The sequence below is a fragment of the Mus musculus genome, chromosome 8, assembly GCF_000001635.26.
Source record: "Mus musculus strain C57BL/6J chromosome 8, GRCm38.p6 C57BL/6J".
Lineage (NCBI taxonomy): Eukaryota > Metazoa > Chordata > Mammalia > Rodentia > Muridae > Mus > Mus musculus.
In genome coordinates this window covers 34584971-34657059 of record NC_000074.6, presented here as the reverse complement: position 1 = coordinate 34657059, position 72089 = coordinate 34584971, and the positions used below count along the sequence as shown (strand labels likewise).

The 72089-nt window shown below is 43.4% G+C and overlaps 3 long non-coding RNA genes across 6 annotated transcripts in view; 2 read left to right on the top strand and 1 right to left on the bottom strand.

The window, feature by feature from the left end:
- The first annotated feature begins 16743 nt into the window (after positions 1-16743).
- B930018H19Rik (RIKEN cDNA B930018H19 gene) lies at positions 16744-67640 on the top strand. Its single transcript, NR_040706.1, has 5 exons — positions 16744-16894; positions 37194-37361; positions 60611-61069; positions 65126-65302; positions 66475-67640. It is a non-coding gene; the product is annotated as an RIKEN cDNA B930018H19 gene (long non-coding RNA).
- Gm34096 lies at positions 37541-50356 on the bottom strand. 4 transcript variants are annotated; one of them, XR_378874.3, is made up of 4 exons: positions 48586-48905; positions 48061-48172; positions 41687-41972; positions 37541-37878 (listed from the first exon to the last, which is right to left on the bottom strand). It is a non-coding gene; the product is annotated as a predicted gene, 34096 (long non-coding RNA). The 4 variants fall into 4 exon arrangements; XR_001778547.2 differs by lacking the exons at positions 41687-41972; positions 48586-48905 and adding an exon at positions 50032-50356; XR_378876.3 differs by lacking the exon at positions 41687-41972.
- Positions 67641-72033: 4393 nt separating the features above from the next.
- Positions 72034-72089, top strand: part of Gm46068 — a 1571-nt gene continuing 1515 nt past the window's right edge. Inside the window, exon 1 of the long non-coding RNA XR_001778749.1 lies at positions 72034-72089. This exon is cut by the window's right edge and continues 84 nt beyond it. This is a non-coding gene — a long non-coding RNA (predicted gene, 46068).

Here is a 72089-nt window from a genome sequence, read left to right as displayed (position 1 = left end):
AAGTGGTGGAGCATTGTGGCATAAACTGTAGGTCACTTTTTGTCATCTTTGGCCCCATCCCCAAACCACTGCTTTGTGCAGTCGCTGTTGATGATGCTAAGCTCTAAAGGAATAAAGTGTCTCTCACACAGTCCAGTAGAGAGGCATGGCCCCAGGGGGCATACAGTAATAGAGACAAGGCCTGGCCTTTCTTTTCTCATCTTCTCCTCAGCTGGGCACTGTTAATCAGTTTTCAGAGTCCTCGTCTGGGCTTTCACAGTGCCAATCAATAAGCTAGGCTTGGCTGCTTCGTCTCAGTATTACACTGAAAAATAATAGCGAAAAGCAGAGAAAGGAGATTTGTTCCACCTACACAGTTGCACTGGGAAGAGGAACAAAGGGACCCATTGACCAGCAGGTCTGTCTCTGTGCAGCATGGGGTTTGGAGTCTAAGTGGAGGTTAGTAAACATGACTGATGAGCAATCCTGGCAAGGCCTGGCCCTGTCCATGGCGCTGTCCTGCCGTTGTGTTAACTCCAGCCTGTCTTGTAAGGTGGCTGGTTTGCTTGGGGGACAGAACTATGTAAAATCTCCTCCTGGTAAACCTCCTACAGCTGGCTCTAGGCTTCAGCCTTCCCTTTCCCTGGCATGGATTTCTGGGGAAAGTTTAATCCTACAGAACATACCGTTTTAACAGTCTGGTATTCAAGGACCTGACTTTAAACCGGTTTCTCTCCTGCCAGCAGTGGCTACCACACCAGTGTGAAGCAGAATTAGAGGGATATAGGTAGATGAGGAAATTGAAAGCTGGAGTTAGGGGTTGGAGGGTAGAAGTAGGAGTGGGTGTTGTCGGGGGTAAGAGTGGGAGGGACAGTAGGGTTGAGGAACACTCATGGGAGTAGGTATCCTCACAGGACCAACAGGGGAAAGGGGCTACTCAGGAGCCCTTGAAAATACCCAAGCGCCAGTTTAGCAGACTTCCTTCTAGTTTGTGGTCTCTCTCACACCACAGAGACAAAGCTACTACCTTCTCTTTCTCCCCAAATTGGTCTTCTGTCTTTTCTGGTCATTCAGTCCTTTGTCACTAGGCTTAGATTTTTAAAAACAAACAAACAAACAAACAAACAAACAAAACCACCTTCTTTTAATAAGGGTTTTAAAATGTTTTAACATCCCTTCTAGTCCATCACCCACCAGAAGTAGTAGAAAGGAAATTTTAGTAGAGCCAAGGAGAATGTGGAGCTGTTTAGAAATAGTTCTTTGGAACAAATCCAACCCGAATTGTCAAGATATCAGTAGTTCAGTCTACATAAATCAGCAGCGGCAGCTCGATCCACCTGTAAACACCATTCATAAAGCAGCAATGGCAGGTTGATCTAGAAGAAACTGAGAGACTCTGCCAATTGGCCTGAGTTCCCAAAGCAGCAAGAATCTGCATTTCTCTCTATGAAGTCATGACAAACGATGACCAGCAAAGAATGGCAAGGTGAACCAATACCACACAGCATTTCCTTTGCTTTATTAACCTTTCCTTTCCACTACCTCTGGTCAGTGGTGGGCTAGAAGGGAGGTTAAAGCATTTAAAAACCCTTATTAAAAATAGGTTTTTAAAATAATCTAAGTCTACATTTGCCTGTGCCAGGGAATGAACTGGGTAACCACCCAGACCCTAGTTACAAGTACCCTGCCTTTCCCTTTGCTCCCCTCCACTGCTTTGTCAGCCTAGCACAGTGCTGTTCATAGCTCCAGCCTGTCCTAATTCTCCATCCATCTGGTCTGAAATTTTTCTTGATTTTTCAGGTGTTTTGGGGTGATGCTTCTGGGTTTCTGGAAACCCATCTTTGTTGTGGCAATTATTTTAGGGGTTTTAATGTTCTCCCCACCCCCACTCTATATAGTATAAGTATCTTAAGGCTAAGAGCCATGCTTTTCATGGCCACTGTCTGTATACACAGGCATAGAGTGTCCTCTCAGCAACAGTTTGTTGGTTATCCAACACATAAGATAATCTTTAAAGAAGATGAGTCAAGTGGTATGCTGGTTTGAATGAGGAATGTCTCCCATTGGTGAAGGTATTTGGTGGTGCTGCTTAGATGTTTAGGTGGTGTGACCCTGCTGAGGAAGTGTCTCACTGAGTACACAGGCTCACCTCACTTCCAGTTTGCTCCCTTTCTTTATGCTTATAGTTGAAGGTGTGAGCTTACAGCTTCCTGCTGTGGCTGCCATGCCTACCTCTTGTTGTTATGCCTCCTTGCCATGACAGTCTCTATGGAACCACTAGCCCAATAAACTCTTCCTTCTATGAATCACTTGGTAATGATATTTGACCAAAGTAATACAATAGTAATGAATACAGATGTCATTAAAGAGAACACTGTGGACAGTTAAAACAGGACAGATGAGTCGTGAGCATGCTATATCCAAAACATTGATGTGTATGTTTGTTTCTTTCCACAATGTCAGAATTTATTGAACAAAAGTACATTCACAAACTACATTTGTTTCATTGACTGAGATTTATCCATGAGTTCCAATTTCTCTTGAAAGCTTACTATTGTGGATAGCCCTGGAGCTAATTATATTTGATGTTAAATCTGTTCTCCTGTGAGTGGTTATGAACAAGGAATGAGTCAGCACTCAGGTGATTTCCTGTAAACCTGCTTCCCACCTTAATTTGTAAAATAAAGGAGAGCTGATGATTGGGCAGATTAAAGGGAAGGTGGAGTGGAAGGTGAGGAGAGAGAAGAGGGAGAAAATGTAAGAGGGAGAGGGCGCAGAGGACGAGGAAGAAGAAGAAAAGCAGAGCAGAAGCACATGGCCTGGAGAAACCGCAAATTCTAAGGGGTCTCATAGATGGAGAAGATGGTAATATAGCGGTAGATCTGCCCAATCTAGGCCCACAGCATGTATTAATATGAATTGAGTCTTGTTTTCATTGCTGGGGCTTATTCAGGATGGAGAGTTACTGCAACACTTACCTCTGGAAATCATGGATATTTTTTATTCCAACTTCAGATACTAAAACTGACTCCCAAATCACACAGCACCCTTTAAGCAGTTTTGTCTCTGTGTTACAGAATAGCTGCAAAGGGGTTAAAGACAGCAGAATTCAGAGGCAATAAGAAGATGGTGTGAGCACAGAGACAGAGCTGATACAGATGCCAAGAGAGCCACTACAGGTGTTTAGAGAAGGTTTCAGTTGGAGAGGTGCAGTGGTGAACCTGGGTAGAACTGAGAGGTTTAGGACTGATGGGAGGGAGGGAGATGCAAATTTATGTCTTAACTTTGAGGGGAAGGCAATCTAAGTAGGACACATAAAACACTCCACCTCCTTTGACAATAGGTAGTTCTCTACCTGTTGGTGTCTTGAGGCACATACTTATTGAGAAATGAGATAACAGGGGAGGAGTGTCACCCTTCATTGGACTATTGTGTTTGACCAGTTCTCAGGCCTCATTTATCTGATCTCATTTATCTGATGTGGTTTTAATGCGTCCATATGTCCATGTGTTCCCAAGCTACTCCAATAGATTCATAAATAGAACTTTTTACTTGCTTTAACAAAACATTTATCCATGGATCTCTTGTGATGCTGGACAGTTGGTGGTGTGTCTATGCACAAAGATACAAAGTCATTCCATCTCTGCATTCATTCTCAAAATGGATCCTTTTTGTAAACTGGAGGTGCCCAGGGCAAGGCAGAGCCTGAAGCCACTGTTTCATGCAATATAGAGGAACTTGGAGCTGAGCACAGTCTGATCTTCACAAAGTGAGAGTTAGGAAGAAGGTTGGAGAGTTGCTGAAGAAGAAAGACATATAGTGAGGGCCAGATAACTTCTGTGGTGGGTAAGCTTGCATACTGCTGAGGGGCTTGAGTCAGCACATTTTGCCTTAGAGAAGAAGATGGTGGCATGAACTCAAGAGACAGAACTTGAGTTGGTCCTCACAACCAGGTCTTAGCCTCGATGCTGTCTTCCATCACTGTATCCATGAACCCTCTTAGGCAGATGTATGCCAGAATTCTCCTGAGGAACAGAACCAATAAAATGTGTATCAGAGTTTGAGGGGACTCATTAGATTTGAATCTGTGATCAGAGGGTGGCTAGCCCCACAGTAGTCATCTGTAGGGTAGGGAGCCAGGGGTAACAGGAGCTACTTAGTCTAAGAATTTGGAAGCTTGAGGACAAAATTCAGCCAATCTTTGGCTGGAAGCTTCCCAGCATGTCACCGGTACAAGTCCTCATACAAAGTCTGTCTCCAGATAAATGGTGAAACATGCCAAGTCTGAAGACTTGAGTTTGCATGCGTGAGCCTCCCCTTCCTCTTCTCCTTCTGATCTTTTTGTGCCATCTGGGTGCCCAGGTTATTAGACAGTGGTCTTTACATTCAAGGTAGTTCTTCTCTCCTCAATTCACCTACCCTAAGCCCAATCATGTCTAGAAACAAAGCATGCTCTACCAAATTTGTAGGGATTGCTCAGCCTGGTTAAGTTGACAACAAAATCAAAAGAGTAGACCAGACTGCAAAGATTAGCAAAGATCTGTCTGTCTATCTATCTATCTATCTATCTATCTATCTATCTATCTATCTATCTATCTATCTATCTACCTACCTACTTTTCCATGATCCCACATGGTCTTGGCTGGATATATACAGAAGTAATCTTGCTGACAAGTGTTTCAACAGAAACAGGTCCTCTAGCCACCATGAGAAGTCTGCTACCATGCTTTCTGTCTTTGTAGCATTTACACCTTCTTTGAAGCATGGCTGACTTGGAGGCTTTAGCAAAGAAAGGAAGGGTAGAATTCAACTCCCATGCTTCCTCCATAAGTCTTGTAACTCATCTGCTCTCTGGCTTCCCAAACTGTGAACTAAGAGAAGGATGGGGTCTTGGGTCCTTTCAGCTTGCAGATGTCATCATTTCAAGTTAACACCGGGGGTTTTCCTGCAACCACCAACAGACGCTGGGCTAACTGACTTGGGTGTGGTAGCAAGCCCGACAAAAGTCCCCACTGGAGAAGCCACCCATTGCATTCCACCCCCACAACCCCAGCCTTCTGCCGCCTGTGTTGGGTTGGGAGAGCAGAGGCCTGGTGTGGTGTAGCAGAAGGAACACGGTAGCAGGGTCCACAGTCAGGTGGCCTGTCTCTGCTTCCACACCCATGTCTCTGCTCTTCCTCCCTAAGGTGGAAGGAAGTGGTTTTTCTAACTTTTACATTTCTTTGTTCATCTCCTTCACACGCCTAAGGTGAGAAGCTGGTGCCGTGATGTACGTTAAAGATTATTGCTTTGATGAATAAAAGAGACTTGTTTGTATGGTGCAGATCTTGCTCAGTAAAATGTAGAAATTCAGGCTACCTTGGTTGCTTTCTGTCCCCATTCTCCAATATACATTGCCATCTTAACTCTTGATACCTGTGAGTGAGGAGCAGAACCCTTGAAAAGGCAGTTTGCATGTTAAGATGCTGCAATACTGCAGTAGGGTGGGCTCTTGATCTAATATTAGTAGTGTCCCCATAAGAAAAGATGAGAAGGAATGACTTGTAATGGAGGGTGGAGTGGTTGTTGCCACAATCTGTGGAATATGTGAGGCTCCTGGCAGTTGGCAGAAGCAAGGAAGAACCCTTCCTCTAAACCTTCAGAGGGTGCATGAATTTCTGTATTATGGTAACACATGAATTGCTAGCCTCCAGGACAGCCAGAAAACAAGTATCTGTTACTTGAAGACATGTAGTTGGTGATGCCTTGTTATAAGAACGCCAAGAAATGAATCCACTCGGCAAATGGAACTTGTTAGCTGGAACTTAGGAAACTGAGTCAGGATGAAGCCAAGTCTTGAAGAGAGTGGGCTCTGATAGGAAGGAGAAGACTAAAAGACGGGTTCTCTGAGCCTAGTGGTCTGAAAGATGAGTAAGACAAGAGGCAAGCAAAACTGGGACCATGTTGGATCCCTCTCTGTCTGGGGACACGTTCTGTCCATTTCCTTTCCAACGTCTGTAGATTCTGGCCATATGTCTGTATTCGGAAGGTAGAGAATTTGTTAAGTCTCCGCAGTTATCTGGTATGTCCCATCCCTTTAGACCTACTCATTGAACAACTGACACTTGCCAATTGCCCTGCAAGGGAATGAGCCTCATCTTCCATGAATGCTTTTCCGAGTTCCCGGAAGTGCCATGGAGAATGCTTAGCGTGTAGATGTCTCTAATGTATGTCTAATATCTGGTTGATTTGGTACCACAATAAGAGTACTTAGCACAGCGTTGGACTTGCTTAATTTTAAATATAATTAGTAAATCCATGTAGAGATTTATCAGTTCTTCATACAAAAGGCTTTTACATCCTCAGATTCAACCAACCTTGGAGGAAAAGATTTCTCCTTTTTAAAAAAATTGCATCTGCATTGAACATGAAAAGACTTTCTCTTCATAATAATTCCCTATACAATATAATGTGAAAACTATTTATACAGCATTTATATTGTCCTGAGTGTAATAAGTTCTCTGGAGAAGATTTAAAGTGTATGGGAGGAGAACACAGGGCATCTGAACGTACTACACCATATGGTGTAGAGAGGACTTCTGCATCTGAGGGGTTTGGTCTCTGGGGGAGGGGAGGGTAATAAGTGTGGAGAACCAACCTTCCATATGTACTGAGGGATGTCTAGTGAAACATTTATTCCTGGCAGACAGGAAGTTATATGGCAAATGGAGTCTAGTTCAGATCCTCTTCATATCCTTAAGATGTGAACTCCTCTCCTGAGCACGGCTGAGTTTTGTAGCACACATTTCTTGTCTATATTTTAAAACTGCTTCTCAGTTTAGAAACTGCCTATTTGGCTTTTGCTTTTCTCTCTGTCAACTTTATCTCCAGTTGTCCAGTTAGTAAACTCTCTTAAAATAGTCTTCAATTATTATTATTATTTTTTGTCTCCACCGAGTTCAAAAAGAAAGATTTTGTGGAGTAGCTTAGCGCTCTTCTCTGTTTGCTTTCTCAACCATAGGTGACAGTTGTCATTAGGTTTGTATTTATTTCTCCAGGACTTGCATGAAGACACTAGCACATGCAAATGTGTTCTGATACTCTCTATTTCTTAGATGAAAGATCACAATCTAGATTCACAATTTGACATTTTGCCATATCTATTAACACTTTTTAATGTTGAGATATAAATTATGTAGATTAAATTGCATAGAGTGAAACTGTCCATGCCAATATATATGTTCGCTTTTAACATTCATTTTCTTGTGTGACTTTTAACATAATTTTGTGAGGCACAACTGATGTGTAATAATAGATTGCATGTCTTTTTATTCTTAAAATACCTCCACAATAAAAACAACAATTCTACAATTCTACACATCTCGGAAGTGTGGAGGCCAGAAGAGGGTGTTGGTGGGCTTCCTGGAGATGGAGTTAGAGGCTGTTGTCACCCACCAATATGGGTTGCTGGGAACTGAATTCAGGTCTCCTGTAAGAGCAGAATATGCTTTTAATAGGCATGGGAATGTCTTTGGCCTTGGCATTTTCATATTAGTTGGTAAAATTAGGCAGGCTATGGAGTCAGGCTAAATAATAAAGGCAGCTAATAGGCTGGCCTGCATATTGCAAGGCTCTCGGGTCAGAGCTTCTGATCTTAATCCAATTGACTCAAAACACCAAAGACTCTTGCAAACGAAGCCAATGTCCATGGAATTTGAGATTTTTTCTTTATATAAGCTGTGACTCTGGGAGAAGGGAAATGAAGGTTTATTAAGCACTTATTATGTATCATACATTTTCTTATGAAGTGAGTGATTTAACCCTCAACAATAATCTACAATAATAATAATAATAATAATAATAATAATAATAATAATGATAATGATAATAATAATGGGATTCCTAACACTTTTACAGAACAGAAATTAAGACTGGAGAATGGGAGCAATGTATTCAAGGTGACATAAGGCATGTCCGAAGCTGGAGAAATTATATTTGCATCACATTTACCATCAGCCCTTAATACTGGGGCTATATGAACAATCTATAGATAATGATGAATAGATAAATATGAATCTATACTTGCAGACACCTGTGTATCAGGGTCTGCTATCTGTTTATACATTTCCAAAGGCTTCAGGAAAACAATATAGCTCTCTATAACAGAAAAATGGTCATAAAACATGGACAAGTGCACACACACACACACACACACACACACACACACACACACACACATATCTATATCTCAAGTGTTTTAGTTAGCAATGACCAAGACATTACTGTGGCCTAAGAACCATGTTCTGTGCTTTAGTGAAGACAAAGTGAGTTATAGCATCCATTGGCTAAGAGCAAACTGCACTGCTGGAGAAGTGGGGCATTAGGTGGGAAATTGCTGTGACTATGAAGGAAGCAAGGCTGTGGAAAGAGCCTGGCTAGAGGGAAGCAGATTGAAGGAGAGAAGACACATTGTAGCTGGATGTCAGCACAGCCAGTCCCTGGGAAGCCAGAGGAGTGTTTCTCTGGGGTGTTTGTTTTTGAGATGTCTTACTATGTAGCTCTAGCTATCTTGGAACTCACTTTGTTTGTTTTTGTTTTTGTTTTTTGTTTTTTGTTTTTTGTTTTTCGAGACAGGGTATCTCTGTATAATCCTGGCTGTCCTGGAACTCACTTTGTAGACCAGACTAGTGTTGAATTGGCAGAGATCCCTGCCTGCCTCTGCCTCCCAAATGCTGAGATTAAAGCACGTGCCTGCTTACAGTGGAGTTTTAAGACCTTCTCACGGGGATGATTGTCTAGTCTCAGGTTTCCTAGTGAGTTAACCATCTCACCAACTTCTGTATTGCACAGAAGCTGAACTCTCTCTCTAACGAAATCTCAGCTGCAAAAAAATGAGGCTGAGGAACATGGAAATAGTTTCTTGTATCTCATTAGATCATAGTGGGGCTAAACTAGAAACCAGGGTCAAGAGAATGCTCAAATGAATGGAACCTGAACTATATACTCCTTGAAGACCAGTAAATCATCGAAGAAATGTGAAGCCATTTCCTCTGAGATAAAAAAGCAAAGCAAAACAAACAAACAAACAAACAAACAAAATTAAAAAACCCTTTAAGTCACAGGATAGTCTAAAAGTATTCTTTCCTGCAGGAAACTCCTTAACTCAGGAAATAAACAACTCAAAAGTTTCAGGAAGTCCCTGAAACTGACAGATACACTAGGACCCTCTTTTGCTAAGCACATATAAGCAGTAAAGATTGCTAAGTGATAGTCTCAGACAAGCTGAGCTGCCCAGAAGACTCTCAGGCCATCCAAGCGACCTGAAAGAGAAAGAGACCAGCTGGTTTTCCTAGAAGACTGAGAGAAGCTGAAATGCCTGGAAAAGGCTCAGACCAACTGAGTTACCTGGAAAGGATAGTGTGCAACGTGTTGAACTGCCTGCAAGTTCTGTAGTGCACACTAGGCTTCCAGGTTTCATTAGTCATCACTCATGGTGGGAAGGGGCTTTGGTAATGCAGCTTTCTTTGAGCTATTTTTACTCATGTAACTAATCCCTCTTCAATATTCCTGTAGGTAACTCCAATAAACTTACTGGCTCACCAACTTGGACTTTGGTAGCTTCTGTATGCTGATCTGTTGTTGGTTCACTATCCTGGGTGAATAGACACTTACTCATATCTCCCCAAGAATAGTATCAGATAGCAGGGAGGAAATTTTTAAAAATTCTTAGAATCAGAAGGAAGTTAAAGTACAGTCTATCAGAACCCTTGGGAAACAGTAAAAGCAATTCTAAGAGGAAGTTTTATAGCTAGGAGTGCTTACATTAGAGAGAAAGAGAGAGAGAGAGAGAGAGAGAGAGAGAGAGAGAGAGAGAGAGAGAGAGAGAGAGAGAGAGAGCAATTTCAAATAAACAATTTCATGTTATACGCCAGTACCTTAGCAAAAACAGGATCAAGCTTGTCTTAGTCAGGGTTTCTATTCCTGCACAAAACATCATGACCAAGAAGCAAGTTGGGGAGAAAATGGTTTATTCAGCTTACACTTCCCACATTGCTGTTCATCACCAAAGGAAGTCAGGACAGGAACTCACATAGGGCAGGAACTTGGAGTCAGGACTGATGCAAAGGCCATAGAGAGGTGCTGCTTACTGGCTTGCTTCCCCTAGCTTTCTTAGCTTGCTTTCTTATAGAACCCAGGACTACCATCCCAGGGATGGCACCACCCACAATGGGCCCTCCCCTCTTGATCACTAATTGGGAAAATGCCTTACAGCTGGATCTCATGGAGGCATTTCCTCAAGGGAGTCTCCTTTCTCTGTGATAATTCCAGCTGGTGTCCGGTTGGCACACAAAACCAGCCAGTACAAAGCTAAACCCCAAAGCAACAGATGGAAAAAACAAAGATCACGACAGAAATGAGTGAAAACAAGATCTAATAACTGCAAAGTCTCACGAAAGCAAAGCAAGCCCAACATACTCTTAGATAAACTAACCAAGACAATGGAAGAGAAGACCCAAGTTAGTAAATTTTGAGATGAAAAAGGTGACATTCCTACCATGAAATTCAGAAGATCATTAGGGCATACCTAGAAAACCTACTGAAAAGGAAAAGATAGGTTCCTCAGCACATATGACCCACCAAAGTTAAACCAAGAGGAGCTAGACAGCTTAAATATATCTACAATGAGCAATAAGGTTAAAGTAAAGAAGAGATCAAAGCTGGTGGATCCACTGCCAAACTTGGTCAGACCTTCAGAAAGGTTAAGGCCAGCATTCCAAACTGTTACATGAACTGGTAAAGGGGGAACCTACCTGACTCAGTCTGTGAAGGCATTGCCCCGACTCCAGAGCTACATGTGAACTCAGTAAGAAATGGAAACCATAAACCAACTTCCTGGAAGAACGTGGGTAAAAAATCCTAGCAAAGTACTTGCAAACAGAATCCAACACTGCATATGGAAGATTGCACACTATGATCAAGTTGGCTTTACTCCAGAGATACAAAGATGGTGTATGTATACAAATTAATAATGCAATAGAGTAAATAAGCAGCCTCAGGAACAGAAGTTGCATAAGCATCTCTCGAGCTGCAGAAAAGTCTTTAACAAAGATCACCATCCTCTCGTGATAAAAGCCCTGAAGAAGCTAGGATTGTAAGAAACAAAGGCTGGATACAGTAAATTCAGCGAGGAAAGCAAGGTTCTTGAGGAACAAGTCAAAGATGCCTATTCTCTATGTTGTTGTTTAATGTGGTGATTGATAGCCTAGCCAAAGCGGTAGACCAAGAGAAAGAAAGAAAATAGGTACACACAAGAGAGAGAAAAAGACAATTTATCCCTGTTCGGAGATGATATGGTCTTAAACTTAATAGATCCTAATGACTCCACCAGAAAACTCTTACATACAATTTTTAAAACATTCAGTAAAATTATGATACCAAATGACCATGAGAAATGAGTAGCCTTTCTGTATATCAGCAATGAACTTACTGAGAAGCAAGTTGAAGAAGAAAAATTCCCGTTTGAAATAGCTTCAAAAACAATCAAATAAATAAACCAAAGAGGCAAAATATGTTTAAAATGAAAACGTTACAACATAGAAAGTAACGATATCAACAAATGCTCCATGGGTTGGTGGAATTAATACTGTGAAATGGCTATGTTACCAAGAGCAAGCTACAGATCCTGTGCAGTCCCCATCTACACTCTAGTGACAGTCACCACAGAACTAGGGGGACAATCCTAAAGATGATATGAAAGACCCCGAGTATTGAAACCAAACCTGAGCAGAAAGAGCGATGCTGGAAGTATCATAGCACTTGGTTTCAAGTTGAACTATAGAGCCATAGTAACAGAAACAGACATGGTTTGGGGGTTGTTCTAGTGCTGCTCTGTATTCAGATGCTAAATACCGACCCACAAGATCTGGTTGCCCCTCCACGAGGAGAACCTCACATATACCAAGTAATGCTGTGTAAACCTTGGTCCCCAGGTGAATTGGTCAATAAAAGGCAGTAGATGGAGAAAGGTGGGGCTTGAGGGTCCAGTGAGGAATCTCAGGAGAGAGCAGGGGAAAGATGGAGAGGGAGGGGGAGGCTGCCATGAGAGAAGATGGACCATGAGCACATGACCAGGACAAACAGCAAGTAGCAAGGGACTTATGTCTTACAACTTAAAAGTACCAGGATTGTGTGTTTTCTATATGGGTTAACTAGAATATATAATTCCTTTTACACATGCAGGCCAATGGAATCAGATAGAGGGCACACAAACGCACGCCACTACAGCTATGTTTTGACAGAAGTGTCTAAAACAGCCATTCTGAACCTGTGGGTCCAGTTTCCTTTGGGAGTCCAAAGACCTTTTCATAGGAACTGCGTATCTGATATCTTGCATATCAGATATGATATTACAACTCACAACAGTAGCAAAATAAAATTATGAAGTAGCAATGAAAATAATTTTATGTTTGGGGGATCACCACAACATAAGGAACTGTCTTAAAAGGTCACATTATTAGGAAGGTTGAGAACCACTGGTCTAAAACATACATTGGCAAAGATGTAGCCTTTCTGAGAAATGGTGTTAGGCAGAACAGATACTCACACAAGGAGGAATGAAGCTAGATCCAGACCTTTCAGGCTTCACGGAAGTCAATTCAAAATGGATAGAGGACACCAGTTTAAGAATGCCGGGCGTGGTGGCGCACGCCTTTAATCCCAGCACTCGGGAGGCAGAGGCAAGCGGATTTCTGAGTTCGAGGCCAGCCTGATCTACAAAGTGAGTTCCAGGACAACCAGGGCTATACAGAGAAACCCTGTCTCGAAAACAAAAACAAACAACAAAACAAAAAAGAACGGAAAGTCTAGCACTGTAATAGGGAAATACTTCAAAGCGTAAGTTGAGGGTGTTCTGAAAAGGATCCCAGCAGCACAGACGATCATCCCAAGAGTCGATAAGGATGACCTGAAATCAAGAAGCTTTTCCAAGGGCAACAATCACCAGCGGGAAGAGAAACCTTACAAAGTGAGAGGAAAATCTTCCCCAATCGTGCATCCAAAGGGGATCAATATCTAGAATCCAAATAACCCAAACAATAAATCCATGAGTAAATTAGACAGGTTTTTTTTGTGCACATAAAATATGTTTTATTGTTCTTTAAAAGAGCTCAGAAATTGGCTGTGAATCAAGATGTATGCTTCTAACCAGTCTGACATCTCACCACGTCAAACTGGCTTTAGGTAGCAATAGGTCATTAAATCCAAAAGAAAAAAAAAGTTTTACTTTTGAGGGGAAAAAGTCCAGTCAGTAATGAAAAGACTTAACATTAGTCTTAAGGAAATCAGGACTGCTTCATGATCCTCAATACAGCTTCTCCTCTCAGAGTCAGGAACAACTTTCTCCTAACTCAGACAGGCATTGATACTGATGGGTCCCTGCTTGCTCATCCCCTCCCAGGGCAGGCACACATGCATACACTGAGATCCACAGCTCCCCACATGGAAAAGGCTTTGTTGGTATTGATCAACGCCCTTGGAATGAACAGCCAATCTAGAGTTGGATGGTAAGATGTTTTCATCTTGAGTCTTTTGCTTAAAGGGATCAATTGTCATGTTCTGAAATAAGAGAATTTTGACTTAGCATCATTAGGTTTTACTTTAAAAATCTTAGAAACAATGTCATCTTTCATATTCTGAGAGGATGCAGGAGAGAGTCTACAGGTTTGCATTTAAATCAGAACAGCTTTGGTAGTAGCAACCGGCATCTCACAGAGCTGGCTAACTTCTGAGTATCATCAGTGTGGACACAAGGTCTCAAGCCATTGCTACTGGCTCGGCTGATATAAACAAATGGGAAGTGTGTGGCTCTGGGTGGCAAAATCTAGTGGGACAGACTATTCTAGACCAGTACTCAAGGCCTGGGTAGCAAGGCATTGTGAAATATTTAACATTTAGGTAAAGACAGTAGCAGAGTCCTTGGAGATGCCTCTCCTTTTGCTTTGTCATCCCTACCATCTGGTTATAATTGCCTTCTGCAAATGAGGAAAAATAGCTTTTCTAGATCAGTACATTGGGCCTCGCCAACAATCTACAAATGATGTCACCAGCAATATAGTCTGCAAATGATGTCACCAGCAACATAGTCTGCAAATGATGTCACCAGCAACTTCCATCTGAACAGTTTTCATTTTAAAGTTCTTTTCTTAAATCTCTCTCTCTCTCTCTCTCTCTCTCTCTCTCTCTCTCTCTCTCTCTCTCTCTCACACACACACACACACACACACACACACACACCTTTCCTCAGGTTCCACTGTAATGGTGTGGAGGTCAGAGGACATCTCCTAGGTCTGGTTCTTTTCTTCTATCAGTGTAGATTCTGGGGATGTCAGATTCCTTTCCCTGCTGAGTTATGTTACTGGCCAAGTTCTTTTTGGTTATTGTTGTTTTTTGTTTGTTTGGTTTGGTTTTGTTCTGTTTTGTTTTCAACACGGGGTTTCTTTGTATTGCCCTGGCTGTCCTGAAACTCACTCTGTAGACCAGACTGGCCTCGAACTCAAAGATCCACCTGCCTCTGCTTCCTGAGTGCAGGACTCAAAGGCTAAGTTATTAAAAGAAGAAACACAAGTGCCCAGCCAGGAATGGTAGTGCATGCCTATAATCCTACCACACAGGAGGCAGAAGATTAAGGACCAGGAGTTTGAGGTCAACGTGGGCTGCATATGATTTTATGTTAAATCCAGAGCCAACCAAGCAAATCTAAAACAGAAAACACACATACAAAAATGGCCATTAAATGAAAATGAAAACATGTTGACATTCTGTCTTAACATTGGCAGTTTAACCCAACAGCAAGCATTCTTGAGGAAGCTGGCAGTTAGAGTCCTGACACACTTCCAGAAAGGACATGGAATGTCAGAGCCACTGTGGAAATCACTATGTCTGTCCTTGAAAAACTAAAACAGCTACTATGTATCCAGGTTGGTATATGCCTGAAAGACTCTAACTCAGCATTCCAGGTTGACACTTGTTTGGCCATGCTTGCTTCAGTATTACCCATGACAGCCAAGGCAATGGATCTACAGATACACACAGTGGAATTCACCGACCCCCCGCCCCCAAGAATGAAATCATGGAGAAATGAGTAGAACCAAAGACCATGTTAATAGAAGTAAGCCAGACCAATAAATATTAAAATGTTTTCTCTCATATGTGGAATCTAGCCTTCTAGCTCTTTATGCATCAGCCTATATATGTATTGATGTTTCTATCTATCTATCTATCTATCTATCTATCTATCTATCTATCTATCTATCTATCTATCTATCTATCTATCTGTCTGTCTGTCTGTCTGTCTGTCTGTCTGTCTGTCTGTCTGTCTGTCTGTTTGTCCGTCCGTCCATCTATCCTATCTGTCTGTCTATCTGTCTGTCTATCTATCTATCTATCTATCTATCTATCTATCTATCTATCTATCTATCTATCTATCTATCTGATATGAAAGTGGCAGAGGGACTTTATGGGGAAAAGAAATGGACAAGTGGAAGTGGGGACAATGGACTGAGAAGGGTCACAGGGAAGCGCATATTAGCACAGTACAATATATAGACACATATACACATACATACATTTATATTCTATTTTCATATATATATATACACATACATACATTATGAAAATATCACAGTGAACCAATTATTTTATATGTCAGTTAAAACACAATTAATTGGGGCTGGAGAGATGGCTCAGCAGTTAAGAGCACTGACTGCTCTGCCAGAGGTCCTGAGGTCAATTCCCAGCAACCACATGGTGGCTCACAACCATCTGTAATGGGATCCGATGCCCTCTTCTGGTGTGTCTGAAGAGAGTAACAGTGCACTTACATAAAACAAATGAATCTTTAAATTTTTTTTAAATGTGTATTATTTAAAGTCCTTGGTCCTAAGAAAGGAGGACTGTAGCATCAATCAGAGGCCTACAGGAAAGTGATGACCGAGGGCAACAAAGGAGAACAGATCCATGAAGGAGCTGATCGCAAAGGAAGGACAGGAGAGGGGCCAACCCACGACTCTCCATCAGGACCAGCGCTGTCATCCATCAGTGTGTTGCTCTGTGGGGAGGACAAGGACACAGAGCTGCTGAAAGCAGTGGCCAGGGATGTAGGTAGGGGAAAATAGAGCCTGCTGCGTCAGGGCAATGGATGGGCCACCCTCTCTTTTCTAGCATCCTCTGGTCCTTTTCCCAGTGTCTTAGTTAGGGTTTTACTGCTGGGAACAGACACTATGACCCAGGCAACTCTTATAAGGACAATATTGAATTGGGGCTGGCTTACAGGTTCAGAGGTTCAGTCCAATATCATCAAGGCTGGAACATGGCAGCATCCAGGCAGGCATGGTGCAGGAGGAGCTGAGACTTCATCTGCAGGCTGCTAGCAGAATATTGGCTTCCAGGCAGCTAGGATGAGGGTCTTAATTAAAGTCCACACCCACAGGGACACACCTACTCCAACAGGGCCACACCTTCTAATAGTGCCACTCCCTGGGCTGAGTATATACCAACCATCACACCCAGTACTCCGCTAGCCAAAACCAACAGGAGGTCAGAGGAAATGGGCTGTGTGCTCCAGGGAATAGAGAAAGGTTTGAGGGGGATCCTGGCAGCATGGAGAATATGCAGTATAAAACCTGTGCCGCAGAGGTCAGCGAGAGCTTTTTCTGGGCACTGCATCAAAGAAGCTATTCCAGGTGACCTCAAATTTCAGAGACTTAAAACCACCGTCTGCTCACTCTCATTTTCACCCGAAGCTCTCTGTAAAGCCAGAGCCTGTGCCTATTGCCGTCATCATTCTCTGAAGAGCTCAGACACAAGTACCAGCTGTGTAGCTCAAGCCCTTGCTGGAGAGGTGGTAATGGGTCTATTCTTAGCGATCATACTGTGATGGGTGAGTAACTTGACGTTCTAGGTAGTGGGCGCCAAGCTAACGGTGCATGATGGTGGTGTTTATTGGTTTGAAAGCGGTCTTCCTCATTAACTTACTATCTTGCCGGAGAGGCAGTTGAATTTTGGCTCCTGCTTTTAAATGATAGTGGCTCCATTTCCGACTTGCTTGGGAACTTATTATTAACTATTATTCCAAACAATACACATGCATATTGGACAACCCCAAAGCCAAATTTAGCCGTGCAAATTATAGACAACTGCTCTCCTATAATACCGCTGCGGTGTCCTAATTTTTAAGAATGAAAGAGTAACAAAGCCAGCCTTAAATGCTTAACACAATATTTTATGCCGGAAGCCATTTCCTCCCAAGGATGTTGTAGACTGTGCGATGCTGTCAGGGCTCACTGGAAGATAAGTAATGCTCTCACAAAGGCAGGGGAAGCTGCAGGCCATCAAATATATTCAAAAGCCTTCAAGGCTGGAAGTGCCATCAACTTGTAAAGGAATTATGTTGAAACTAAGGAAAACTTAAAGGACCATTTAAATGATTTAAGCACCACACACTCTTTCTCTTTTCCCTAAGCCCCCAAGACAATGCTCATAATGTCTGCCTGACCTTTAGGATATGTGATTTAAAGAGAGAGAGAGAGAGAGAGAGAGAGAGAGAGAGAGAGAGAGAGAGATATCTTAAGCCACTCTTTGAGGTGGTCATTTCTCATCAGGGCTCTTAGACCTCCTGCCAAGAAGACAGACATCTGACCTTGGATAAACATTTCATAGTTCTGAATCACCTGGCTGGAGTATATACCTTTATTCTTGTGGACAAGAGAAAACCCAGGAACATCTTGGATCCTGGAGAAATACGTTGATACAAGTGGATTCGAAACACACTGAGTGAAATCCCACTGTGTGATTTTGGGCAAGTTAACAACTGGCCGCTCTCATCTTCAAGAATAGTACTGCTACACGCCCCGTCTCCTATGCTTATTAGTAAACATGGGAGATGATGTTTTATGTAGCATGGTGTTCAATAACGGAGTATTAAGGTCTTTTTCCTAAAAATTACAGCAAAAATAACCCATTTGAAACACTTCCCATGAACCAACTATGCGGTATGAGCAGAAGAAACCTGAGAGAAAATATCACCAAATATACAAATCAGAAACGATCATGGTCTCTGACAGTCTGATGCTCTGATCTGGGGTGTGTGTGTGTGTGTGTGCTACATATCAATTTTTAAGACTACCCCTTGGTTTGTCTGGGATTGCTTGACCAACTGGCTCAAGGGCTATGAAGAATGGGACAGTTGTGGTCCTAGTATTGCCTGACGTGTGGCTAGCTTGATGTGTCTGTTGTACATGGATGGAGAAATGGTACATCTATATACAGGAATGGTGTGCCCACATTGATCAAGATGCTTCAAGATTTAACAGTCTTCACACTTGCATATTTTCAAGCTGACAGAATGTGTGTGTGTGTGTGTGTGTGTGTGTGTGTGTGTGTGTAGCCTTCAAACCTCTCTTTCTAGCTTCTGAGATCTGTTGAACTTAAATTGAGGAGGTAAATACACTGTTCTTTGTGGTTTTCTGATTTTTACATAAGTTCTTACACAATGCATAATTATTTTATCCATTTGTCTAACTTAAACAATGTATAATAAGAAAAATATCTGCCCTAAAAATTTTATACATTAAGCATTATTTTTGATCAAATTAAATAATCATTTATTTAAATAGGATTTTTGTGTGGTAGAGTTACTGACATAAAGCATAAAACAGAAGAAGGAAGCCGGGAGGTGGTGGCACATGCCTTTAATCCCAGCACTTGGGAGGCAGAGGCAGGTGGATTTTTGAGTTCGAGACCAGCCTGGTCTACAGAGTGAGTTCTAGGACAGCCAGGACTACACAGAGAAACCCTGTCTCAGGAAAAACAAAACAAAACAAAACAAAACAAAACAAAACAAAACAAAACAAAACAGAAGAAGGAGAGAAGAGAATTAAAAGAAATTTCTTCTGAACTGGGTGGTATTGTCTGCCTGTAACCCCAGCACTGGGGCAACTGGGCAAGAGATTCTCCATGAGTTCAAGGCCAGCTTAGACAGTAAAGCAAAGTCAAAGTCACCCTGAGCTATATAGTGAAACTATATCTCAAACCCATAAGGAAAACCAATTGAATCACAGTCAAAAACAAACAAACAAACAAAAAGAATAAATATTTTCCCTAAAAGAGTAATTAGTAGTATACCACCCAGAACTTTCTGCCTCAGTTCAAATATTGGCTTATGTGCTTAGTCTTATATTGATTTTGAACAACTTACTTACTTGACTTTGCCTCAGTTTCTTCTGCAAAATGGGCTTTTAAGAATGTTATGACAGGGGGCTGGACAGATGGCCCAGTGGTTAATGACACTTGCTATTCCTCCTGAGGACCTGAGCTCTGTTCCCAGCACCACATCAGGTAACTCCCATTTGTCCATATCTCTAGGTTCAGGGGGGTCTCATGCCTCTGGCCCTGAAGGCACCTGCACTCATGTGCACTACCCACGTGCAGACACACAAACCTATACATAATTAAAAGAAATGAAAACATATCTTCAAGAGAAAGAGGGAGAGTATTCTGAGGGCTGAGCAGGTGTGTTGGTACACACCTGTAATCCTGGTACGTGGGAGGTGGAGGCAGGAAGATCAGATTACCAAAAAGTGTTAGGAGATTTAATGAAGTGAATGATCTTAAATGCCTGGACAATAGCAAACAGTGAGCACAAATCACATCTTTGCTGTCGTTATTACTCCGAGAATCATACTTTAGAATCTTCTTCTTCTTCTTCTTCTTCTTCTTCTTCTTCTTCTTCTTCTTCTTCTTCTTCTTCTTCTTCTTCTTCTTCTTCTTCTTCTTCTTCTTCTTCCTCCTCCTCCTCCTCCTCCTCCTCCTCCTCCTCCTCCTCCTCATCTTCCTCTTCTTCCTTTTCAGTTTTGTTTTTTGAGACAGGATCTCTGGAAGCCCAGGTTGTCCTTGAACTTACTATTTAGCTGAAGAGGACCTGGAATTCCTGATCCTCACAATTCTACCTCCCCAGTGCTGGGATTACAGCTGTCTGTTCCTGTGTCCGACTCTTTGGAGTATTTCTAATGAGCATATGCTCAGCTTTTCCTTTTAATATGTGTTTACTTAAAACTATTCTGTGTCAATATTAGGTGTGATCAGGTTACAAAAGTCAAACTATTTAAAGACTAATAATGAAAAGAGCAGTTCCTACCTCCACAATCTCTGGCCCCTGTGTAGAAGCCCTTATTTCTAGTAGCCTAATTTCTTTCAGCAGATTTTTCCAGTGTTTACCTTTATGGCTCTAAATGGTATCAGGTCGTTCCTTGATCAACCAATCAAGATCATACAGCTGCCATACTAGGCTCTTGTGCATTCTTTATTCCATTCCTATAACTCTTTCACTGTAATTTTATCAAAATTATGGTTAAGTTCTATTTAGTTTAATATGGGTGTGTGTCTGTTATTTACCTCTGAGCTGAGTGGTGTGCCATAATTACATTTTATTTGCATTAGAAATGTCCATTTTTACAGCAACCAAGAATGATGACAACAGCCTGTGTTGTTTGCCTCCTGAACCAACAACTCATAGGAAGCCATCCCATGACTATGACTGAGGTCTCATGACTAATAACTCACATCTTCTGGGGAAATCATTGTCTGACCATTCAGAATACCAATGTTCAAACTCCTTCTGTTTTCATGTTATATTTGCTACTTAGAAAATAGTGAGTTCCCGTGGGGGCTTTCATTATTCTTATTTTGGCTAACCTACCCAACTCCTCTTCTTCCCCTACCTCCCTGCCCCTATCCCTGCTTAAACCTTTAACTCCCAGGATCCCCTGCCCCAGCTTCATGTCCTGTGAACCTCTCCAATCTCCTTAATATGTCTTCTCCTCTCCCTTTCACAGGCTTTTTCTAGCTTCCTGGGCTCTATAGCTACTCCAAATTCCATACAGAAAGCTCAATATTGAAAGCTGGACTCCACATGAGGGAGAACACATGCTTGTCTTTTTAGGGCTCAGTTACTACACTTAGTAGTAACCCGTTAACTGGTGAACTCTTTTGACAGTTGGTCAGTCTTTGTGCTCTAAAGGACACCTGTGCCTGAGCTCTTCTCCAATCCATTTACACTCTTGCTCCAGTCTACCTGTGGCTACTTGGATTTTCCTTATACTTTTCCCATGCTTTATAGCCTTATTTTTTGGTTTGCATGTTTGTCTGAGACAGGATCTCAACAGTGCAGCCTAGGCTGACATCTGGCTAGCACTGTAGCTGAGGTTAGCCTGTAACTCCTGGTCGTCTTGCCTCTTTATCTTACTTTACACATGATTTTTCTGGATCATATTCTCTTGGAACACGAGAAAGTACACATGCTAGAATTCTAGAGTTTTTGAGTATTTGAAAATGTCTTTGTTCTCATATTTGGTGGATGGTTTGTCTGGTAATATGATTTTAGGTCTTACTACTGTTTCCCTCAGAACTCTGGAGCTGGCGTTGGTTCGAGTCTTCGGGTTCAGTGTGAGCCGCAGCCCTCTGAGGTGTTTAGGTTTTCTTCCTTTTGCATGTGATACTTCTGTTCTTTGAAATTATTTTTATCTTCTCCATTTAAAAAAATGCTTAGTAGGCTTTAGTGTGGTTCGTTGCTCATCCCTTTAAAACATTATTACCTTTATTTATTTGTTTGTTTGTGTGCGCATGTGGAGGTCAGAGGACAGGTTGTGAGAACCGGTTCTCTCTTTCTATCATCTGGACCCCAGGAGTCGAACTCAGGTGGACAGGCTTAGCTACTCTTTATCCACAGAGCCATCATGCCAGCCAGCTTATTCTTTGTGCTGAGGATTTGTGGTTCATTTCAGTCTAGAGGCTCATGTTGCTTAGTGCTGTTTTCTGTCACTTCGCTCATCATTACCTTTCTTCTTTCTTTTCTCAGAATGAAAGCTAGTTAACAGCTAGTTAACGCCAGGCTCCCTGAACCAATTCTCTAGGTTCTGGAGTCGATTCTTTACTTTTATTCTCAGCGATATGGTTACCCTCCTAAAATTTTGAGGACTGAACCCAGGAGCCTGCACACACCTCACAAGGCCACTGAACCGTATACTCAGCTCAAATTTATGTTCTTTATTTTGATCAATCGGGGTTCTTCTTTGTATATTCAGTCCTCATTATTTGCATTCATGTTTCCACAGGGATCTATCTAGTTACTGTTTTACCCAACAGTATGATTCTCAGTTCTAGAATTGTCATGTTTTATAATTTCTGTATTTTTCCTGAAGTCCCCTATCTTTTTTATTCATTGTGATGATATTTTCTTATATATTAATGAACATAGTTCTAACAGCTACTTTAAAACTATTGCCTATACTTCACATGTTTCTCTCATCTCAGGATCAGTTTCTATCAGTTACCTTTCTCTTGGGAATGAGTCCCCTACTTTCTTCTTGGCTGTGCTGAACTGTATTCTGGACATTGGAAACATCTGCTTTATAAGACTTGGAAGTTTGTAATTACTTTTTCTTACTGGTTTTTGTGAGGGTTTTTTTTTTTTTATAATTGCTATGGTTTATTTTTATTGGATATTTTCTTTATTTACATTTCAAATGTTATCCACTTTCCTGGTTTTCCCTCTGAAAACCCCCTATCCTCTCCCCTCTCCCCCTGCTCCCCAACCCACCCACTCCTGCTTCCTGGCCCTGACATTCCCCTACACAGGGACATAGAACCTTCACAGGACCAAGGGCCTCTCCTCCCATTGATGACTGACATGGCCATCCTCTGCTACGTATGCAGCTGGAGCCATGAGTCTCACCATCACCATGTGTTTTCTTTGGTTGGTGGTTTAGTACCTGGGAGCTCTGGGGTTTACTGGTTAGTTCATATTGATGTTCCTCCTATGGGGCTTCAAACCCTTTAGCTCCTTGGGTACTTTCTCTAGCTCCTTCACTGGGGACCCTGTGCTCAGTCCAATGGTTGGTTGCAAGCCTCCACCTCTGTATTTGTCAGGCACTGGTAGAGCCTCTCAGAAGACAACTATAACAGGCTTCTGTCAGCAAGCATTTGTTGGCATCCACAATAGTGTCAGGGTTTGGTAACTGTATTTGGGATGGATTCTCAGGTGGGGCAGTCTCTGGATGGTCATTCCTTCAGTCTCTGCTCCACACTTTGTCTCTGTAACTCCTTCCATGGGTATTTTGTTCCCCCTTCTAAGAAAGACTGAAGTATCCACACTTTGGTCTTCCTTCTTCTTGAGTTTCATATGGTTTGTGAATTGTATCTTGGGTATTCCGAGCATCTGGGCTAATATCCACTTATCAGTGAGTGCATACCATGTGTGTTCTTTTGTGATTGTGTTACCTCACTCAGCATGATATTTTCTAGTTCCATCCATTTGCCTAAGAATTTAATAAATCCATTGTTTTTAATAACTGAGTAGGACTCCATTGTGTAAATGTACCACATTTTCTGTATCCATTCCTCTGTTGAGGGACATCTGGGTTCTTTCCAGCTCCTGGCCATTATAAATAAGGCTGCGATGAACATGGTGGAACATGTGTCCTTATTACATGTTGGAGCATCTTCTGGGTATATGCCCAGGAGTGGTATAGCTGGGTCCTCAGGTAGTACTATGGCCAATTTTCTGAGGAACCGCCAGACTGATTTCCAGAGTGGTTGTACCAGCTTGAAATCCCACCAGCAATGAAGGGGTGTTCATCTTTCTCCACAACCTCGCCAGCATTTTCTGTCACCTGAATTTTTGATCTTAGTGTATTTGATCTTAGTGAATTTCTGACTGGTGTAATAGTGAATTTCTGACTGGTGTAAGGTGGAATCTCAGGGTTGTTTTGATTTTCATTTCCCTGATGACTAAGGATGCTGAATATATATTTTAGGTGCTTCTCAGCCATTCGTTATTCCTTAGTTGAGAATTCTTTGTTTAGTTCTGTATTCCATTTTTTAACAGGGTTATTTGGTTCTCTGGAGTATAACTTCTTAAGTTCTTTGTATATATTGGATATTAGCCCTCTATCAGTTGAAGAATTGATAAAGCTCTTTACTCAATCTGTTGGCTGCCTTTTTGTCTTATTGACAGTGTCCTTTGCCTTACAGAATCTTTGCAATTTTATGAGGTCCCATTTGTCAATTCTTGATCTTACAGCACAAGCCATTGGTGTTCTGTTCAGGAATTTTTCCCCTGTGCCCATATGTTTGAAGCTCTTCCCCACTTTCTTCTCTATAACTTTCAGTGTATCTGGTTTTATGTGGAGGTCCTTGATCCACTTAGACTTGAGCTTTGTACAAGGAGATAAGAATGGGTCAATTTGCATTCTTCTACAAGCTGACTGCCAGTTGAACCAGCACCATTTGTTGAAAATGCTGTCTTTTTTCCACTGGATGATTTTAACTTCTTTGTCAAAGATCAAGTGACTATAGGTATGTGGGTTCATTTCTGGGTCATCAATTCTATTCCATTGATCTACCTGCCTGTCACTATACCAATACCATGCAGTTTTTATCACAATTGCTCTGTAGTACAGCTTGAGGTCAGGGATAGTGAGTCCACCAGAGGTTCTTTTATTGTTGAGAATAATTTTCATTATCCTAGTTTTTTTGTTATTCCAGATGAATTTGCAAATTGCCCTTTCTAACTCTGTGAAGAATTGAGTTGGAATTTTGATGGGGATTGCATTGAATCTGTAGATTGCTTTCAGCAAGATGGCTATTTTTACTATATTAATCCTGCCAATCCATGAGCATGGGGAATCTTTTCATCTTCTGGGGTCTTCTTCAATTTCGTTCTTCAGAAATTTGAAGTTCTTGTCATACAGATCTTTTCCTTGCTTAGTTAGAGCCACACCAAGGTATTTTATATTATTTGTGACTATTGTGAAGGGTTGTTTCCCTAAATTCTTTCTTAGCCTGTTTGTCCTTTGTGTAGAGGAAGGCCACTGGTTTGTTTGAGTTAATTTTATGTCCAGCTACTTTGCTGAAGTTGTTTATCAGGTTTAGGAGTTCTCTGGTGGACTTTTTGGGGTCACTTAAGTATACTATCATATCATCTGCAAATAGTGATATTTTGACTTCTTTCTTTCCAATTTGTATCCCGTTGGTCTCCTTTTGTTGTCTAATTGCTCTGGCTAGGACTTTGAGTACTATATTGAATATGGAGGGAGAGAGTGGGCAGTCTTGACTAGTCCCTGATGTTTGTGGGATTGAGTCAAGTTTCTCTCCATTTAGTTTGATGTTGGCTACTCGTTTGCTGTATATTGCTTTTAGGTATGGGCCTTGAATTCCTGATCTTTCCAAGACTTTTATCATGAAGAGGTGTTGGATTTTGTCAAATGCTTTCTCAGCATCTAATGAAATGATCATATGGTTTTTTTCTTTGAGCTTGTTTATATAGTGGATTATGTTGTTGGATTTCTGTATATTAAACCATCCCTGCAACCCTGGGATGAAGCCTACTTGATCCTGATAGACGATTGTTTTGATGTGTTCTTGAATTTGGTTTGAGAGAATTTTATTTTTGCATTGATATTCATAAGGGATATTGGTCTGAAGTTCTCTCTCTTTGTCGGGTCTTTGTGTGGTTTAGGTATTAGAGTAATTGTGGCTTCATAGAATGAATTGGATAGAGTACCTTCTTTTTCTAGTTTGTGGAATAGTTTGAGGAGTATTGGTATTAGGTCATCTTTGAAGGTCTGATAGAACTCTGCACTAAATCCATTTGGTCCTGGGCTTCTTTTTGGTTGGGAGACTGTTAATGACTGTTTCTATTTCTTCAGGTGATAGAAGACTGTTTAGACTGTTTATCTGATCCTGATTTAATTTTGGTACTTGGTATCTTTCTAGAAAATTATACATTTAATCCAGATTTTCCAGTTTTGTTGAGTATAGGCTTTTGTAGTAGGATCTGGTGATTTTTTAGATTTCCTTTGTTTCTGTTGTTATCTCTCCCCTTTCCTTTCTGTTATTGCTAATATCAGAATACTGGCTCTGTGCTCTCTAGTTTGTGTGGCTAAGGGTTTATCTATTTTGTTGATTTTCTCAAAGAACCAGCTCCTGATTTGGTTGATTCTTTGTATAGTACTTTTTGTTTCCACTTGGTTGATTTCAGCCCTGAGTTTGATTATTTCCTGCAGTCTACTCCTCTTTGGTGAATTTGTTTCTTTTTGTTCTAGAGCTTTCAGATGTGCTGTCATGCTGCTAGTGTATGCTCTCTTCAGTTTCTTTTTGGAGGCACTCAGAGCTATGAGTTTTTCTCTTAGGACTGCTTTCATTGTGTCCCATAAGTTTGGGTATGTTGTGATTCATTTTCATTAAACTCTAAAAAGCCTTTAATTTCTTTCTTTCTTTATTCCTTGACCAAGTTATCATTGGGTAGAGAGTTGTTCAGCTTCCACATGAATGTGGGCTTTCTACACTTGATCTTAGCCAAAAGGCCGAGAAGCAATGAATGTGGGCTTTCTATTGTTTATGTTGTTATTGAAGACCAGCCTTAGTCCATGATGATCTGATAGGGTGCATGGAATTATTTCAATCTTTGTGTATCTGTTGAGGCCTGTTTTGTGACTGATTATATGGTCAATTTTGGAGAAGGTACTATGAGGTGCTGAGAAGAACGTATATTCTTTTGTTTAAGGATAAAATGTTCCATAGGTATTTGTTAAATCCATTTGGTTTGTAACTTTTGTTAGTTTCACTGTGTCTGTGTTTAATTTCTGTTTCCATAATCTGTCCATTGATGAGAGTATTGAAGTCTTCCACTATTATTGTGTGTGGTGCAATGTGTGCTTTGAGCTTTAGTAAACTTTCTTTTATGAATGTAGGTACCCTTGCATTAGGAGCATAGATATTCAGAATAGAGAGTTCTTCTTGGTAGATTTTTTTCTTTGACCAATATTAAGTGTCCTTCTTTATCTTTTTTGATAACTCATGGTTGAAATTCCATTTTATTCGACATTAGAATGGCTACTCCAGCTTGTTTCTTGGGACCATTTGCTTGGAGAATTGTTTTCCAGCCTTTTATTCTGAGGTAGTTTCTGTCTTTGTCACTGAGATGGGTTTCCTGTATGCAGCAAAATGTTGGGTCCTGTTTATATAACCAGTTTGTTAGTCTTTATCTTTTTATTGGGGAATTGAGTCCATTGATATTAGATATTAAGAGATATTAAGGAAAAGAGATTGTTGCTTCCTGTTTTGTTTTGTTGTTGTTGTTGATTTTGTTTTTTGAGACAGGGTTTCTCTGTATAGCCCTGGATGTCCTGGAACTCACTTTGTAGACCAGGCTGGCCTTGAACTCAGAAATCTGCCTGCCTCTGCCTCCCGAGTGCTGGGATTGAAAGAACCTAGTGGGGAAACCCCCACTCAACTCCCGCATGCACCCAAGAATCACGAACAGAACACAACACCTTGATGTAACAACACAAGGTAGTTTAATGGCGGAGCTCCAGGTCGAACCATATCTCACACAAGAGACAGTGGATTCGACCACGAGGCTTGGAAGCTAGGGGTTTTTATAGAAAAGGAGTGAGGCTGGGGGAGGAATTGGCACGGTTTCACATGATTGGTCCATTTAAACATCAGCAGCCTGTTCACATTTAACTTAGGTCAGAAGGGTCGGAGATAGGGAGGTGCCGGGCCAGTCTGGACATGTAACAACGGGCCTGCCTGGGCATGTCCTGGCCTGTTTTGCTATGTTCTCAGCCCCAGGTTTCAAAGCTCACAAACAACTCTTTGGGCTATTTGACATAAATTACATGAATCACAGGTCTCAAGTTTTATTTCCTTTCAGGATCAAAGGCATGCGCCACCACGCCCAGCTGCTTCCTGTTATTTATTTATTTTTTTTTTTGTTAGGGGTGGGATTATTGGTTTTTTGTTGTTGTTGTTGTTTTGTGGCTATCTTCTTTTTGGTTTGTTAAAAGAAGATTATTTTCTTGCTTTTTCTAGGGTGTAGTTTCCCTCCTTGTTTTGGAGTTTTCCATTGATTATGCTTTGAAGGGCTAGATTTTTGGAAAGATATTATGTAAATTTGTTTTTGTCATGGAATATATTGGATTCTCCACCTGTGGCTATTGAGAGTTTTGCTGGGATAGTCACCTGGGCTGGTGCCGCAGACCCTCTGGGTCCCTTTGTCTGCGTGGAATGGGTCTCTGAGGCAGGTAGGCAAAGAGTCAGCGGGGTGACAGACAGACCAACACTCGAGATTGTGTAGAATCTGAATGTCTTGTCATAAAGCGAACACCAATATTATATAGTACAGAAAATACAAAGGGTAGCAGGCAAATTACATTGAAGTTACTGGATACAAAACAAAGGAATGACTTCAAAAGGATTTACAGGAACCAGGTAGACGTTTACAGTAAAGATAAAGCAGTCCAGCCTAGGGTCAGCTTAGTGACAGGTAAGGATTTCACACTCTAGTGCTATACCTTTGAACCTTGTGAAGGCTAGCACCAGGGGGTTCTGCTCTTGGCAGGCCTCATGAATAAAGCAATATCACATTTTCTAGGCCTTGCTAAATTCTTATATGAGTGTAACTTTTAAGTATCTGGAGAATCTCCATTTGTCAGAAGAATTTACCAACTTGCTTCTAATATGCAATGTAGCCTGTACTGAAGATTTCTATCTCAGTGGGATTCCCTGGCTCTTTCATGGTAGTTCCTTGTTTGGGTGTGATTTGCTACTGTCCTTAGTAAACACCTTGCAGACCAGCTCTGAGGCACTGTCTCAGTCCTTTGTAATGCTTAATTAGTTATTGAATAGGTTAACTTCCTTACTGCATTCTTACAGGATTCTAAGCTTGGCTTCTGGGACCTTGGAACACTGAGGAGACTTAACTATAACAGAATTTTCCATACACCAGACTAGCGCGGGAACAGGGTATGAGTATATGAGTAAATGAGAACGCCAAAGCTCCAGAAGGTGAGTTTCCTTGAAACTCTTTTCCTCGTTGAGTGCTTACAGACTTTCAGCCTGTCAAGCAGACTTGACCGGAGGGTGTGGCATTTCCCAGTGTCCGTGGCAGGCTGGCATTTCTCTTCTCTTAGGTCTGTATGACATCAGCCCAGGATCTTCTGGCTTTCATAGTCTCTGGTGAGAAGTCTGGTGCAATTCTAATAGGTCTGCCTTTATATGTTACTTAACCTTCTTCCCTTACTGCTCTTAATATTCTATGTTTTGTGCATTTGATGTTCATTATGTGATGGGAGGAATTTCTTTTCTGATCCAATCTCGTTGGTGTTCTCTATATTCATGGGCATCTCTTTCTTTAGGTTAGGGAAGTGTTCTATAATTTTGTTAATGATATTTATTGGTCTTTTAAGTTGGAAATCTTTATTCTCTTCTATACCTATTATCCTTAGGTTTGGTCTTCTCATTGTGTCCTGGATTTCCTGGACATTTTTTGAGTTAGGCTCTTTTTGCATTTTGTATTTTCTTTGGTTGTGTCAATGTTTTCTATGGTATCTTCTGTGCCTGAGATTCTCTCTTCTATTTCTTGTATTCTGTTGGTGATGCTTGCATCTATGGCTCCTGATCTCTTTCCTAGGTTTTCTATCTCCAGAGTTGTCTCCCTTTGTGATTTCTTTATTGTTTCTACTTCCATTTTTATATCCTGGATAGTTTTGTTCAGTTTCTTCACCTGCGTTTTCTTGTAATTCTTTAAGGGATTTTTGTGTTTCCTCTTTAAGGGCTTCTACCTGTTTACCCGTGTTCTCCTATATTTCTTTAAGGGAGTTATTTGTGTTCTTCTTAAAATCCTCTATCAGTATCATGAGATATGATTTTAAATCCACATCTTGTTTTTCCGGCGTGCTACAGTATCTAGGACTTGCTGTGGTGTTAGAACTGTGTTCTGATGACACCATGTACTCTTGGTTTCCGTTGGTAAGATACTTGTATTTGCCTTTTGCCATCTGGTTATCTCTGGTGCTAGATGTTCTTGCTGTCTCTGGCTAGAGCTTGTTCCTCCTGTGGATCCTTAAGCCTGTGTCAGCACTCCTGGAATACCAGCTCTTTCCTGGTGGAATCTGTGTACACAGGGCTCTGGAACAGGCCAAGCTCTTGGTGCAGATGGCGACTGGAAGGATCTTGTCCCAGCTGCTGCTATATTTGTGTGTTTGGAGATTTGTTGTTGCTGTTGCTGTTGCTGTTGCTGTTGCTGTTGCTGTTGCTGTTGCTGTTGCTGTTGCTGTTGCTGTTGCTGTTTTGTTTTGTTTTCTGAGACAGGGTATCAGTTTGCAGTCCACACTGTCTTGGAATTCACAACAAAGCCAACGTGGCCTTGAGCTTGTGGCAATCCTCCTGTCTGGGTGCTCAGATCACAGGCATGAGCCTTTGTATCTGTCTTTGTCCCCTGTTTATTATAGGCAGCAGTCATGGGTGAATTCAAGATGAAAACTCTTGAGTTTTGTGACTCAGCTCAAATTTTCTTCTAGTTCTTGCTCATAAGGCTCAGCTGTTGCACTTTATTATGTAAAAGTACATGTAGCTATCTGGGCAGAGTTCATAATGTGTTGTTTCCCTTCCCCGTATCACCACTTATTTTTTTCCCCTGTGGCTTGTTCTTTAAGCCCAAAGGATTTTATTTCTGGTTTTCCCACGGGAGTTTCAGGAGTATCACCTGGACCATTTCCCCAGGTTTAAGAAACAAAATCAGGCCGGGCAGTGGTGGCGCATGCTTAATCCCAGCACTTGGGAGGCAGAGGCAGGTGGATTTCTGAGTTCAAGGCCAGTCTGGTCTACAGAGTGAGTTCCAGGACAACCAGGGCTATACAGAGAAACCCTGTCTCGAAAACCAAAACCAAAACCAAACCAAACCAAAACAAACAAACAAACAAATAAACAAACAAAAACAAAATCAGACAAAAAGGAGAAACACTCTACCAACCTTCTTCTTCTAAGCACCCCCCCCCCACTTTCCTGGAAAAGTCAGCTCATTTGCCAGTAGTTTACTTTTAAAACAATTGTGAAAGTTTACTGCTGCTGTGTGGGAGGGCAAGCGTAGCTGGCTCTCCCTTCTAGAAGGACCGGACTGTTCCTAATGACCTTTTCAAAAGTTCAGTCATTGTTTTCAATCATTGGCGTCGCATCTAAAGTACCAAGGTGCCCGTAGCTTCTAAGCTCTTTTGACGTTATGTGGTAAAAATGACAGTTGCCACTGCTACTGCATTCATCCCTGAGAATTTTCAGCGAGCATAAATAACATGTAAATAAAGTGGGAGGCGATGGAAGATTGTGTCATGGAACGGTCTAAATTAGACCTAGTCCCTGCGGCTCTTCTTGTCGGTTTCAAAGTGGCACAGATGAGGTTTTCCTTCAGAGTATGTAGCTAGAAGAACACTCTCTTCAGTTGGTATTTTTAAAAATGTCACCTAGAACATCCAGCATCATGACTGACTCGGGTGCCAGTTCAGAATGGAGATCTCTCAGCCTTGAGCTAATCTCTCTGGGTTAGACTCAAGGGGAATAAGATAAGAATTTGCAGACATAAGGGCAGGGAGGTAGTGGGGGGAGGGTAATAACACTTGCCTTGATGCAAAAGGGTACTGTGATGTGTGTGCACGCATGCACACACTCTCTCACAAACACCACATCATACGTGTGTACTCTCACACATATATGACATATAGATGCACAATGATAATAACCAAGATAAAAATAAGTACAATTCATAGGCACCAAATGCTCTGTGCGTTCAGCACTCCTTCCATCTCCTTAATGAATTAATAAGTTGCCTCCTGATCTTTGCTTGGCTTCCCAAGTTCGCTGGGTGCTATTACAGATGGAGCTGGTACTGTCCGTGAAACCCATCCCCTGCTTTCAGGTCAGCGAACGTGTCTTAGGATGACGACAGAAATAGTTTGGAAGCATTCTCCCCACCCCTTTTCCTGGGGTCAGTTGGGAATGTGGCATTGGCGTAAAGCTTCAGATCTTAAACACAGAGTTCCTCCGTAGTAGTGTGTACACACCGTTGACAACTGCGGAGAGTACCTGTCTGCTATGGATGACTTTGTCCCTGTTGCCTCTCTTTTCTTGTGGTTTGTATTTGACTTAGCGGTATTTGTTGTTCTGGATGTCCACAGTTTCACAGAGCCAGCTACATCAATGCCCTAAGAACAGCCAGGAAAAGCTTTGTGAAGGTTATCTATCCTATTAATTTCTGGGAGTTAAATTTTGCTGTAAACTTGAGTAAGAAGCATACAAGAGGTCTGTCAGATTAGTTTAATAGGAACTGTTTCCATCCTTCTTGTTTGCTTTTTAAAATTATTATTATTGTATTTTTATTGGCTATTTTCTTTATTTACATTTCAAATGTTATCCCTTCCCCCCAGAAGTCCTTATCCCATCCCCCCTGCCCTGCTTCTATGAGGGTGTTCTGTCAGGTCAATTGGTCTGTCAGGTCAATTTAATCAGGATCTGTTTCCATCTTTTTTTGTTTGCTTTTTAATTTTTTTTTTAATTATTTTTTGACTCCCTCCTTAATTCATGAGATTCTAGTTCAACAGTTCTCAACCTGTGGGTTGTGATCCGACTGGGGGTCGCATAGCAGATATCCTGCATATCCGATATTTACATTAGGATTCTTAAGGGTATCAAATGTACAGTTCTGAAGTAGCAACAAAAGCAATTGTACAGTTGGGGGCCACCACAACGTGAGGAACGGTATAAAAGGGCGGCAGCATTAGGAAGGGTGAGAGCTGCTGCTCCATTCAGATCTACTTAGAGCCCAGCCATCAAATTATATGCTATTTCTTCAGGCAAGTCACACTGAACACCTAGTCTCAAAGTAGAAACAAGAAAAAAAACCATGGGTGTAATTGACCACAAATTGATACCGATTGTGCTGGTTTGCCATTAAAATGGACATTGATTCTCTTTGGGGTTTGAGTCAAAACTTCTGGCTTTGTTCACTGATCCATAATTGAAAATAATTTCTTCCTCCGGTGGTGAATTCTTCTCCCACCCCTGCCTCAGTCCAGGATTATTAAATTCAAGTCACATGAAACAGCACTAATCTGTCCCGGATGAAATTTTGGAATTTTTTTTAAATCCTCAAACGGCTTGAGTTTATCTGAGGCTCGGAAGAAAATGAGGAACTATTAATACCACAAGGTTTCCTTTGAAGGAAGAATAAGCGGGTTGTTTTCCTCTTACATAATTAGCTTTCAGCCCTGGGTGAAGGAGCTGTCGATGGCTACTTTTCTTTATCTTAAATGTTCTCTCCCTTATTTCTGATGGGGAAATGAAAACGTTAGAAGGCAAGCACTGTGTTCATACCCCAGCTTTCAGCATTTTTCTTGGGAAATGCATACAAATAAAAGGTGTCCTTGCCTTCTAACTTCTGTATTCAGCCCCTTATGAGACTCTACACCGATATGGTTTGCCTCTTGGGGAATCTGGGCCCTGGGAGTCTTTAAATGTGCCTAGAAGGATTTTTAATTTTTTTTCATTTTTTCCCCAAAAGCTCCACAGGCATTGCACATTTCTGAAAATAAAACTGCCTTCATTAACTAGAATGTCATGGTATTTTTTTGCTTTTGATTAGAGTCAAATTAATTCAGTTTGATAACATTGATTACAAGCTGATCTAAAGCTGTGATTAGAGCTTTATATATCTTAGATGATTAAATGTGGAAATAGGTTAATTATGTCTTAATAAATGCAGTTGACTTGATAGAAAGAAACTTATGCAACCCGAAATTAGGCAGAAAAGTATGACAAAATTTCAGAAATTCCTGTATACATCTTGTACAGACAGAGTGGTAAGACCAATGAAAATTTCAAATGTATCTATTTTAGAAATCTTCTGGAATCATAAGATTCAATATATTTATTATTTTTGGTCACCTTAATGTGAAAAATACAAAATCAAATTATTTATTCTCTGTCTCTGTCTCTGTCTCTGTCTCTGTCTCTCCCTCTCACACACACAGAGACACAGAGAGAGAGAGAGAGAGAGAGAGAGAGAGAGACTGACCTAAACAATAAACACAACTGTACAAATATTATATTAAGAAACAAAAGAAAAATGTAATTTTCCAATTGCTGAAAGTCAGCAGATGCTATCTCATGTGTGAACACTTTGCACGGGCAGTTGAACCAGTTTGGAGGGTATAAATAGAAGCACACCAGATTTTCTGATCTCATATGAATCATTAGTCTTGTTGAAAGCCATCTCTTTGAGGAAGCGGACAGTTTGCGTCCCTGAGCTAATGCTATGGGCGGGGCGGGGTTGGGGTTTTCACAATCCTGCTCTGATCATTGTGGCTTTGGGCGTGACTTTTGTGACTCACCTGGCTCCGGCTGCTTAGACACACAGCCCAGAGTTCATGTCGCTGAAGGGCACTGGCTGTGGATCATTGTTTCCCCAGGGTATGCCCTTTAAAGGTTACTGGTGAGGAGATGGGAGAGGCTTTGGGGTTCAGCAACACGTGACTGCGTTTAAGCCGTATTCCTCTCTAGGACAGTAGCTCTAGAGGGGATTGCAGAGTATTTCTTCGCTCTATGGAAATGTTGAGCTGCTTCTGTCTTCATGCAGAACTCGGAGACATCAGAGTGTCAGTTGTGGAGTTGCGTGCGTGATCGTGGCATGCCTAGCAGAACACATTGCTCAAAATAAATGACAGTGGCAGAGGCTTCTTCACGTACCCAGCGTCCTCGAATGTAAAAGAGTTGTGGGGCAGATGGCCTTTATAGACCTCTTAGGCACTAATTAACTTTCTGTAGCTCTACGTTTCCTTGAATAGCAAACATTGGGATAAAGATTGGCCCGGGTACAGCAGTCTGATGACGCTGACATCGGATTGTTGGCATATTTACAGGTGCGGGAGACTTTTATTTGGGATTGAGGAAAGCTAGTGCCTAGTTTAACAAAGGGAAGGAAGGGAAGGAGAGGGAGAGAGGAGAGAAGAAGACGTGGAAGACCAGTTTTGTAGAGGAGAGCAGTTTTGACCCTTGTATGTTTCTATTCTGGATCGTTTACCCCGGGGGACTTTAAAGCTTAATGATCAGATCTTTAGCTGTGTGACTTTCCACTGTCCATGTCTTTAAAGCTCTAGGCTTCTCATGTGGTTTTCATTCCCAGTTATCTCTCCCACATAAGACCCGGGGGGCTCTGCTTCTGTGAATGCTTTGCTAGGTAAGTCTCGCTAAACTCAGCTGCCATCTACTTAGAATTTAAGCAAGACTTATTGCTCTGAGCCTCTCTTATAGAACCTTTTCAATACCCTCAATGATTTATTCTCCCCCTTATTTTATGGGACCAAGAAGTGGAGGTTTTGTTTGTTTGTTTGTTAGTTTTTGTTTGTTTGTTTTGAATGAGTAATTTTCCTGCAGCCACACAATGTGGAAAAAACAGGATTCGGATGAAGTGAGTTCCGCGCTTCATCTTTCCGCTGTGATTCGCTTCCGTTGGCGGCGAGGGTGGCCACTTCCGGCTTTTTTATCCTGTGCAGAGCACAGGACCAGCAGATCGCCCTTGGCCCTCAGTTATCCTCAGAGGTGGAAGGGAGGGTGGGATAGTGGGGAGTCCTTGCCAGCTTCCCCAGGAAAGCAGAAATATACAACCTGAGATCCAGGCTAGAGATTTAAAAATAGATAGGCACAAAGCAAAAAACCGTGCACCTTTTACAAAAGCACATTCAAACCAGATGTTGTAGGTTTCTCAGGTTGAATGGATCCTCTTGGGAGGGGCTAGGGGCGGGGAGAACAGCTATAAGATGATAAGAAAGGATTACATAAAACAGAGGGGGTGACATTGTGAGGTGAGCTTGGAAATGTAATCAATACAGTCTTCTCTTGCAAAAAAGGAAAGGGAATAACAAAACCACCATTAGGGCCCAGAAAACCATGCAAGAACAAAACAAAACAAAACAAAACAAAACAAAACAAAACAAAACCCAAGAAAACATGCATGGAAGGGCTCATTTTAAAATTAATTAATTAACTTTACAATAGCAGTCCCCTTTCTCCTGGTTCCCCACCACCACCACCACCACCACACACACACATAGTCCCTCTCCTCACTTCCTGCTTCTGAGAAGGGTGAGACCTCCCTGGGTATTGCCCCACCCTGGCACATCAAATCACTGCAGGACTAGGCACATCATCTCCCACTGAGGCCAATCGAGGCTACCCAGTTAGGAGAGCAGGAACCACAGTCAGGCAACAGATTCAAGGACAGTCCCTGCTCCAGTTGATGAGTGACCCACATGAAGACCAAGCTGTATATCTGCTACATATATGAGGGGAGGCATAGGTCCAGCCCTTGCTTGCTCGTTGGTTGGTGGTTCAGTCTCTGGGAGCCCCCATGGGACCAAGTTCGTTGACTGTGTTGGTGCCTGGGTAGGCTTTATAGTGAGCATCAGCCACACATAGACATGAGCTTAGCTCCACTGGATATTTAGGCTCTGTCTTTTTGAGGCCTCTACCACTCTCACAGCAAGTGAATGGGAACAGACCCAGAATTTTATGAATGACAAAAGGATAGTGTTACCTTGCAGATGGCAAAGCTGAAGTTCTCCATGCGTGGCCAAAGGACTTGTTCAAGGTGGATCAACAGGTTTAGGGCAAATCCCATGTGACAGTCTCGTTATCTGCCCCATTGGTCATTCTATAATGCCAGGTTCAAATGCTGTGTCTGCCCTTGCACAGTCTTATTGAGCTTGGAGTACACCTGTTTGATCAACTTCTCTTCCGTGTATTGCCTTGCCTCTTGAGGGTGTTTGGCCAATGTTAATGATCACAGTAGTCAATATTAAGATGTTCTTTGGGTCTCCAAATGCTCTGGTAATGAAACCAGCCATGTATTACTGCTTTCTGTTCCCGTTGATTTCAACCCCGTTGATTAGCTACCTGTATGAATATGAACCCATAGCTCTTGTTATAGTAATACCTCTGCTTGGCCAAAGCAGAGTGGTTTCTTTGTTTTTCTGTGCTTTTTTTTTGTTTGTTTTTTTCCCTCAAGACAGGGTTTCTCTGTGTAGCCCTGGCTGTCTTGGAACTCACTCTGTAGACCAGGCTGGCCTTGAATTCAGAAATCTGCCTGCCTCTGCCTCCTAAGTGCTGGGATTAAAGGAGTGTGCCATCAGTACCCGGCGAGTGGTTTTAAAATATATTTTCTAAGGAGGTGTGTAGAGCCAAAGTTTCTATGGAAAAAAAACTCTTTGGGGGTCCTGAACTAACTGACATTCATCCTAAGAGAAGTACTCAGAGAGCTAGTGTTTGTAAGGTGGGCCTTTTTGTTTGTATTTCAGTTTCTCTGCCTTGCGGGACTCCTGTCATCGCATCCAGAAAAGAGCAGTGAGGCGCTTCCTGGGAGCCGAATATTGTGGCTAGAGAGGCAGCCCTTGCCTTCCAGGCACTTCCATCCGGGAGGAAGAATGCAGATATACTGGTCATCGTGTATTCAGTTCCATACAAGGGTGAGGATACAGCTACTGTATTTGCTTGTACTGAATCAGACCTGGCCTTGACAGCTTCTTAGGGGAAGATGGAGTTACACCGTATTGCAAAGGGGGTAGGATTCTGACAGCAAAGCACTAAAGCACTGCAGGCAGGGGTTGGGGGGCATATGTATTCCCAAGGCAGAGTGGAGGGAATGTAAGACTGCACCGCCTGCATGGGGCTGCTTTATTAAAGCAGAAGGTGAGCGTTCAGATCTCAGCTTCCAGGTAAGTATAAACTAGGAAGGTGACGATCTGAGGTGTTATTTATAGGAACATTTGGTCAGCGAGCATTTGAGTGCATCCCCAAGACTGAGAAGATAAAAATATGTGCTAATGAGGATGGCTGTGGTGGCCGCAAAGGCACACTGTGTCTGTGACAGGAGAGTCCACATGGACTGGGCACGTCTAACGATGTTCAGCAGCTGTCTGACCCTGTGAGTGTGGAGGTAACTCATCAGAACCACAACACAGCAAAGGCAGAAGGACGTTCAACCTAGTAAGAGATAACGCAAAAAAAAAATTAATTAGTTAATGGGGATTATTGAGGTAAGTTTACGTTTTGTAAGTGTCATCTCAAAAAAAAAAAAAACCAGTTTAAAATCCAACTTCTTTAAACAAGATATAACGCTTCCGGAGGAAGATAAAACTGCTAAGAGCTTTTCCTGCCTATATAAAGCGTGCAAGTCTGTTGTCTGGACACGTTACTCTGTATTTGAGCAAGTTCAAGTGATCATTCCATGTTGGACTGTCCTACCTAGAAGGTAGCTACATTTTCTTTCTTTGAAGGAGACAATCAGAATTACAACCAGACAACTTGAATTGTTCAGATATACCCATCTGGAGACCAGTGTACCCTTGGCAGACAGTTTCTTACATTTGTGCTACATTGGTAACTTATAGTATGGTTTCTGCCGTGTTTCTAAGCCCACGGCACTGTTCCAAGGCCACCAGAGCTGGCACTGTTACGTTCCCCCTCTCATTTCTAGACAGAAAACCAGCAGTGCTAAGAACTTATGTGATTGCCTGGGAACAAATGGGTAGGGAGCTCAGAGCTGAGATGCTGTGATTGTACGTAAGCCTTCTGATCAGCATGGTCTGACCCCCAGACTTGACTCTGAGCCCTATGCCTTACAAAACGTAAACAAACAGGCAAAACCCCCCAAACAGCCCCAAGTTTGGTTTTCTAGCATTAGTTCATTCAGTGCCCTTTGGTCTTGAGAGGCTGCCAACCTCTGAGCAGACTGTAGTCAAAGGCCAAGGCCTGACTCAGTTCCCCTGCATGGAAGTCTCAGGCAAGGAGCAAGCTACCCCATGAGCGAATTCTTATTTGCACAGAAGGGATTGGATTACAGGGTCATCTCGATGCCAGCCCATGCTTCCGGGCTCATTTGCATACAGAGAGAACTGTGTTCAGGTGTTTGCAAAGCCCAGTTGCCCGGTTCCTTGTTTTGTCATGCTTATTTATTTAATCCTTGCTGTAAAACTTGGATATGGGGGTGGAGCTAGGAGTCTGAGAAAATGGAAGGGATAGACAGGCCAGGGTGTTTCTTTGTAAGATACTTGAAAGCTGCCACTGTATTCCTGTGTATTCCTGAGAATGGACGAGAGGGAGGGAGGGAGGGAGGGAGGGAGGGAGGGAGGGAGGGAGGGAGGGAGGGAGAGAGAGAGAGAGAGAGAGAGAGAAAGAGAGAGAGAGATAGAGAGAGGAGCCTTAGCTATTTATCTTTGCAGGCGCTCCCCTCCCTGCCCCCAAGTCCAGCAGTTCAAATGAAACCGATTCATAGAAGACTCAGTAAAGACGTTGTTGTCTGCATCAAAGACCAAGAAACCTACAAACTTGACTGCTTGGCTTCTGCTAACTTCCATTCCTATTAGTGGTTTAGAGGTTTCAAAAAACAAAACAAGTCTTAGTTTGTTTAGACATACCAGTCATTCCAAAGACAGCCAAGGGCTGGGATCTCTACTGCTCTGAGCCCACCCCAGGGGAAGGATAAAAGTTATTCTATCTAGAAACAGAATTAGTAACAGGTTTATTTTCACATCAGGATTTTTTGCTCATAAACAAAACAAAACAAAACAAAACAAACAAAACAAAACAAAACCAAGAGGCTGTCAATCCTGCAAGATAGCTCAGAAGGTAAAGGTGCTTGTCTGTTCAAGAGTTCAGCTCCAGAAAACATGTAAAAATAGAAGCAGAGAGCTGACACAGCAATATGGTTCTGTGACCTACACACACACACACACACACACACACACACACACACACACACACACACACACACACACACACTTTAAAGAGGCTTTCAATTGTTTTAAATCCAGTGCCTACTCTTTAGGATTTGGGCATGTGGTACCTTCTTCTGCCATCTTGTAGATATGGCAGTGCCCAAAGGGGGCTTTGGAGTGTGGAATCCAGGGCGCTGAGATGCAAGATTCCAGAAATCTATATGCCTTCATTTCTTCCATTCACATTTGCCTAACCCCCCACCGTGACTCATCAGCTGAGAAAGCACCTCAACTTACCATGTCAATAAAGACTGTGGCCTTGTTTGCCAACACTCTGGTTTTCTCATCCCGTGACAGACCATCACTGGAAACCAACCATAAGGCCGGTTTTAGTATTACATGAAATAACACATGGCGAAGAACCTGGTCAGAGCCAGGCTCTGGGATCTGTCATCCCTTGGCCCTGCATTTAGAGTCAGACAAACTTGGAGTTCCTGTCTTCTATTTCCATCCTCTGTGACCCATTTGACTTGAGTTTCAGCTTCTCGCTTGAGTCCTACCTCCTCCTGGAGTCTTCTCTAGATGTCTGCCTTAAGAGCCCACATGCACTTTTGGGTTATCTTAGCATCTCAGTAACATAGTCCTGGTGGTCCCTGACCCGAGAATGAACACGCCTCTGTCCACTGGGGACTCTGGGCAAGTTACTTTACATCGAAGAAAGACTCAGTAGAGGATCTTTGAGTACACATTAGAAGAGCTAAGATACTTAGGGTTGTGTGTGTGCACGCAGAAATAAGTGATGGAGGTCAGAAAGGAGTGTCTAGCTTAACTGTGTCAGTAGGGCTGGAACTGGCTTTTGGTATCTGTAGATCCAGCTCCTATAGATTCTACCAACTCTGGGTCAGGCACTATAGAGTTCATACAATGGTAGGATCTGTGCAGACAGGTACACACCTTTATTTTTTGTCATCATCCCCTACGTAATACAGTAAAATAACTATTTTTTATTGGTTATTTTATTTATTTACATTTCAAATGTTGCCCTCCTTCTCCATTTCCCCTCAGCAACCCCCCTATCCCATCCCTCCTCCCCTCTCTATGAAGATGCTCTTCCCCCATTTTCTGCCTCACCATTCTAGCATCCCCCTATGCTGGGGCATCGAGCCTCCATAGGAGCAAACGCCTCCCCTCCCACTGATGCCAGATAAGACCATCCTCTGCTACATATGTAGCTGGAGCCATGGGTCCCTCCGTGTGCTCTCTTTGGTTGGTGGTTTAGTTCCTGGGAGCTTTGAGGTGTCTGGTTGGTTGATATTGTTATTCTTCCTGTGAGGTTGCACATCCCCTTCAGCTTCTTCAGTCCTTACCCTAACTCCTCCATTGGGTTCCCTGGGCTCAGTTCGATGGTTGGCTGTGAGTATCTGCATCTGTTTTTGTCAGATGCTGGCAGAGCCTCTCAGGGGACAGCTGTATGAGGCTCCAGTCAGCAAGCACTTCTTGGCATCAGCAATACTACTGGGGTTTGGTGTCTGCAGGTGGGATGGATCCCTAGGTGGGGCAGTCTCAGAATGGCCTTTCCTTCAGTCTCTGCTCTATTCTTTTTTTTTGTCTCTGCATTTCCTTTAGATAGGAACAATTCTGGGTTAAACTTCTTGACATGGGTGGGTGGACCTATTCTTTAACTGGGGGGGGGGCATACCTATCTACTGGAGATGGTCTCTACAGGTTCTGTCTCCCCAGTATAATAACTATTTACAAAGGATTATTTTGTATTAGGTATTGTGAGTAATCTAGAGATGATTTAAAGTATATGGAGGAAGTGTGTAGGCTCTGTGAAAATGCATGCCATTATATACAAAGGACTAAAACATCTGGGATTTGGGTATCTGTGGGATGTCCTGGAATCAATCTCCCTCCCCCACTTCCACCCTCTATACCAATACCAAGGCACGATTGTATGTCTGCTGGGAACCAGCCTAGTTATAGCAATTCGAGCTGGAGGGATACAGATCTTACAAGCAGTACTAGGATGGTATATTTGGACCTACAGTAAGATGGGTTCTGGAGAGACCTACCGCTGGCCAGTGAGACGGGGGGGGGGGTGTTTAGAGCTCTTTGGGAGAACAGCAAGCCAAGGATCACTCCCAGGGGTGAAAGGCATTCACAGGTGAGGAGATGACCAGACAGCAGAGTCCCCAAGTTCCTCATGTTCGGCAGCTGATTGCCCTGTGAGCAACAGCATATCCACAGGCTGGGGAGGCCCTGTGGAGTCTGTGGCTTCCTGTTCAGTGCAGAGGGCCAGGTGAGAGCAGCACTGGGGAGCTGCAGCTCTGTTACCTGCTGCATCTTGGGCTGCAGTTGCTGGGATATTGAAAAAAAAGGGGAAAAGAGGATTTAATATTTATTAAAGCTTTCGATACTGTCATACTCTGCTCCTCCTGGTCAAGGCTGTGCCCTCACCCCCCGGCTTGCTCTATTTAGGATTGGGATGGTTTGCTACAAATGGGAATTGCAGTAAGAGGTTGACTCCAGCTTGTTTTGAGAAACACTAATAGCAATAACACATGGCCTGCAAGTGTGTAAAGAGAGTTTTCAGTCAAAATGCTAAACGCTAAAGCTAAGGAGATAGCTATGTGTGTCGATTAGTCAGCTCGGCCACATTTGCATGTGGCTTCTAAAAGGAATCCACACCTCTTTGAGTTATTAAACCCAGTCACACTGACATCAGAAATAATGATGAGGATTTCACAGATGTTTGAAAAATGCCAAGAATGTTGTTTGATTTCGTCTTTTCTCCTTACTCCTTTCCTGACTTTTTTTTTTCCTTTTCCTTTCTGAATGTTAACTGCATATAGGTGCTATAGCCACACTTCCAGAAAAGTCACAGGGCTTTGATGCTGCCTTGCTCCCTTGCTAGCCATGGAGCTTGCTATGACACGTGCCCGAGCCCTCTAGCTAGTGTCTGTCAGCACACAGTCTTGGCTCCTGGCTTAGAGAGGACTCATGGTTGAGCCATGGAGAATGGCAGTTCCTACTTGGCGGTGGCAAGGATGTGCTCCAAGGACTGCCAGCTGCTTGACATGTCCATCCAGCCGTAAAGCAAATGCCCGACACTGTCCTTAGTACAAAGCGTTTCCTCTTGCCCCACAAAGTAATCCCAGCTGAGTTCCCTTTTCTGCAGACCCTTTAAATGCGATTGGCAGGGAGAAAGCTACGGCCCTGAGACCATGTCCTTTGCCTTTAATGCTATTATCACGTACATGAGCACTGCCAGCTCCATTTCACTCCATGCCCCATGCTCCTGGCACACTGAGGACTTTAGTGTGATCTGCTGGGCTGAAGTGGCTCTTATGTGGTTGGCAGGATCCTTCCGGCTACTACAAAGGCTGCCAATGCCCCTGGCTGTGGCTTGAGATACCCTTTTGTTCCTAGGTACTTGGCCCGGAAAAACAGTTGTGTTTTCAACGGCTTATCATGTACAATGTGTTCTCATCTCTCTATAACCTGAGAAGTCATGGCGATCTCCCTTGCCTGAAGCTGTCCTTTCTAGTAGTGCCTGTATGGGGCTCACAGGGTGGGGTGGGGGGCACCATCAACAAACAGCTTCAGTGGATGGACAAGTACAGCAATTCTCTGGGCCATTTTAAAGATCCAGTGGGCCTCTGGTGAGGCTCAATGGTGAACTTTCTAGTGTGTGTGAGGCCCTGTATTCAACCCCCAACGCTTCCCTAAATAAACAATAAGCAGTCCGTGTCGCTAAATCTTATTACATAGAAGTTGCATTGAAACTGTAAGTCACAGACTAGAGACCTTTTTTGCTGGTCCATCCTAGAGATGATTGTTTGAAGGTTGGATGGAACAGAACCATGGGGCAGAGCACTGGTGGTGGGGAAAAATTTGGAGGCACTGTTAAGCTGTCAGCTCTTTAGAGTGGCTGCTGCATGCAGGTATTGAACCTTACGCGACTATGACACTTTAGACAGACTCTTTCACTCCATCTGCATGACAGGCACAGAAGGCAGAAACGTTGCTTTACCTCAATGGTGAGGATGTTGAGGACACCTGCTTGTGGTTGTATAGCTAGCAGATGGTAGAGCCAAAGTTAGAAGTTACATAAAGTCCCCACAGTTCCCGTCATCCAATGCGGGCCAGCCACTTGGGCTCAGGAAGAGATCAGGATGAGTCAGGCCCTCTGGGACTCCTGACTGTGAAGTCTTTGGGGGAATGATCTGAGTCATGAGGATCACAGGATGCCTTCCTTACCTTTGGGAACCATCAAACATTTGCAGAATAACTTTCCACCCCCTCTTTCATTTGTCTCTGACTCAAACTCGCCCAGTGATTCTCAGCCTGTCTCTAACGAGAAGCATCTCTCTGAGGAGACGAAGATTAGTCTAGAACCCAGGGCATCTGATTGCTGATCTGCACCTCTCATCTGTTTATCAGAGAAAATAGCATTGTCATTAAGCATTGTGCAGAATACTTGCTGGAAGCTCCCGAGTTAACAATGTTATATGACTGATTTACATTTGTGTGTCCAGTATACAGAACAGCAAGGGTCTTGTTGCAGAGATAATCCATAGCTTTGGACCAAGGTATGTTGGTATTTGTAATTTATCTATGAATCAATGAGCCCCACTGTCCTGGCTTCAGAGTCTTTTTTTTTTCTTTTTAAATTGAAAATAACATATTTTTTATACAATATATTCTGATCGTGGCTTCCTCTCCCCCTTATTCCTCCCAGATCCTCCCCACCTCCCCACCCACTCAACTCTTTGCCTTCCCTCTGGCTCTTCAGAGTGATTCTTAATGGCTCATCTTCCTCCTCCTTCTCCCCTCTTCCTCCCACTTCCTATTGTGTAGCTGTTAAGAATTAGAATCGTTTGAAATGCTTCTGAGGTAGGAGCCTCTTTGTCAAAGACAATCTCAGGCAGACTGCTGATATGGCAGGCGGTTTTGAGCAAATTACACAGCAGGTAGTTTATGCCATCAGCAGCTAATGTAAAAGAATCTAGTCTTTTCCTCCTGTGCCTGGATTCTCCTTCAGTTGCCCAGGGTATGCATGAAGAAGTTCACTCTGTGAAACTGCTGAATTGACCAGAAGGTTGCTGTGGTGGTTTGAATATGCTTGGCCCTCTTAGGAGGTGTGGCCTTGTTAGAGGAAGTGCATCACTGTGGGTGTGGGCTTTGAGATCCTATGCTAAAGCTTTACCCAGAATGGAAGAGACCCTCCTCCTGGCTGCCTGCAGAAGACAGTCTCCTCTTGTTCAGATCAAGATGTAGAACTCTTGCCTCCTCCAGTACCATATCTGTCTGCACACTACTGTGCTTCCTGCCATGATGATAATGGACTGAACCTCTGAAACTCTAAGCCAGCCCCAATTAAGTGTTCTCCTTTATAAGAGTTTCCTTGGTCATGGTGTCTCTTTACAGCAACGCAAACCCACCTAAGACATTTGCTTATTCTCCAACCTTATGCCAAGTGAGAAGGGATAAGAAAAGAACAGGGAAAGGAAGAATGGAGACACATGAATGAGAAGAGTGGGGGCCATACTGAGCCAGCACTCAGGGCAGGATTCTAAGATGTCCACAGTAGAAGCCACTCTAGCAAGTTTAAGCACTCAAATCTATGAAGAGTGTGTATAGCTAAGAGGGTAGTAAGGAAGGTTGGTGAGCATGCTTTAGACTAGACAGAGTTCCTAGGAAGGATTTCCAAAGCCATATAGCAGCACTGAGTGGCTGAGGGGGCTGGCCCCACCCCCATAGTGAAACAGTGACTGTGACACAATCATACTGCTTTTGGTGGATCTAGTGCTTTTAGATCAGGAAACCAATCAGAACATTATCACTGTACTGAGGGTGTAGAACCATGCCTCTATCTCCCCTGGTCCACATCACAAAAATGGGTGCCTTGCACTCTGTCTTGCTCCCACATAACTCAATTCATAACTAAATTCTGATACAAGTGCAGTTGAATGATGGATACTGAATAATTCACCTTAAATGGCACCTCACAGAAAGCTGGGCTGGTCCCTAACACAGCAGTGGTCAGAGGTGGGGTTTTGTGACTAGATTATGAGGTCACTGGCTTATGAATAGATTAATCTGTTGTATAGATTTATAGTCACCAGGCTGCTCTGTCCCCTCACACTCTCCTGAGCATGGAGTTGGGAGGTGGGAGGGTCAGCAGCTCAAACTTCTGAACCGGCAAGGCAGAATAAATCTCTCTTCCTTACGTTATGTCTCTCAGGCATTTGTGACAGTGATGCTAAGTCTGGCCCACTCCTCTTACTTCCAATTTCTTTGCTCTCAGTTATTACTTTTGCATTGGATAAAGTTCTTACCCAGTAAGTGTAGTAGTGAATCTTCATTGTCAACTGGATGTAGTATCACCTAGGCAACATGCCTGTGGGCATTTCTGTAAGTGTTTCCAGAGAGAGCTAAATGTGGGTGGTACCAACACATGGACTGGGGTGGGGGTGGGGGGTACTTGACAGACTAAAAAGGGTAAAGGACAAAGTATGGGCACCGTTTATCTCTATCTCCGTTCTGGCTATGGATATAATGTAACTACCTACTTAACTCTCTTGCCACCATGATTTCCACAAGATGACAGACTGGATCCCTTACATCCATGTGCCAAAATAAACCCTTTCTCCCTAAGTTGGCTTTGTCAGGCATTTTGTTGCAACAAGAAAAACTACTGATACTGTGGATGAGCTATATACTACATATTAAGCCTTTGATGGTCTTGTTTATACAAAGTCACACAGACATTGTCACCACGGAAGTATCTATTTTAAGAGATGCCCCACAGGATTCTCAGCATTCTGGATCTATTATTCTGCCTTCAATATGTAACAACCACCTCTTTATCAAGCTATTGTTTCATAACCACAAAGAGCCTAATGTAGCTAGTTGGCCTACTCAGCTTCTAGTTCAATGGGGCCATTATTTTGTCTACTGGGGGAATCATGACTTCTATAGCTTGGGAGCTTAAGGTCTCAGGAGCAGGAAGCAAATATTTTTCAAATAGGTCATCAGATGTAAGAGTTGGCCAGAATGTACTGCTTGGTTCTGTGGTTTGGCATTCTGGATGCAGGACAAACATCACAGTCTATCTGTTGATCATTTGATGCATCCTGCCTCCTACAGCCTTGCTTAATATTGTCTCCCAGGTAGCTTTGTCATTGGTTAGTGGTCATGTCCCTGTTCTAGGAAACCTTGTGTGAATCCTCTCATTCACTTCTTTTCCAAATCATCATTGCTTCCCTCAAACACCCTATTCATCTCTTTCCCCCTCTTCCATGTGTGTATACATATGTGTTTGCATGGTACATGTGTGTCTACACATGTGCATACAAATGTATGTGCCTATGAATGCATGTACAGAAGCTAGAAGTCAATATTAGGTATATTTTTAAGAATCACCTTCTTATTTTTTGAGATATGATTTCTCATTGAGCATGGAACTCATTGATTGACAAAACTGGCTAGTGAGCGAGCTCCCCAGATCCTTCTGTGTCTGCTTTCAGTACTGCTCTGGGATCACATTGGCTCTCAGATATAGCATGCAAAGCGCAGGGGCCACAAAAGGCAAGGGACAGTATAGAAGAGAGTAAAGTCTAGGCTGTGGCTAAGAATCTGGGGCTAAAAGAGTCATGGCTTCATTCTCAGAGCAGCATTTGTGAGCTCAATGAACTGAAGGCTTGTGGTCTGTGAGTCAACGAGCAGATAGAGGTGGAGACTTTCAGGGGTTGATACTAATGCTAAGAAGTAAATAATTATTACATAATCATAGGAACATAACTATCTCAGGGTCCTATTTGCAATGAATGGTAGAAATACCAAAGACTTGCCATCCTAGGCCCTTTGTGCTAAAATTTTCCCAGACGGGACAGGCCAGTAGAGAGGATAATTTGTATCGATCAGATATTATGATTATTTCATGCACAGAAGCCCTGACTTACTCATGTATATATGGGCTCTTTGAGAGCAGAGACCAAGCACTTACAGGCTTTGTAATTAATAGCTTCAACACCTAACTGAGTGATGGCCACACAGAGGGACCTCAACAAATAAGATCTTAATGGAGATGATCAAATGATTGTGCCTTCCATGTTAATCCTCACTATGGTCTCTTCTCTATTTTCATTGAAATATATTATTTCACAGATAGTTACATTTGCTATTATAATTGGGTGATGCCTTTGATCATGACTTGGTAAAAGGAAGAGGAGAAAACAAGAAGTGGTGCCCTCCCTGTTTCCTGGGATGATACAGTTTTAGATGGAGCCCTGATATAAGATATCAAACAAAAGCTTTAAATACTACATAGAAGTGAAGTCCTGCTGGTGCAATTTCCTGCCCTGGTCAAAGAGGAAGAAAGTTTTTGATGGAAGAAGGAAAGAATCCTAAATTCACGCTATCTACTTTTGACATTACTTACCTAGGCCTGTGAGCGCTTTCCAGGTTGCATCAAATGCATTTTCTTTTAAGTCCTGGACACCAAGCAAGGAGCTAGAGATGTAAAGATGGGCTGTATCCAAGACTCAGCCTTCCTATGACACAAAGGGAGGAGATTTGCATCTAATGAAATCATGACACTGTCAATCTCCTTGGAAATGGCCAATAATCATAAAACTCTAGACAAAAGATGGATCCTAGAGTAACACATAGGGACGCGCTACTCGACCAATAGTTACCTATCAAAGAAGCACCTGGACAGGAAGTATAAAGCCAAGAGCATAAGGAAACTCAGAGAGCCATGTGGGCAGGAAAGTAGCAACTTTGTCATGGAGCATCTAGGTTTTGTTAAAGGTCACAGAAGAAGTGGCCTTTAAGCAATGAATGGTTATTTGTTCGTTTGGTTGGTTGGTTGTTGTTGTTGTTGTTTAACAAATAGTGAGGGAAGTCTATTCAAAGACAGTAACAAATATTCCAACATTGATAGCATAGAGTACCATTCACACACCTTTATCATTTTGAAAAACAGAAAATAGCTCCTGACTAAGGGTGGATCATTGTAGAGAACTGGACTCACAGGCCCAAACACCTGCCATCAAAAAGCAGAGAACAGCAATCACAAGGGGGACCCTCAAAGTACAGGACATAGAGTATCATCATCCTACCATGGTGGTGGATGGGTGGGGCTGGGCTGAGATGGGAAGAACACAGAAGTTGAAAATATGTCACAATGCACAGAAGTTCTCTTGGGGCAGGCCAAGTGAGACTTCAAGAATACAGGATGCCTACTGTCCCATGCTCACGAACTCTGTCCCCTCGCTTGTTCTCTGTTCTTTGCTCAAGTGGTAGAGATCTAAGCAGCTCATTATAAAGAAGGGAAACGACATTAAGGCAGAGAGGGCAAAGTCAAACTCAAACTCATTGAACTTGGTGAGTCTCCTGAGCCTCCTTCCACCCCAAGCTTGCAGAAACTGCCTGAGACTCACTGTCTCAGCTTCTGCTTTCTGGGAATCCAATAAGGATCCTCTCTGTTATGGCCAGAAGATAAAAGACTCCAAGTGATAAGCAGGGACTATGGGGTAAAGCTGTCAAGGAAAGCTGCCTGCACAAGCAGCAGTGTGGATTCTCAAGAGAAGTCTGAAAGAAGCAGAGCTTAAGAAAACCCAGGCATTACTACTCACTGTCAGACTGGGCACAGACATGGTGATATTACTAATCCTAAGTGTTTGTATATACCATGTGTTGTACAAGAGACAACCTTTCCACAGGAACTTATGAGGTAGTCTGAAAGTAAGGCGTAAATATATGTGGAAGGAACTAGAGATCTGAGGGGGAGCCCACTGTAGAACAGTGATGTGAGCAGCAGGAGAACCCCTGTGATTTCCCAGTCCCTATTTTTAGATCCATTGTTCTATGACTCTGACAAGTATGCTAAGGTAAGAATTTTGTCATCTAAGCAGTTTTCTTCTCTCCCTCTGATTGCATGACATTAGGAACCAATTCCAAAGAACAGCCATTCTGCTAAAGATCGGTTTTGTACAATAACATGGACTATTCTTTAGCCTATTCATACACACAATTCAGGATATTGGCTGGCACATTCTGGGGTCCATGTACACATACTGTTCAGGATACTGACTGGCACATATGTGGCATACACACACACAATGTTCAGGATATTGATTGGCACATTTAAGGAGCACATTGCTACTCCTTTTTAAAACTCTTAAGGTTATTCCTAAATCTTAATATTTGAACATTTAAAGTACTTTCAAACAAGCAACTTGGTATTTTCTTGAAACTCATTTTTGTAGAATTAATTTATCTTGGGGGGGGGTGATTTTGGAGATCAGTACTCTATTACCAAGCTGTATCATTAGCCTTCTAAGTAATAGTTTCATTAAAAGACTCTTAGAAAAACAATGTAAAGGGGAAAGGGTTAATTTCAACTCACAGTTCTAGATACTGGTCATAACAGCAGGAAACTCAAGGCAGCAGCAACTTGAAGCGGGTGGTCACATTTCATCCCCAACAGAGAGTGTGTTTGGCTCCTTCCTTCCGTTTATCCAGTCCAGGACTCCAAGCCCAGGGAATGGTGCCGCCCACTTTAGGCACTTAACCCAATTCTTACAGGACGGCCAGAGTCTTGTTGCCATTTGATGATAAATTTGTCAAGCGAATAATTTCAACTAGCCATCATATTTTTATTGACAGCTCTATATATTATCAACTAGTCATCATACTTTTATTGACACTTCTATATATTAAAGTGTAATGGCTCTCTTCCCCACTGCTTTCCTTTCCCTCTCTGTTTTGTTAAAAAATTATTATTATTATTAAAATTTTAGCTCCTTATTTGCTATTAGTCTTATTAGTTTTTCTCCTATCTGAATATTTGGGGATTTTAGGATTCTGACAGATGGGCTTTCTAAAGCTCTAGCATCCCCACGTCTCAACTCTTAGTGCTTCTATGCTCTGTACTCAGCCACTCCCTTCCATGTCATATTCCAGATCAAACAAGGCACCAATAACTGCGACACTTCTGTATCTCTATCTTTTCCTTCTTGCCTTCTCTTCATTTCCTGTCCCTTCTTTTTCTTTCTCCTTTTTACTTTGAGAGAGGGTCTTTCCTGTACAGGTCAGGCTGGCATCAAGTTCATCCTTCTCCCTCAGCTTCTTTAATGCTGACATGACAGGTGTGTGCCAGCGCACCAAAGTTCCTCTACAGTTCAAGTTTCAAAACCTCAGATCACCACTCCTGTTTTTCCAGTTCAGTCACTCCAGGAGCCTGAATCCTAGAGTTCATTCATGGCCTACTGAACTCTCCCATTACTTTATTCTGTCACTTTTTCCTTGTTCCCACCCTCTCTGTCCCTTTCCCTCCATATTTGTTTTATATTCCCACGTTGGGTAGACCTGATGGCTTAATGAGTAAAGGTACTTCCTAATAAGCCTGGCTGTCTGAATTTGATCCACAGAGCACACATAGGGAAACAGAGAAGTGACCCCTGCAAGTTGTTCTCTGACTTCTACAAGTGTGCCTCCCACCAATAAATAACATAACATAACATAACATAACATAACATAACATAACATAACATAACATAACATAGCATAAGAAAAGTGATATCCCATGGCTGATCTTTATGATTACTTCTTTGCAAAAACTCTTCAGCTCCTCTGGGATCTCTTTGACATAGTCTTTGTTCAACAAAGCCACTGCTCTGCTTAGACTTGCTTGCTTTCCCCACAAGCACTCGGAGCTACTTACTAGGATCCCTTTAAAGTCATACCTAAAGTTCAGTGGTGGTGGTGGTACACACCTTTAGTCCCAGCACTAGGGAGGCAGAGGCAGGAAGATCTCTGAGTTCAAGGCTAGCCTGGTTTACAGAGTGAGTTCCAGGACATCCAGTAGTACACAGAGAAACCATGTCCCCAAAACCAACTGACCAAGCAACCCACCAACCAACCAACCAACCAACCAACCAACCAACCAACCAACCAACCAGACAAACAAAAAGTCATACCTAAAAACCCTTATCTAGGTCTTCATCCCTGAAACAAGTCACAGCACACCCCAGGCATTCCCACAACCCTAACCAATAAGTTGCCAGCTTCTCTTCTTTCTTCCCATGTTCCTGTCTGCTCATCTCAGCTGATGACCTTGTTTCTTACTATACTTAGACTCCTTGAGGAGTAGAAGAGCTGAGGTCTTATGACCTACTGCCTCCACCTGGGGCCCCTCTTCACATCTGCTCTTGCATTCGCTGCCTCCGGGGATCAGGCTGCCTCTGAGTCCTCTCTACCTCACTTGGTTAGCCTATTGACCAGATGTTAAGCTCCTTTCTGTTTTTAGAGGCCATTGTTCAAGAACTTTTCCATACCAACATTTTCCATTTTACAAGCAAGTCACCAAAACCTTCTAACTCCACTTTCCCCAGCAGTTTGTGCTCTGGTTTTTGCCCCCTCTTGAAAGAGAATGTCTTGAAAAACTTGATTATATCCCCTGCACTCTCTGTAACTTCCCTTCTCTGAAACTCTTTTTAAACAAGCTCCATGCTCAGTCCCCATCTCACAGGGACCATGTTGAAGCCAAAACACTGTGCCTATAAAGGGACACTAACTACTGCTTCTCATCTTAGTTGAGCTTGTCAACATTACTTAGACAAGCTTGGCCACTCCTCCCCTGAGGAGCAGTCTCCTCAGTTGGCTCCAGACACAGTAGCTCGTCTTGCCTCTGCCTTTCTCTCTATCACAGAGTCAATTCTTTCCAGCCTCTTCTCGCTTGCAGGTGTTTCCTTTTCTCTCTGCTGGCTTCCTTCTGGTTATGTTTTTTAATCTTCCTTTTCTTCCTCCCTTGGTAACATCACTGAGTTCAAAGCTTTAACTCACATCTATACAGTAAAGGCTTCCACGTGTAACACTATCCCTCTAGGGGAGTCTCATTCTAGGACCCTAAACTCCAAGAGTCTTCTTGACTTTTCTACATCATCGGGGAGCATGTTCCCAGCTGGAGCTCTCGCCGACCCTTCTCCCTAAGCCAGTGCTCTTCAAGCATCATGATTTTAATTGGCCACAACATTAAATTTCCACTGGCTTGAGTCACAAGTTGTGAAATCTTCACTCAAATAACTTCCCATGGTGCCTACCTCTACCACACTACTTAACATCATATGCACGCCGATCCATGGCACCCTCCTTTCTTATGCGATTTGTTCCCATAGTTCTACCCTCCTTTTACTGTTTTATGTAGTCTTTTATTAAATCAATGACTCATTGCTTTCCCATTTCCACTCTCGACTTTGCCTAGATTGATTAGAGCCCCCACAAGGACAGGAATTTTGGTTACTGTTTTCCACGCTCCTCGAATAATGTTTGGCATAAAGTGAACACCCAGTGCATCACTGTTTAATAAATGAAACAATGAAGCATTGGAGCCACAGTAGCCCAAGCTGGTGGGGCAGAGAACAAAGTAACTTTACATGGTCATCACTGTCATCTGTTGATAATGAACAGAGTAACATGACGTTATCCGAAATAATGTCCCAAACCGAGAGTATTAATGTGATGCCTGTGAGTGGAAGAGCTTATGTGATTTCCAAAGTGGGATGAATTTAACTGCAAGATCAGTAGTAAGGGATGGGCTCAGCTCCCTTACTTTATACTCATTGAAAGTATCAAATCATATTGTCACAGAGCCTTATAATACTGCAGACATTGATGTGATTATTGCTTATGCCCCTTAGGGTGCTGAGCCACTATGTTACCATGTGTAGGATTATGGCTCTGCCAAATGCTTAGAGCAATCTCTAATGGCCACACCCCCCATCCTGTCCTCTTATATAGTAGAATAGATGATGTTATGATAGTGTCTGAACAGCAAGTACAGACTGGCTAGCTCTTGTGGGCTAGTGAAGATCAACAGAGTGGAGCCACCTTGCTCCTTCCCCTGCCAGTGTTCTGATGGCAGCTTGGAGCTGACAAACTACCCTTTTGCAGTCTGAACACTTAGTTTGGAAACACTTAGTTGGCTGAGGCCTGATTCCCCTGTGTGCTTGTGGCGCCCTCAACCACTTCTTTCTGGCTGTGCTGATGGATGGAAGTGATTCGCTTGAACAGGTGACCTGGCTATATGAAGTCCCAGAATTGTCTAGCTTAGATTACAGTGAATCCCTAGATAGACTCCGGGTTTTACATTAGGTTGGTGCCCTGCAGGGGGAGTTGAGAAAGGCTCTCAGGAATTTAAGAGATTTGATGGAAAGAATGAGTTGTTCACAGAGTAAAAAGTGATGTTGTTATAGCTAACTGTGAGCAGGTATTAATTGCATTCAGGGCTGCAGGAGCCAAGGAGAGAGGGATGCGGTGGCATCTCCAGCTGGGGTTTACAATCAGCATAGTTAAATAAACAACTACCATTTGCAAATTACCAAGTCTTGAGTATTCAGTTACAGCAACAGAAAATGAAGTGTTCACATCCAAGTCTATCTCAATGCCTCTGCCTCTTATCCAGCCCTCCCCTTCACATCATCCAGCCAGAAACCATGTCCATCCTTTCAGACCTCTCACCTCCTCATATCACCCCAGCAACCTGCATCACACAAATATTGCACACGCTGCTATGTACTTATTTGCTACATATATTTTTCCTATACTCGACACAGAGACTAGCTATCCTTCAAAGCTTCTATTTGGTAGACAACTGGGACTCACTCTTCCAGTGAGAGAAGAACTGGGCAAGCTGCTTTCATGATATTTTGTTAGACTAAAAATATTTGCCCATAGGGGCTCATCAGGGTCATACACTTCTGTGGGGATGGTCCTGCCATTGGGGGTACCCGCCTAGGGCACTGTGCTCTTCCTGTCCATGTGTATCATTTGTGAGTTCACCGGAAAAAGCAGTAGTAATTGGTAACATTTATAGCAGCACAGTGGAGAAGCTCCACTCTCCCACTTCTCAGCTTGTCACCATCGGCTTTCTAATTTATAAAATTGGAATCAGGATATTATCTAAAGTAGAACAGAGGAAGTATGCAGATTATTATAATTATGTAAAATGCCCGGAAACCAAACTTCGAGCACTATAGATTTTTATCAGACAGGGCCTGATTTCACAAGTTTTTTTTTTTTTTTTAACTGAATTAACAAATTATCGTGTGTCTTTGAGTCAGGGAAGTGAAGTAAATGGATTGCGCGAATATTATTATATACTAAATTGGGTCCCCTTCCCCCACTTTGTATGCTGAAGCCCTAACCCCCATTACTCAATATTTGGCTATAGTATCTTTATAAAGGACATTTCAATGAAATGAGTTTGTAGAGTTGGGCCTTGATCCCGTGTAACGAGTGTCTTTGTGAGAAGAGAAAATTAGGGCTCAGATTCACATAAGGGAGATCGTGTGAAGAGGAAGAGAAGGCAGCTGTCAGTAAGCTGTGGAGAGAGGCCTTAGAAAATACCAATCCTGCTTGTATTTTCACTTTTATGTATTTTGTGCTTATAATTTCATTTCTAGAAGTCTGAGGGAATACTCTTGTTGTTGTCTATGCCTCCCAGCCCCACAATTCTTCCTTATGTCAGCCCTAGAAATGAATACAGATATCTTATTAAAACTGTCTAGGACCACAGGGCAATGTGTGGGGTGACCCTGTACCAGAAGAGAACCCTCCAGTCCAACCTCAACTGGGTCCTTGTGTGCAATGATGTCATACTAGGTTAGTCCCTCCTTTCCACTTGAGTCCTCAAACCATTCATACAGAAGTCAATTGTTCTCTTGGGACACATGGGCTTTATGTGAACTACTACCACAAACACTTGACATCTTATTTAAAATTTTTCTATGTATGAGGGCATCAGGGAAGGGTGTGAGGAACTCCTAAGTATTTACATACCATTAGCAGAGCGGTGACCTTAGCCCTAGTACACCCTTCGCTCAGCTCAACTTCAGTAAAACTGACATTGAGTACTTGACATTAAGAGGATCTCTAAGGTCAGGTTGTCTGCATTCATTAGGTCGGCCAATGGGCCCAACACCCCCTCCCATGCTCTTTCTTTCTTTCTTTCTTTCTTTCTTTCTTTCTTTCTTTCTTTCTTTCTTTCTTTCTTTCTTTCTTTCTTTCTTTCTTTCTTTCTTCCTTCCTTCCTTCCTTCCTTCCTTCCTTCCTTCCTTCCTTTCTTTCTTTCCTGTTTTTTTTTTCTAGAGTGGTTTGACATTTGTGCATAGTATTAAGAAAGATCACAGAGACTGAGCTGCGCCTGCTGAGAGGTTCAGCTCATATTTGTTAATCTCCTGTGTGGTGCAACTCTGGCACCCAGACAAGCCCGCATTCACAGGGGAACAAAGCACTGGTTATGTGTGTTGAAATTCCTCAGAGAAAATGTCTTGCAGGCTGTTGGGGAGCGCATGAGGGCTGGAAATCCTGCAGTGGGTGTTGCTCAATGTCCTGGGAAGATGGTCTGCTGGCATCTGAAGGCTCACCCTTGAGGGGAGTTGCTGCACACTGGGGCATGAGGGGCTGGTGAAGACAGAAGGAGCATGGGCGGCTGGGTAGGTGGAAACTGGCTTGGATGCTTCCTCCACACTCCTCCCTGGTCACACTGGAGCCGGACCTAGGCTACCCACTTTAGGAGTCTTGTGAGGATATCCAGCTACAGCCAGGCTTGTCACTGTGCCCACTGTCTCACTAGCTTGGGACTAGATTTTCCTGTTTTCTGGGACGGAGTAAGCTTAGTTATCTGGGTATCCTTGGCTTTGATTTAGAGAAGTAAGAGGGTGGGGAGAGGGAGAAGAGGTTTTAGATGGGCATCAAAGGATGGGACGGTTAGGTAGGAATCGTTAGGTATAAGATTGAGCTAAATCAGCGTGGTTCTAGGTATTTTGAGATGACAATAAGTGTCTAGAACAGAGGTTCTCAACCTTCCTAAAGCTGTGGACCTTTAATACAGCTCTTCCTGCTGTGGTGAACCCCCAACTATAGCATTATTTCATTCCTACGTCATAACTGTAATCTTGCTACTGTTATACATTATAATGTAAATATCTGCTATGCAGGATATCAGATATGTGACACCCCCTAAAAGTCTTGCTATCCACAGGTTGAGAGCCTACTGGGCTAGAGGAAGATAGAAGATGAGTTGGATGTGGGGGGAGCACAAGGAAAGTCCACTCGGAAGGCATGAGGAATGGGTTAGAATGGTGGTTCTCACTATGCCTCTGGACCAGCTAGAACAGAATCTCCACAGATAAGAACTCGAGCTTTCACATTTGGGGCACACACAAGGATTTGTCAGACGCCATGCCAGATTCGTGCACAACTTGGTGTTTTGCTCCTGTTGCTTTGAACTGTTAAAAGCCAGGTCAGTGAAACCTTCTCCTCCTGAGCAGACGCCACTCCATCCACAGCAGTGGGCAGACACCACTCCATCCACAGCAGTGGGCAGACACCACTCCATCCACAGCAGTGGGCAGACACCACTCCATCCACAGCAGTGGGCAGACACCACTCCATCCACAGCAGTGAGCAGACACCACACTCTATCCACAGCAGTGGGCAGACACCACTCCATCCACAGCAGTGAGCAGTCGCCACACTCCATCCACAGCAGTGGGCAGACACCACTCCATCCACAGCAGTGAGCAGTCGCCACACTCCATCCACAGCAGTGGGCAGACACCACTCCATCCACAGCAGTGAGCAGTCGCCACACTCCATCCACAGCAGTGGGCAGACACCACTCCATCCACAGCAGTGAGCAGTTGCCACACTCTGTCCACAGCAGTGAGCAGTCGCCACACTCCATCCACAGCAGTAGGCAGACACCACACTCTATCCACAGCAGTGGGCAGACACCACACTCTATCCACAGCAGTGAGCAGTCGCCACACTCCATCCACAGCAGTGGGCAGACACCACTCCATCCACAGCAGTGAGCAGTTGCCACACTCTGTCCATAGCAGTGAGCAGTCGCCACACTCTGTCCACAGCAGTGGGCAGACACCACACTCCATCCACAACAGTGAGCAGACGCCACACTCTGTCCACAGCAGTTCAATTTAGACCTGATTAGGAGGCTTGAGCAGCCCTTGGGGTGCAGCAGGTCTGCTGTCCTTTATATCCATCAAAGGCTATCTGGTTCCACCTAAGGATTGGCCAATTCATAGGGCATTTCACAATTCCAATGCTTCTTTCAGACTCTTTCTCCACACAATATGCCCTTAAAGAACTTACTCCAAGTCAAAGCAAGGCCTTAGTGTGGAACCCAACAAACACTATCTGAGTGAAAAATGATTCAAAGAAACAAGACTACCCCCACCCACTCCTCATTTGGTAGACCTGAGTTTGGTTGAATTAAATCCATAGTTACCTCATACAACTACAAACTTAAATTATAAATCATAAGCCCCACACAAATGACCCAACACATCATTTCTGACAGTGGCTTGTTCCAGGGAGTCGAACATAGCCACAGCCTACAGAGTAGTCCTTAGGTTGGGACACAGAACAGGTAAATTCAGCTCACTTAACTCTTTATCTTTTACAGTGGATCAGAACCCAGGTGGCTGGCTTCTGAGGGCTTTCTGACAGGAATCCAGTAGAGTTGGTTTCAAGGTTCACACTAATCGCTGCAACCTTATGCAGGAGGTGTGATCCACATGAAATCCACAACTAAGGGCAGCAAATCTGAGGTTACCAACCTTGTGAAGGTTATGGGCTATTCTGTAGATCCATTCATTGTTTAGCCAGCTCTTGACATTTACTCTGTGAGTATGTTTGGTATTCACTTGGAGAGGCAGGGGAGTAGCCAGTAATGTAGACTTCTGTTGTTAGTAATTACAATTTAACTATCTAGTAGCACTTGGCTCTTAGAAATGGTTACTGCTAAATTTCTTTCCACCTAATGAAATCAATCGTCTGTCGGTTACCTAGTTTGTCACTACAGATGGTTCAGTACACATACTCTATATTGACATATGAGTATGTGATACAATGGCAGTGCCTGGGCTTCTCTCTGTAAATGAATCCCTTTGCCAAACACAGTTCAGACTTGCTCACTACTGACAGGAGTGGAACAGGTAACGGGGGATGTTTTCCCAGCTTGAGAGCATGTCTTGGAGTTTAGTGGATTAGTGCAGCAGTGTGGGAAGCAGGAGGTGGAGGCCAGTGTCTCCTACCAGACTGTATGCCACTTCTGGGCAATAATGTTGGCCTGATCTGAAGGAGGAGGTGGGGTGATTAGAGGCTTGAGATTCTTGGTTAAACTGAAGACTTTATTTGGGCACCAGAAACCTTAACAAGAAATCTCACACCTTGAGCCACAAACTTCCCTTAAAGTATGCTTTACCCCAGTTAGACACACATACACAAATTCTGTTTGGGGTTATGGTTGAAGACGTGAACAGAGACGTGATGCCGTTATTTAATGTGAACGCTGAAGACCTGCAGCAGATGTAAGTTCCAAGTCTTGTTATAATTTTTTAAGATTGTGAAATTATCAAAATGCATGTGAATCAAGTTTTAATACACTGTCTGGGTGGGTGAGGCTGTCCATTGCACCATTTCTTTCTTTGAGTTCTCAGGCATGTTTCAGACAGTGTAAGAACTCTGTAACATTTAACATTGAATAAACAGTAAACCTATGGGGGTGGGGAACGCAAGCTTTTAGCCCCACCTCCAAGCCAATTACTGCATCAGAAACTCTGAACATGGAACCCAGTAGTCTGTACTCAAACATGGCCTCCCAATGGCTGATTCAGATAAAGACAGAAATTTGAGAAGCTTGAGTTAAAATTCCGAAAGAGGCACCAAGGATCTGCAGAATCCAGAACGTTGTTAGGAGAGGGAGGAGATGACTTTGGATGCACAGTAGGGCACAGGGAAAAGACTAAAAAAACCCAGACGGAAATTCAACTCCTAAATAAAGGAGGAGGTTCTACTCCATATAAAGTCCACACAAAGTCTTAACTAGAGTCAAGATCTTGGCAGTTCAAAGCAGCTAGGATTCCTCAGGACACCTGCCCATCCCCCAGAGAATTTAAGGAGAGTCTTAGCCAGTAAAAGACATGGAAAAGCACCAATGTGACTGACCCTTAGAGATCGGACAAAGGGAAATCCTTCTCAGATCCACCTGCCAGTCCTGGTGTGGTTCATTTGTTCATATTTTACTTCATTCTAGTAGATGGGTCTGTCTGCTGACCCTCAGATGGTTTGATTATGTTCTAACCAGTTAATGTACCCTTAATTGGAATGAGGGGTCATTGCAAATATAGTTGAGAGCAATACCAGATGAGGTCATTCTGGATTATTCAGGTGAATCCTACATAAAATGACAATCATCCTTTTAAGACAGAAGGCAGAGGCAGGGGCAGAGAGGCAGAGAGGCAGAGAGGCAGAGAGGCAGAGGCAGAAAGTTACATGGCCACAGTCCACAGAGAACGCAGAACCACCCAAAACTGGAAGAGGCGAGGAAGGAGTCTTCCTTTGAAACTTCAGGGAAGACATGGCCCTGCTGCCTTCTTTGAGCTCGGATTTTTGACCTCTAGAACTAGGAAAGAATAAATTTCCATTGCTTGAAGCCACCGAGTTCGAGGCCATTTGTTATGGACACTCTAGGAAAACGAAAGGACAAGGGATGTGGAACTCAGCTGCCCAAAGTCTTCAACTGTTTGAAATTTATTTCTTGGATGAATAACAAACTCTGAGTCACAAGAGGCCCCATCTGGGCTTGAATCACTTATGCCTTTATCTGTCTCCTGTGAGCATCTCTGTCTGGTCCTCGGGATGAGATGATTTCCCCCAAGTTATCCTCATCTTTACCCTCTTAGGGTTCTGATAAAGATGAGGATGGTAGGCTATTAGTCCAAATCTTTGGGGGCATCTTTGGAGATGATGCAATCTACCATCCTTTAAGTGGTACATCCTTTAAACATTTACCTCAGATGATGGAGACAATTTCATTCTGAGGTGCATGAGGTACAACATGATGCTGTCTTCAGAGCTGTGTATTCAAGTGGATTTTTTTTTCTTTTTCTTTTAAACAGAGAAATTAAAATCACGGCATGGTGGCTGGTTTTCCTTTTCTCATTCTTCACAGACAGTGGGAGGATATGACTCTGGAAAATTAACATCAAGTGCTTGTGAGGAAGACGGGCCTTCCCACGAAGAGCTGAATACCCACCCCATGCCTGCAGTTGGGGATGTTTTATCATTGGGTCACAACTACCAGCGTGTGAGGCGCGGATGATATGGAATCACTTCAAGTTTTGTATTAGGAACAAAACAAAGCAACACAACCCTTGAAGCTGGCCTGTCCCCAGGGATACATATTCTTCAAAGAAATCCCCAATACCAACCACTGTAGCAAGAAGTCTATGTTACATGGATGGGTACTATGTCTGTCCAAGGGGATTCATTGCTAGAGAATCAGCAAACATTCAGTTAACAGTAACCATGCTGCTGCTACTTCTAATAAGATCCCATGTGTTTCTCCCTGCCCCCAGGTAAGCCTCCATCTTCCACTGCCAAGTGCTAGCTGGTATGGGGGGGGTCCCACCAGTCAGTGTTCCCTATCAGTTCTTCCGACCTGTCTAGTGTCAGAGGGACTGGTAGTGTCATAAGTGTGTTATATGTGTGGAGTTCATCTTTCTGTGAGTGTGATGGGCATCTAAGGTGACCAGCTTATAGAGAGAGGGTTCGGAATGTTCACCTCACAGCTGAGACATGGAGAAGGAGAGAGCTGAACACCCCATTGTCCTCTTCTACAACTCTCTCTTAACAACTTAAAGATCTCCCGCTGGCCTTCACCAGCTTCCAGTAGTGCCCAGCTGATGACTAGGCCTTCAACACATGGACCTCAAGGGACACTGAAGATCCAAACTGCAGCAGTATGTAAGTGCCCCTTTTGGCTTTGTAGCTGGCGTGAGGAGAGGTGTTGATTCCAGCTAGGGCAAGGTCCAAGTATATGAGAGAGAGTTTGTTTTTGTTAGCCTCTGTCTACCTCCCATCCCCAGAAACCCACTTCCCATCCGCTTCTGCCTCCCTTAGGACACTTAGACTTCACCCTTCCGTCTTCTTGCCCACCTTCTCTACATGTTCTCGGCTGTTCTCTGACTCAGTGCTTTAAAGTTTGAATCTGTTGAAGAACAACGGTTCTGTCTGCAAATCTTATACCCTATTATTTCCGAGGAAGCTTTCTGAAGTTCAGGGCCTTCTTGGATGTTCCAAGAGCAAATCAAACCCTGGCAACTTAAGACCTGTGGTGAAGCAGGATGGTGGAGGAAAGGTCCCCTAGAGTCCATCACATCATAGATGTGGTGATGATGTCTGTCTCCATGATCCATACCTGTGGACTCAGTAGACTTGGACCAGATAGACAACAAATGGGTATCTTTAGATGATGGGTTTCAGCTTTACTACAGAGCCAGTGCTGGAAAATAAATGTTTGCAGGGCTCCTTATGTAGGACTCCTCTTGGGAGAGGTTCATAGGGTGGTAGGTGGGGCGAGCTGACAAAATCAGGGTCTCTTCTGTGGCTAGCATGACCATGGGACACGAACCATCTATGCAATTCTGGTCTTTTTCTTAAATCTTCTTAGTTTCTTTTGTCCTAAAGTATTGTATGAACCAGGTGGTTAGTATGAATCAGGCCAGTGTGTAGCCACAGAAACCCTCCAGTCTCAGAGGAAGAAAAGTCCAACTGCTTCCATCATGTCAGACCTTGTAAATCAGACACTCCTCGTCTTCACTAAGCACTGGTGGTCTCTAAGGGATCTGGCCAATATGAGAACCAGATGCGGACGGTATCTCTGGTGTCCTCTACCCCTCTTTCAGTGACATTATCCAGGACAACTTGGTCAACGGGACCAAGAGGAGCCCATTTCAAATCTTGGTCTGTCCTTTGCCAGTCATGGGTCCTTGGTAAGATGTCTCTTTCTACTTTATTTTTTTCACTTGTGCTTTAGACAGAATAAATATGCCCACCATGTATGTCTGACTCTGTTGTTGTGTCTGTGTCCTGATAGCAGACTAGGACCCCCTTGTCTTCTCCTTAGCACAGAATACAGAGCAGACCAGCAGCAGATCCTGGCCTTATGAGCTCATTTCTGCTGCTGTCTGTCACTGTGCTGGAATGTCACAGGGCTCTGCTGAGACATAAATGCTGGTCTATGATGAAGAACCACTTTTTCTCTCTCCCCTTTCCTGGGGACATATGTCTGTAGTGAGAACATAGGTCAGAGCAAGGGCAGAGGTTCTTCACTGTCTCCCAGGCCAGCAGGATTCTTGGCAATGCAGGTGGGAGGATCTGTCATCAAGATAACATTCTCCTTGCTACAGGGCACTGGCCAGTAGGGGTAGCAAAAACAGGAACATTGTCCAAGAGTGTGGGTCACTTCTCACTTATTCAGTATTGTGCCTTATAGAGAGTGTGGTCAGGTGACCTGGAGGTTGACCAAACTGCTAATGGGCAAGGGGCTAGACTCCATGAGTTGAGAATCAGCATGGGCACACCCAGCCTCTCCTCTCAAGGACATTGCCCTGGTACCAGTCCTGCTTCTAGATTTCTTTGACTGAGATTCAGAACATCTCCATACTGTAACAGCAAAAATGTCAGTCCTAAAAGAAAACTGGATCAAAGCTGTGGCACCTTTGTTGACTCAGCCTTGACGGTCACAGAAGACCATGGCTGCCACGGTCAGAGGCCCACTGCAGAACACAAGCAGGTCTGCCTGTATCCCCATTTTCATTACTCTAATTCCACTGTGTCCCTAGGGTCAAGCATCTTACCCTTCTTGCTGGTCTCCTTATGTGAAAAAGCACTGAGAAATGGAGGGATGAAGGCCAAGGGATCTGGAACCCTTTGAATAATGTCTGCCTTACTGCTCCCTTCTTGGTATCAACCCATCTTGCCCATTCCCCATTGAGGACAGAGCATCTCTTGACGAAGGATGCTAAGTTCACTTCGTAAGGAGAGTGACTTCTGCAGCCATCCCTAGAACTCACAACCTGTTATATTATTAGAGGAACTGAGCATGTCCCTTTGGGTCCCCAGAAAAGTCCAGAGTTTTTCCTGACTGTCAAGGGACTTTACTGCTGCTTGAGATGAGTATGGGATTCAGGAAAGCCTACCTCCCCAACCCTCTCCATTTGGCCTTACAAATAAAGGAGTCCATCAGTACGAATGGTGATTTAAGGTGATCCTGCTTGGATTCTTGCTATTTTGGAGAGAAACACAGAAACTGTGAGTCCCTGGGTGTCTTTGTTAGGGTTACTCTTGGTGTGATGAAAACCATGACCAAAAAGCAAGTTGGGGAGAAAGGGATTTATTTGGCTAATGCTTCCACATTGTTGTTCATTATTGAGGGAAGTCAAGGAAGGAACTCAAATATGGCAGAATCCTGGAGGCAGGAGCTGATGCAGAAGCCATGGAGGGGTGCTGCTTACTGGCTTGCTTCCCATGGCTTGCTCAGCCTGCTTTCTTATAGAACTCAGGACCACCAGTCCAGAGATGGCACCATTAACTATGAGCTAGGTCCTTCCCCATTGATGACTAATTGAGAAAATGCCTTACAGCCGGATCTCATGGAGACGTTTCCTTAATTGAGGTTCCTTCTTCTCTCAATGACTCTGGCTCGTGTCAAGTTGCCACAAAACCAGCCAGAACAGTGGGCTTCTTGCAACTAGGAAGTAAACACGCATAACGTACTCATCATATGGTGAATGTCTGTGGTGTGATGTCTCAGAGGTAGAACAGTGCGACTTGGGAAGACACAGCTGACACTGAGGTCAGAAAACAGATGCTAGAACAGATGTAGAGTAAGCAGCCAGAGAACGGAATGGGTATTTATTGAGTTCTACCTCTGTCTATGGAGTCTATGACATGCATGCGCTATTTTATTTCATTCTCACAAAGATTAAAAAAGATAGACACTGCCCATCTCAATTCAGAAAGGGAGATACTGAGACAGAGGCTAGCCAACCTGCTCACATTGAGTAGCCAGCGAGTGATGTCTGTCTGTCTGTCTGTCTGTCTGATGCCAGTAGCTCATTCCACAGCATTTTCTCTAACTGGGAGAGGTGCTGAGGAAGAGACAAGAGGTACTTCCCAGAAGGTGTAGCAGGAAAGAAGTTAGTCACATGGAAAGGGCTCCAGTGGGTTTCTTTCCTCGGTGTATATCTTAGTGAATGTTCATGTTTAAGATAGATCATGGCCACTGGCTGCTTAGTGCTCAGGATACAAAGGGATCGGAATAAGAGGTGATCCTACAGAGGAAATATGGACTTGGATAGGTTTGCTTGTGACCAGTGGGAAGCAAGGATAGTCTGTCTTTCTGCAAACTGATGGTTGCCTGCACCGGCGTAGGAGCCACACAACAGTAGTAGATATTTCTTTTTCTTATTCTCAGTATAGAAATTTCCTGGCCAACATGATCCTTTTTATTTGCAGAAAGTTGGATCCAGGGTATCAGGAACAGAAACTGGAGGTAGAAGCGTGACTTATGGAGCTGTCTCTGCTAGTTGGTATTAACCCTGTTTTCTCATCTCGAACATTCTTTCCAGCCCTGGAGTGTGTAGATTTTTCCTAGCATTGCAGAATTTGACTCAATGCTGTTCAATTATTTGCCCTGTTGAAGAAAATCCCTGGTCCCTCCATTTCAAAGTACAAATTTTGTTCCATGAAGAAGCCTAGCAAATACAAGACTGGAGAGCTGCCACACCGCTCAACCTTCTATCTTGGTAAGCGGGTGTAGCCTCGGGTGATGTGCTCTCTCGTGGGGCAGGTCATACTAGATCCCTGGCAGCCTGTGAATCTCTCCTGTAACCATGACTCCTAAGCCACCTTTGTGTGATTTCTGCAGCCAAGTCATCCTACAGGGCAACGCTCAAACATTCTGCCTTCAGTTTGCCCTTTGTCCTAGCCCTCGGAGCCACCGTGGGAACACACCTGATGAATCATGGAACTGAGCCTACTAGGGAGCTGTGGGTAACAGGAGGCCCTAACAGGGACTTAGGGAGTGTCTGGGTACCCAGTGGACTCAGGGTTCAGCCAGGTTGTGGTAGCCCTCCCGGGCTTGGCTCTTCTCACACTGTTCATGACACTGTCTATTTCTCCTCACAGACCCCATTACCTTCTAATGCCCTCATCCGGTCCCAGGGCTGGGCCTTTCTTCCTAGATATTTGGCTTGGAGCTCCATCATTCTTGCTATGAGTTCCTTCTCTATTGCTCACTCTCATCTCAGACAATCTTGCAGGGGTGGAGGTGTGGAGGTGAGAGGAGCCGGGCCATAGCAAACTGTAGATGAGTCACCTCCCCAGGTTGATGTGGGGAGAAAAAGAATGGGTGGATGTGCTAGGAGGAAAAAATGACACTCAAATGAAGAGTACATCTGAATCAAACATTAGTCACTGGACCCAGGGGAGAAAGATGCCCTCTCCAGGAGGGGCTGTGTGTGTATAGGGCTGTGGGTGGGGATTTTGTTATGGAAAACAGACCAGACAGCATTAAGACCTACCACCCAATGTAACCATTTATTAAGTGTAGTTTAAGAGTGAACTGTAGGTCATTTAGATTCACGAATCAACATTCATTACAGATACCTATCAAATGGAGACTCTGTGTTAAATACAAGTAAAGGAGGCTGCACTAGATTTCATGCTCAAAGAAGGAGCCGAGCCTCTGAAACTTCTGTTGAAATATAGTTTTGGTTCCCTGATATCTAAAATGGCTAAGGCCAACCTGAGGTTAGAATGACACTAGTTTATTAATATAGACCTCCAAGACATGTCAACTTACCATCTGGGGACAGTGGGCCATGGCCCTATAGATGGAGGTCACAGTCACTCTAAGAAAGTTGAGATGGTTTAGAGTGAGTCTCTTTCACAGAAATTCATGCTTTTTGTTTTGCAGGACAGAGGTGGTACCTCACCCTCTCTCCCTTCCTTCCAAGAGACTGGGTCCTTCAGTCTAGTGTTGGCCCTCAGTTCCTCCTTCACAGACGCTGCAATGAACTTGATTTAGTAAGTTACCTGGGCATCCTTTTGTTCTCCTGCAGCTGATCATTTCCTCCAACTCTACCATTCTTTTTTCAATCTTTTCTTCTACGTTCTGCTGCCATTGGCTGCTTTCGGTCCTTCACAGCATCCTCTGCAGTCTCCAGGTTGTCTATTGCATCTGGTATTCATCTTGTCCAAATGTCCCTGATTTGTGCCACCAGGAGGAGGTGATGGATTGAATCCCAAGACCCGCTGCAGCTCCTCCTTAGGGGTTTTCACATGGATAAACATGTGGTCCATGCTTTACGAACTCCTTCCTCCTCCCTTGTCACATGACTGGCCTACATTTCCCCATCCGCTGTGTATTGAGCTGGAGCAGATAACTCGAGTTCTGTGCTGAAGGATGTTCAGAAAATGACTAGTCCCTAAGGAACACCAGCTACAGGCAGACAACAGCAAAGCTGAGTTGAGCTGTCAGCATTGGAGATAAAAGTTTTGGATTCTTGAGGAGGGAAGTTGCCCACCGTGAAGTCAAACTTCTGCCTACATCAGGAGGAGATGCACATGTATATGGAAGTATTTGGCTCTATTTATAACTTTAAAAAATATCCCAGATCAAAGCCTGTATTCCATTTGGTCTCTAAGCCCTTTCATAAGTACCTCTTTCCTACTTGGCGCTACCTCGGTTCTCCTGACCTCTCTGTTAGCCCCGAGCATGCCCATTCCTGCCTTCCTGCTCATGCCTGCTGCTTCTCCTGCCCTCTGCCTTCGTTTCCTTTGCTCATCTCGATTTGCAGCTTTTCCAGGAAGACCTCTAGACACTTTTACTCCGCGCTCCTCTCTCTAGCTCAGCAACAGACTGGGTCACTCTTGAGTTGGTTTGAGCTAGTCCTTTCTGGCCTCTAAGGCAAGAAGAGTCCCCTGGGCACAGGTCCTCTGTTCTGGGTATAAAATACAGGCTGAGGATGTGTGGGTAGGTTGCCATCTCAAGCATGCGGACTCTGTTCCTCGGAATGAATCACGTGTGGTGTGTTCTCCAGTAGACAATTTGCTTGTTCAATAAAAGGCTCACTGGGTGTCTGTGTTGGTTAGATCTCTGTTACTGAGAGCAAATTGCCAGAGAGAACAATGTAAAGGGAAGATTGCTTATTTTAGCTCACAGTCCTTTGGATCCAAATGAAGCAGCACATCATGGCAGGAAGCAGAGGTAGAGAATACAGGAAGTAGGTAGGACAAGAAGTAGCCTTCAGGGGGAAACCCCTGCTAAACTTAACCAGAGCCCACCTCCTGCTGTCTACTACCTCCCAATAATACCATCATGTTAGGAGCCCATATGAGTATGTGTAAACCATTCATTATGTCAAAGCCCTTATGATTTAATTGCCATCCCAGAGCTTACCAGCTTGCAGCCAAGTCCCTGATGCGGGAGCCGGTAGGAGAGACTCTATATTCAAGCCATACCAATGCCATTGCTATAGACAACTATACTGACAGCTACAGGAACCCATTAAAATGTGACAGCCCTTTCATAAATGCTGGAATATGGAGCGCCATTGTCTGATTTGCTTCTGTCCTGACTAGTCACAGGGAGATAAGGGACAGTTTCACGTTTCCCTTAAAGCTCTATGGTAACACTGTAACTCCAACACTGAACTCCGAGACTCCATGTGGCTGGAGCCAGACCTCAAGAACAAAGGGCCTGTCATTGTTTTCCTCTTCAGCTTGGAGTCTAACAGTTCACTCTCTTGACCTTGTTACCAGAACAGTGGGCTCACAGGACAGGCTTGATGAGAAGAGAGGACACTTTCCATCATAAATAATTTCCCTGGATCGTTCTCCAGGGGGAGGATATGCAGCAGGCTGAGATAGAGGCCAAGAACATGAGAGGAGCTGTAGAGGAGACCCCCCCTCCCCTTAAAGAGATTTAGAATGTCAACCTCATTAGGGTAAGGTCTATGCTTTTTTTTTTTTTTCTGATCCCAAACATGCTGAACTATAACTGGCATACACTAGGTATGCAGGGCTAGACCGGATAGACACCTTTTGGTAATCTCCTCATATTGTTTGGAAGGTACCAAGAGTCCCTAGGAAGGGACAGACACAAGCAGGCAGAGTGGGATGGAGATCTTGTGTTAGATGTTCCCACAGTGGGGGCTGAGTGAAGGATCCTTTTGACTAGAGAGGAATAGTGTTCCCAGCCAGTCGCAAGGGGCCACTGCATGCCTGAGAGAGGCAGGTAGGCCAAGACAGCCCCAGGGTGACTGAGAGTAGCTGATCATGAGCCATGACAGCTCTTTGACACATATCAGCAAGGTTAAATAGACAGGGGGCGCCATATCCTACAGGTCCTCTAAAGGACAGAGGAGTGGGGGCTACCTCTGCACAGTCATGGACATGAACTATCTGAGTCACCCAGACAACATCTTGAAGAGCTAGAGGGAGAAAAATCTAAAGATTGTCTTGGAGGGGAAACTATAACTATCATAGGAAACATTTGGAGTAGTCAGAGACGTGGAAAATTGCTAGGAAGCGTATTTCAAATCCGTTTCTACTCTTCTAAGTTGGAGGTTGTGCAGCCGTTCACTTCACAGGACTGCAGTGAGGAGCGTGTGAGTGGGTAAGGCATTTTGAGTCTCACCCAGTTCGTTGTAATCAATGTTGCTGGGGCCGTGGTTGGTGTCACTCCCAGAGGGCTGAGAACCTCTGGGAAAGACTAGTCAGTGACCAAAAATAAGATGCTATATTCATTTTGCACATCGGCATGCAGTGTGACTAATAGCTTAACTTAACAACTTCAGAGCATAACCCTCAAGGGTAACAATGCCTACATAGACATTTGCAACTTCCAAAGTGAGTTGAAAAGCACTTTCTCCAGAGTTAAAAATGAAATCAATCACGTTGGTAAATCTGACCCAAGTCATACTTACAGCAAACGATGAAGCGTGCTCTCAAGCCCAGGGCTCTGGAGTCCATAGCTCCTGTTTCAACTTTATCACTGTTGTTCCCCTGAACCAGCTCCACGAGAGGGAGCATGTCTTCCCACTGACATCTTGAGCCATGAGACTTCTCATGACAAGCAAGCTTTTCTTTAGTTGGGCCAGGATGCTAACAGGACTGTGATACAGGGAGATGCAGAAAGCATAGCGGCAGAAGAATAGATTCTGGATTCATGTCTACAATGATATTGCCTGTAGGAAAGACATATTACTGTTCTTAGGTATCTTTGGACCCACCCCTGCATAGCCATTAGCTAGAGAAAAGGCAGCTTTCAGAGAGGGAAGGGGGAGACATTAGGAGGTTTTCCTGGGCTATACAGTGGTTGTTGCTCAGAAAGAGGGACCATCAATGGGTTGAAGAAGGTGACCCACATCAAGTAAGGGGAGGCCTAAAGTGATGCTGAGCTCTGGCTTTGACTCAAGCCCTACCAGTGGAAATACCAGAACCCCAGCTCCACAAGATGCCCCATTCAAAAGAAGGACTTGTAGTCATTCACAGCTCCAGCCAAGAGCATGTTACAGTGTCTCTGAGACCACACCACCTCAGCCTCTGCCCAGTTTGGTTGATCAGGACAGTCTTGCCTCAGGCTATCACTCAAGATGTCCTCTCCTCTGCATGGAGGTCATCTTTCTGATATCGTCCAGGCCCTCTCCCTGCTGCATTAGTCACAGGACAAGGAGGTCACCAAAGGAAATGGTTTCACTCCTGGGACTGAAATTGCATTGTTAGGACCCAAAATAGGATCGTTATATCTCCAATTGCATTCAGTAAGAGCTTCCCTGAGAGTAAAAATAAAGTCACTCAGGAAGAATGTGGTTGATGTGTGTGATTCTTTGCCAGTCGAGTTGTTCCATTAAGAGGTGGCATGGTGACGGTTGCTTCAGAGGACGTTTCAGTACCACTCTCATCAAGACAATTAGGCTAAGGCATGGCTGGCGAAGCAATGCCTGTCCGAGAGAGATTTTCTTAGCAATCAGCCATTGATGTCTGGAGTCAGTATGGGAGAGACAGAAATGTCTGTTAGGCAGCATGGTGGATTAAGAAGAAAGCCCAAGGAGGGATTTAGATTTTTGCCATCACTTCAAAGACTTGAGTTGTCCACAGTGCCTTGCTCACTATGATTGGTTCAGCATTACTATAACAGGTAGCAATGGAATAGGACAAAAAATGAAGACATTAAAAAAATTCTTCTTTATCATTGTAGAAATTACCCTGGACTTGCCCTGGTTTGAAACACTAGGAACTCCAAGGGATAAATTATATGTGTGCACAAAACTGCAGTGACCCTCAATCATCCAAGAGATCCATGTCACAAAATGTAATACCCCAAAGGAGGGCACGGCCCTGCGCCCCACCCCCACCCCCATCAGTTCACTGCCATCTTTAGAAGTCACCATCTACAGCAGGACTTTCAGACCTCATCAGCAGAGATGTTTCTTTGTGTAGTGGACAGAAATAAGTGAAGACACTCACATCTGGTTAAAGGACTGTGAAGGTGCTCAGGCACAGATTGGATACCTATATCACATCTCCTCTCCAGTGCCTAGAGACCATGAAGAAGAGGGTGAGGAAATTGCATCAGCCAGCGACTGGGGAGAACTAGAGGGAAACAGGGTCTTCTGGATGAGAGAGGACTGTGGTCCTCCCGGATTCACAGCAGCATCCGCCTAAGATCTGCATGAAGAACAAGCCGGTCAGCATTCCAGCCCAGAGCAAGAAGAGCTATCAATGGCCTCTGTGGGAACAAGAGGCAGGTCCTGTTTTTGTTTTTTAACTGTGTGGCTCCTAGTAGGTCAGCCATGGTCTCTCTGGTGAAGGGTCCCATCAGTGAGTATACAGGCCACACAAATTGGACTCAGTGGTTACTGAAACAGGAAAAGAGTTGATGAGATTGGGAAGGAGTGAGAGGGTGGGAGTGGATCTGCAAGGAATTAGGAGTGGGTGTGGGTATGATCAAAACATTGTATACACATGTAATAAATATAATACTTTACATATAATATATATACATATAATATTTTAGTCATAGTCATAACTACTCTTCCTAATTCCTTATAGGAATTACTCCTTTGCAACTTCATGGGCTCTTTTCTTGTTTCAGTAACCCACTGAGTATGTATATGTATCCATCCATACATATACATATACAAACATACACACACACACACACACACACACACACAGAGTCTTAGTTACATCTCACAAGCAACTCTTGTAAAGGACAACATTTAATTGGGGCTGGCTGACAGCTTCAGAGGTTCAGTCCATTATCATCATGGCAGGAAGCATGGTGGTAGCATCCAGGCAGGCATGGTGCTGGAGGAGACAAGAGATCTACATCTTGTTCTGAAGGCAAACACAAGAAGACTGGCATCCTCAGGCAGCTAGGAAAAAGCTCTCAAAGCCCACTCTCAGAGTGACATACTTCCTCCAACAAAGCCACACCTTCAAAGCAACTTATGGACAAAGTGTTTATTTTGTTTTAGCGTTCCAGGCGGATGATCATTCATCATGGCAGGGATACAAGGCAGC